General features: G+C 46.5%; 1 protein-coding gene across 1 annotated transcript; it reads left to right on the forward strand.

The window, feature by feature from the left end:
* Positions 1-6,152: 6,152 nt before the first annotated feature.
* On the forward strand, positions 6,153-34,133 carry LOC147092030 (putative G protein-coupled receptor 139). The gene is made up of 3 exons (XM_085976404.1): positions 6,153-6,215; positions 8,204-8,294; positions 33,232-34,133. Exons 1-3 carry the CDS (start codon positions 6,153-6,155, stop codon positions 34,131-34,133), a joined length of 1,056 nt encoding a protein of 351 aa, XP_085832530.1.
* The last annotated feature ends 37,956 nt before the right edge of the window (positions 34,134-72,089 follow it).

Below are 72,089 nucleotides of genomic sequence, written 5' to 3' on the forward strand. Positions count from 1 at the left end.
ACAGGCTGCTTAAGTGACAGGAACACTCCCAATGGCATTTCCAAGAAACATGACCAGAGATTCAGGCTTTTTAAAGAGACAGCACTAGTCACCCAGGCTTTTGAAAGTGACAGGACAAGCCACACAGGCATTTGAAAGAGACAGGACCAGTTACACGTGCGTTTTAAGCAGACAGAACCAGTCACACAGGCTTCTTAAGGAGACATGACCAATGTCACAGGCTTTTTAAATAGTTAGGATAAGTCATACAGGCTTTTTAAAGAGACAGGTCCAGTTAAACTGGCTTTTTCGAAAGTCAGGACCAGTCATGCAGGCTTTTTAAAGAGGCAGGACTCGTCACACAGCCTTTTTAAACAGACAGCCTTTTTAAAGAGCCAAGGGCAATTAGGGATGGGAAATGAATGATGGTTATGCCAGCAACGCACTAATCCCATGAAAACGAATGAAACAAAAGAAGAAATTCCTCCTCATCCCAGTTCGAAAATGGCGACCTTTTATTCTGAAAATATGCCCCCGAATTCTAGCTTCCCCCATGAGGGGAAACATCCTCTCTGCATTTATCTTGCCGAGCCCCCTCAGTATCTTATATGTTTCAGGACTATCACACCTCATTCTTCTAAATTCCAATGAGTATAGCCCCTACCTGCTCAACGGCCCTTGAGCTGCAGATGGACTCACTTTGGAGCATCCACGATTCTGAGAGGGGTGTGGATAGCACATTTAGTGAGTTGGTCACACCGCAGGTTAAGGCCAGCGTAGACAGTACATGGGTGACCAAAAGGCAGAGCAAGGGCAGGAAGGTAGTGCAGAAATCCCCTGGGGTTGTCTCCCTTAGCAATAGGTTCACCGTCTTAGGTACTGTTGTCGGGGGGGGTGACGCATCGGGGGAAGGCACCAGCAGCCAGGCTCATGGCACCATGACTGGCTCTGTTGCAAAGAAGGGAGGGAAAAAGAGTGGCAGGGCTATAGTAATAGGGGATTCGATTGTAAGGGGAATAGATAGGGGTTTCTGTGGTCGCGACCGAGACTCCAGGATGGTATGTTGCCTCCCTGGTGCAAGGGTCAAGGATGTCTCAGCGCGGGTGCAGAACATTCTGGAGGGGGAGGGGGAACAGCCAGTTGTCGTGATACATGTTGGTACCAACGACGTAGCTAAAAAAAGGGAAGAGGTCCTACAAGTAGAATTTAGGGAGTTAGGAGCCAAGCTAAAAAGTAGGACCTCGAAGGTAGTAATCTCTGGATTACTACCAGTGCCACGTGCTAGTAAGAGTACAGAGAACAGGATAGTTAGGCTAAATACGTGGCTTGAGCAGTGGTGTAAGAGGGAGGGTTTTAAATTTTTGAGGCATTGGAACCAGTTTTGTGGTAGGTGTGACCTATACAAAAGGGACGGTCTACACCTGTGCAGAGATGGAACTGATGTTCTCGGGGTAATTTTTGATAAAGCAGTTCGGGAGCATTTAAACTAGTATGGCAGGGGGCTAGAAACCTATGTAGTGAAATAGAGGAAAGTGAAAGGCAGACAGAAATAAATGGTAAAAGGGTGAGGAACAAAAAACAAAGGGCCAAACTAATTCATAAAAAATGTGAGCATAAAAAAAGCCTGAGGGTTTTATACCTTAATGCGAGAAGCATCAGGAACAAGGTAGATGAATTAGCTGTGGAAATAGAGGTTAATAATTATGATCTAATTGGGATTACGGAAACATGGTTGCAGGGTGAGCAGGGCTGGGAGCTTAACATACAGGGGTATTCAGTATTTAGGAAGGATCGACAAAAAAGAAAGGGAGGAGGGGTAGCATTGCTAGTAAAAGAGGGGATAAATGCAATTGAAAAGAAGGATATTAACTCAGTTAATACAGAATCTATATGGGTGGAGCTAAGAAATAGCGAGGGGCGAAAAACATTAATAGGAGTGGTATATAGGCCTCCAAATAGTAAAATAGAGGTTAGGGAGGGCATCACGAGGGAAATTAGAGAAGCGTGCAATAAGAGCACAGCTGTCATCATAGGTGACTTTAACTTACATATAGATTGGACTAGCCTAATCAGTAAAAATAATGAGGAGGAGGAATTCCTTGAGTGTTTAAGGGATGGTTATCTGGATCAATATGTCGAGGAACCAACTCGGGAACAGGCTATATTGGACTGGGTACTGTGCAATGAGAAGGGACTAATCAGTAATCTTGTTGTACGGGGACCCTTGGGTCAGAGCGATCATAACATGATCGATTTCTCACTCGAAATGGAGAGCGAAGAAATTGACTCAGAGACTAAGGTCCTGAATTTAAACAAGGGGAATTATGATGCCATGAGACGGGAACTGAGTAGGTCTGATTGGACAACGTTCCTGGGAGGACTGGAGGTAGATAAACAATGGCAAACATTTAAAGATAGAATGACAAAATTGCAAAAATTGTTTATACCAATCTGGCATAAAAGGAAATCTAAAAAGGTGACTCAACCGTGGATAACAGGGGAAATTAGAGACAGCATAAAATCCAAAGATAGGGCGTATAAAATAGCCAAAAAAAGCGCCAGAGCGGAAGATTGGGAACAGTTTAAGATAGAGCAAAGGAGGGCAAAGGGCATGATCAAGAGGGGCAAAATAGCTTACGAAAACAAGCTGGCGGAAAATATAAAAACTAACTCCAAAAGCTTTTATAAATATATCAAAAGGAAAAGACTGGTGAAAACCAAAGTTGGTCCATTGCAGTCAGATACGGGGGAATATATAATGGGAAATAAGGAAATGGCAGATCAACTAAATGCATACTTTGGGTCTGTCTTTACGAAGGAAGACACAAAAAACCTCCCTGGGATATCGGGAAAAATAGGGACATTGGCAAAGGAGGAACTGACGCAAATCAATATCTCTAAGGATATGGTGTTAAGGAAGCTAAAGGGATTGAAGGTGGACAAATCCCCAGGGCCTGATAACATGCATCCTAGGGTACTGAAGGAGGTGGCCCTAGAGATAGCGGATGCACTAAGGATGATTTTTCAGAATTCATTAGACTCGGGAACAGTGCCGATGGATTGGAGGGTAGCTAACGTTACCCCACTATTCAAAAAGGGGGGTAGGGAAAAAGCAGGTAATTACAGACCTGTAAGCCTTACATCAGTTGTGGGCAAAATGCTGGAGTCCATCATTAAGGATGAAATAGCAGAGCACTTAGCAAATGGGGACAGGATAGGACAGAGTCAACATGGATTTACAAAGGGTAAATCGTGCTTGACTAATCTATTGGAATTTTTTGAGGGAGTAACTGGTAGAATAGATGGGGGAGAGCCAGTAGATGTGGTGTACCTGGACTTCCAAAAGGCCTTCGATAAGGTCCCACATAAAAGATTAGCATGGAAAATTGAGGCTCATGGGATAAAGGGGAAAGTTTTGGCGTGGATAGGGAACTGGCTGTCAGATAGAAAACAGAGAGTTGGAATAAACGGCTCATTTTCTGAATGGCAGGCAGTAACAAGTGGGGTACCACAGGGATCTGTCCTGGGCCCCCAGCTGTTCACAATTTACATTAATGACCTGGATCAGGGAGTCGGATGCAGCATTTCCAAATTTGCAGACGACACTAAACTAGGATGGGGGGTGGGCTCAGAGGAAGAGACCAGGAAGCTCCAGAGCGATTTGGACAGACTGGGCGATTGGGCGGATAAATGGCAGATGCACTATAATGTGGACAAGTGCGAAGTTATCCACCTTGGGTGCAGGAACGGGAGGGCAAATTATTATTTAAATGGCAATAGATTGGGAGAGGGGGAAGTACAGAGAGACCTGGGTGTTCTTGTACACCAGTCACTGAAGGCGAGCATGCAGGTGCAACAGGCGGTCAAGAAGGCAAACGGTATGCTGGCCTTCATAGCAAAAGGGTTAGAATACAGGAACAGGGATACCTTGCTGCAGCTGTACAGGGCACTGGTGAGACCACACCTCGAGTACTGTGTACAGTTTTGGTCGCCTCATCTGAGGAAGGATGTTCTTGCCATGGAGGGGGTGCAGCGGCGATTCACCAGGCTGATACCAGGAATGGCGGGAATGACCTATGAGGAGAGACTATGTAGTTTAGGGATGTACACACTGGAGTTTAGAAGATTGAGAGGGGACCTCATAGAAGTGTATAAAATTCTGACAGGTCTAGACAGACTGGATGCAGAAGGAATGTTTCCCTTGGCGGGTGAGAACAGAACTAGAGGACATAATTTAAGGATAAGGGCTAAACCATTTAGGACAGAGATGAGGGGGAATTTCTTCACTCAGAGAGTGGTGAACCTGTGGAACTCATTGCCACAGAGGGCAGTGTACGCCAGCTCATTAAATATATTTAAGAGGGAATTAGATATATTTCTACGGGCAAAAGGGGTTAAGGGTTACGGAGAGAAGGCGGGGACGGGATACTGAATTAAAGGATCAGCCATGATCTCATCGAATGGCGGAGCAGGCACGAAGGGCCGAATGGCCTACTCCTGCTCCTATCTTCTATGTATCTATGTATCTATGTAACCTTTCTTCATAAGTCAACCCCCTCATCTTTGGAATTAACCTACTGAATCGTCTCTGAACTGCCTCCAATGCAAATATATCCTTCCTGAAATAATGAGACCAAAACTGTACGCAGTACTCAAGGTGTGGTCTCACCAATACCCTGTACAGTTGCAGCAGGACTTCTCTGTTTTTATACTCCAACCTCCTTGCAATAAAGGCCAACATTCCATTTGCCTTTTTGATTACTTGCTGACTCTGCATGCTAACTTTTTGTGTTCCATGCAAAAGGACCCGCAGGTCCTTCTGAACTGCAGTTTTTTGGAATCTCTCTCCATTTAAATAATATTTTTTTTATTTTTCCTGCCAATGTGGATAACCTCGCAATTTCCCCCATAATACACCTTCTGCCAAATATTTGCCCACTCACTTAGGCTGTCTATATCCCTTTGCAAATTCTTTGCTCCTCTGCACAGCTTGTTTCCTACCTACATTTGTATCATCCGCAAAATTAGGCTAAATTACACTCGGTATATACACTTTATACCTCTAATCATGAAACACATGATCCTGTAAGATTTTTTAACTGCTTTCTCAAACAGCCCTGCCACCTTCAAGGATGTTTGCACATATACCCCGTAGGTGTCTCTGTTCATACACCCACTTTTGGATTGTATCCTTGAGTTTATCTTTCCATTCTTCATTCTTTCTACCAAAATGTATCATTTCACATTTTTCTGCATTAAATTTCATCTGCCACGTGCCCGCCCATTCCACCAGCCTGTCGATTTCCTCTTGAAGACTATCACTATCCTGCTTAATGTTTACTACACTTTTACAGACACAGGACCAGTCACACAGGCTTTTTAAAGAGGAAAATGGTGAAAGCAAAAGAGCCTAGGAATTCCTCTCTGGCGACGTCACAAAGTAGATGATTTCAGAACGGACATTCTCAGCCCCCATATCTGTCCTTACATATTATTAGATCATTAAAGTTCGTTCACAAATTCTAATCTTGTCCTGAATATGACCCTTTAGAACATGAGTATTTTGCAGACTCTCAGTTTTAATAAGTTTACTTGATATATTTGGGCATCGCTGGCAAGTCTAGATACAGACAATCCCTAATTGCCCTTGAGAAGGTGGTGCTGATCCACTGCCTTGACCCGCTGCAGTCCTTGTGGTGAAGGTACTCCCCAGTGTCTGACTTTGGTACAACCGAGTGTCTTGCTCAGTCATTTCAGATCGCAATTAAGAGTCAACTACATATGGGCAACACAAGTAAGGATGGCAGGTTTCCATCATTTAAGGACATTATTGAAGCAGTTGATAATCTGGTAGTTTCATGATCTCCATTACTGATAATAGATTTTTAATTTCAATTATATGTAATTTCTCAGCCGTGGACGTGGGATTTTAACTCAAGACTTACAGTTTATTGGTCCCAGTCTCTGGATTAATAGTCAGGAAACATATCCACCATGCCAATGTATTCGGTGTCTACAGATAGTAATCCGTAACTCTCTTGACTTGTGCCTTCTAGGTGCTGGACATGCTTCGGGGCATCAGGAGGTGAGTTGCTCATGATAGCATATCTAGCTGCTGACCTGCTGTAGTACCCATGGCATTTATGTGGCTAGTCCCGTTGATTTTCTGATCAATGGCGATCATTCGGATTTTGATGGTAGAGGATTTGGTGATTGAAATGCCAATCACTGTCAAGGTTAGACTATGTATTGTTGGAGATCGTCATCGTCTGGCGCTTGTCAGAAGCGAATTTATCCTTAATGACACCAGGGATGAGGGATATCAGTTATGTGGAGAGACTGGAGAAGCTGGGAATGCTCTCCTTGGAGCATAGAAGTTTAGGGGGAGATTGAATAGAAGTGCTAAAAATGTTGAGGGTTTTGATACGGTAATTAAGGAGAAACGTTTACCACTGGCTGACTTGTCATTACTAAAAGAACGAACCTTGAACACGCTATATGGTAACGTGGAATTAACTCCCTGAAAGGCGGGTGGAAGCAGATTCAATAGGCTCAGTCGGTAGCAAACTCGCCTCTGACTCAGAAGGTTGTAGGTTCAAGGCCCTTTCCAGCAACGTGAGTACAAACATCTAGGCTGCCACTCCAGTGCAGTAGTTATGAAGCACTGCACTGCAAGAGGGGCCACACTGAGGGAGCTGTGAAATGTCGGAGGCTCAGTAGTGAGTGAGCGCTGTAGTGTCCGAGAGACAGTACTGAGGGACCACTGCACGGTCAGAGGGTCAGCACTGAGGGGGCGCTTCAGAGTCCATGGGGGAGTACTGAGGGAATTCTGCACTCTAGGAGTGTCATTACTGAGGCAGAGCTGAAATATCCGAGGGTCAGTACTGAGGGTGCGCTGAAATGTCGGAGAGTCAGTACTGGGGGAGCGCTGCACTGTCAGAGGGTCAGCACTGGGGGAGCGCTGCACTGTTGGAGGGTCAGTACTGAAGGAGCGCTGCATTGTTGGAGGGTCAGCACTGAGGGGGTGCTGCACTCTCAGAGTGGCAGTAGTGAGGGACCACTGAACTGTCGGAGGGCCAGTACTGAGGGAATGCTATACATTCGGTGCAGCTGTACTGAGCGATCGCTGCACTTTCGAAGGGGCAGTGCTGAAGGGGGACTGTATTGTTGAAGGGGTAATACTGAGCGAGCGCTGCACTTTCGGAGGGGCAGTGCTGAGGGAGCACTGTATTGTCGAATGAGTAAAATTGAGCGAGCGGTTCATTTTCGAAGGTGTAGTATTGAGGTAACGCTGCACTCTCCGTGGTACATTACTGTGGGAGTACTGTTTTGTCGAAGGGCTAAAACTGAGCGGTTGCTGCACTGTCGGAGGTGCAGTGTTGAGGGAATGCTGCACTGTCGGAGGGGCATTAATGAGGGAGCACTGTCTTGTCAGAGTGGCTGTCTTTCGGATGCGACGTCAATTTGAGGCCCTGTCTGCTCTCTCTCTCAGGTGGATGTAAATGATCCCAGGGCACCATTTGAAGAAGAGCAGCGGAATTATCCCCAGTGTTCTGGCCAATAATTATCTCAATCAACATCTCTAATGACCTGATCGTTATTGTAATGCTGTCTGTGGGAACTTGCTGTGCACAAAATGGCTGTCGTGTTTCCTACAGTACAACACTGACTTCAGTTCAAAAGTGCTTCTTTGGCTGTAAAGTGCTTTGGGTCATCATAAGGTCGATAAAGGCGCTCTATAAATGCAAGGCTTTATTTCTTAATAGTAACTTTCAAAAGGTAATTCGATATATGCTTGTAAAGAAAAAAAAATGAGGGCTATGGGGAAACGGTTACGTTTTTCATTTCCTTTCGCGAAAGGATATGACACCTTTCAAATAATCTGATCTGTTGGTTATGGGATCGTACCAATCTGTGTAATTTCAACCCACAGAGCACGATGGGAGTAACAAATGACACGATGCATGGTGGTATCGGTGTGAAAGCGAGACTTATTCTCCACAAATATTTTGCAGTGGTCAATCCTAACAATATCATCATAGACACATGCATATGCGATAGGTAGATTGGTGAGTACGAGGTAAAGCAGGCTATTGTCCCCTGTTGATTCTCCCACCACCTGCTGTATATTCAGTCTGGCAGCTTTGCTTCCGGGCTCGGATAAATATGGTGCTTCCGAGCCACTCTTTGTTATGGACATTTAAGTCTCCCCTTCCCCACCCAGAGACTATATTTTGTGTTCTTTCTCTTCTCGTTGCTCACATCAACTGGTGTTCAGCATGAAGATGTGCTGATTCACCAGCTGAATGAGGGCGGTAGGTGGTGACCAGCCGGAATTTACCTTGCCCATGTCTGATTGGAAGCAATGGGACTTTATTATGTCCTTAGGTAATGTTGAGGCGGCGCAAGATCTCTCCCAAACGATTGTATACCGCTGCGCCCCCACCACTGGTGAGTTTGTCCTGCCGGTGGAACAGGATATACACTGGGAGGGAGGAGTCTGGAATGTTGACTGATAGTTATGATTCTGTGACTATGATTGTGCGATAATTCACTGTTTGCAGAGCGTATCATGGAGTATTGAGACAGTTATAGGTTACTTATCTCATGGGTTTATCTTTTAAGCGTTTTCCTTTGATGCCTTGGTGTTAAACCTTTGCTCGTTTTATTATTTTCTCCTCCTCTGCAAAGCAGCATTTTAAGATTGGCTGGTTGAGGTCAATCATTAGAAACACCTTGTTGTTCTTGTTCTAGATTTACTGGACTGAGGCGGGGACATGTAAATTTGGCGGCCCTGGGAATGAAATTCCTGGTGTGAGGCGGGAGCAGTGTTATCTAGGCAGACCTGGGAATGAAATTCCTGGACTGTGGCAGCAGCAGTGTAATCTGGGTGGCGGTGGGACTTAAATTCCTGGATTGAGGCGGGAGCAGTGTAACCTAGGCGGCCCTCGGTATAAAATTCCTGGATTGAGGCAGGAACAGTTTAATCGAGGCGGTGCTGAGAATTAAATTCCTGAACTGAGGATCGGTGACATGTTATGCAGGCGCTCACATTTAATTTAAGTCTGTGTACAATAATGTGAGCTAGATTGTGATGAGGAGAATTGTTGTGGTGAGTATGGATCAATGAGTCTATTTGTTCAATGAATGTGATTAAAGCTAGTTACAGTGAGGCCTAATGATGTCAATTGCGGATTTCCCCCTGCTCTAAATAAGTAGCACCCTTCACTGTGTGACCTCACACAATCAGCGCGTTGCCTCCAAAAAAAAACCACCAGCCTCTCACAGAAGGGATGCCTTGAGTTCTAGGATCGTTAGGGAAAGTCATCTTGGACAGTGGCGCTTAGCAAGAATACTTTGGACTAACAACAGGAAATGTTGAAAACACTAAGCAGGTCAGGCAGCATCTGTGGAGAGGGAAAGAGTTAACGTTTCAGGTCTGTGACCCTTCGTCAGAACTGAAACATTTTAGAGCTGGAACAGATTCTAAGCAGGTTCCGGGGCAGGAAAATTCGGGAGGGGTGGAGAAAAGAACAAAAGTGTCTTTCTGTGATAGGGTGGAAGGCAGGAGTTGTTAAATGTTGCAAAAGGAGATGGGAGAAATATCAAAAGCAGCTGCCTGAAAAAAGTAGGGACCGAGGACATGGTTCTAAATTGCGGAACTCAATGTTGAGTCCAGAATGCTGTAAAGTGCCTAATAGGAATATAAAGTGCTGTTCCTCGAGCTTAAATTGAGTGCCGTTGGAACATTGTAAGAAGCCGAGTACAGAGAGGGCAGAGTGGGAGGTGAACAGAGAATTAAAGTGGAAGGAGACCAGAAGCTTGGGGTCAAGCTTACAGACTGAACGGAAGTGTTCGCATAGCCATCACCCAATCTGCATTCTGTTTCTGAACAGTGTATTAGATACCGTATTGTGAGCAGCGAATACAGTATAGTAAATTGCAAGAAGTACAAGTAAATCGCTATTTCAACTGGAAGGAGTGTTTGGGGCCCTGGACAGTGGGAAGGGAGAAGGGAAAAAGGCAGGTGTTGCATCTCCTGCACTTGCACGGGAAGGATGCGGGGATGGGAGGGGCTGTTGGGGGTGATTAAGAAGTGGACCAGGGTATTGTGGAGGGAGCGTTTCCTTCGGAATGCTGAAAGGGAAGGGGAGGATATACAAAAGTTTTACTATCCCCTTCTCGCTGCTCTTAATGTTCCTATTAAGTATCTATGTCCAGTTATTAATTCTATGAAACACAGTCTATAGAGCAGTAGTGATACCCGCCCTCCTGAATGCCTCAGGGACATGGACCATGTAAAGCAGGCACCTCAAACCAATGGAGAATTACAACCAATGCTGCATCAGCCAGATCCTGCAAATCCATTGGCAGGATCTGTGCGCCAATGTCAGGGTTCCAGCTCAGGCGAACATCTCCAGCATTGAATTATTGACCACAGCAATCAGCTCCGATGGATGGGCCATATTGTCCGCATGCCCGATACAAGACTCCCAAAACAAGAGCTCTACTCGGACCTCCGAAACAACAAGTGAGCCCCAGGTGGGCAGAGGAAACACTTCAAGGACACCCTCAAATCCTCCTTGAAAATGTGCAACATCCAGACCATCATTTGGAAATCCCTGGTCCAACACCGCACAAAGTGGAGTCAGAGTGTGAAAGGCTTAGAGGGTGCAGAATTCTTAAAGTGCATCCAGGAGAGCTTATTGAGCCAGCATGTAGAAAGTCCTACAAGAGAGGGGGCGGTACTGGACCTAATTCTAGGGAATGTGGCCGGGGAAGTGGTAGAAGTGTTAGTAGGTGAGCACTTTGTTGACAGTGACCATAATTCGGTGAGATTTAAGGTAGTCATGGAAAAGGAAAGTGACGGACCGGAAATAAAAGTTCTAAATTGGGGGAAGGCTGATTTTAATATGATAAGGCTGGATCTGGCCAAAGTGGACTGGGAACAGCTACTTGTAGGAAAATCCATATCGGAGCAATGGGAGTCTTTCAGAAAGGAAATTGAGAGAGTACAATGGCAACATGTTCCCGTATTGGTCAAGGGTGGGACCACCAAGCCCAGGGAACCTTGGATGTCAACGGATATGCGAGAATGGATTAGGAAAGAAGGGGGACTTTTGGCAGATACAAAGGACTAAAGACAGCGGAAGCCCTAGAGGAGTATAAAAAGTGCAGGGGGATATTTAAAAAAGAAATTAGAAGAGCGAGGAGGGGCCATGAATTAACACTGGTGAGCAAAATAAAGGAAAATTCTAAGATTTTTATAAGTATATTAAGGGCAAGAGGTTAACTAGGAAAAGAGTAGGGCTCATTAGGGACCAAAGTGGCAATCTGTGTGTGGAGCCAGAAGATGTAGGTGGGGTTTTAAATGATTTTTTAGCATCTTTGTTCACTGTGGAGAAGGACGATGTAGACATAGAGATCGGGCAGGGGGACTGTGATATACTTGAACGTATTAGCATCGAGAGGGAGGGGGTACTACCGGTTTTAGGAGGCTTAAAAGTGGATAAATCCCTGTGCCGGGACGAGATGTATCCCAGGCTGCTGTGTGAGGCAAAGGAGGAGATTGCATGGGCTCTGCCAAAAAATTTCAGAACCTCTCTGTCTACAGGGGATGTGCCAGAGGACTGGAGAACAGCTAACGCAGTACCATTATTCAAGAAGGGTAGTGGGGATAAACCAGGGAATTGCAGGCCAGTGAGACTTACATCAGTGGTAGGGATATTATTGGAAAAAATTCTGAGGGACAGAATTCGCCTCCACTTGGAGAGGCAAGGATTTATCAGGAATTGTCACCATGGCTTTGTCAAGGGAAGATCATGTCTGACTAATTTGATTGGAATTTTTCGAGGGGGTGACTGGGTGTGTGGATGAGAGTAGTGCAAGTGGATGTGGTAAGGCTTTCAATAAAGTCCCACATAGGAGACTGGTCAAGAAGATAGTATAAAAGGGGCGGGACTAGTGCTTGTGCACGGAGTGCTGTGCATTGAGTGCTGCTAGAGTTTGGTAAGAGGGAGAAAAGTCATTTAAGTGTATTTTGTGAATTTTTGTGTTAAAAAGTTAATTATTTGAAGTGTGTTTAATTTTTAAGTGTATATTAAACTGTTAGGGAGTTTAAACCGGAAGTAGAATCCGGGTATAAAAGGGGCAGGACTAGTGCTTGTGCACGAAGTGCTGTGCATTGAGTGCTCCTAGAGTTTGGTAAGAGGGAGAGTTCGGGCAAGTGGCAGGTGAGGGTGTGTTTTTTGTTCTGTTTTGTTCCCCACTCCCCAGGCTTAGACAGGACTGCGGAAGCAGAGCAGCGAGACGAGTCAACCAAACAGGCCCCACAGACAGTATTCAAGGAGGAGGTTGGTGATCAGCTGGTTGGTTGGTTTTCTTCCTGCTCTTTTATTCCTTTAAGTTGGTAAGTCCCATTGAATAGTGGTGTAAAATATCATCTGCATCGGGTCAGAGGGTCTTCATAATTAATAATAATAAATTTAATTAATTACATAGATATGGGTGAACAGGTGATGTGTCACTGTTGCGAAATCTGGGAGCTGGTGGACCCCATTGAGGCTCGCGGTGATTAATTTTGCTATAAGTGTTTGCTAATAGAGGAACTCAACCACCATGTTAAAGAGCTTGAGACCGAGCTTCAGACACTACGACACATCAGGGAGGGGGAGAAGTTCCTGGACTCTATGTTTCAGGAGGTGGTCACACCTATGAAATTAATTACTGCAGATGTAGTCCGTGGTCAGGGACAGGAAGGTGTGACTACAAGTGAGGAAGGTACAGGGATCCAGGATGTAGTGTTGAAGGAGACGCAGCCCTTGCTCTTGTCAAGCAGGATCGAGGTTTTTACTTCCTGTGAGGGCGGGAGAGGGGACTGCAGGGAGGATGAGCAACCAGGTCACAGCACCGTGATACAGGGGGCCATGCAAGTGGAGGGAGTAAACAGAAATGTTGTAGTGGTAGGGGATAGAATCATTAGGGGGATAGATAGGGTTCTCTGCAGTCAAGAGCGGGAGTCCCGAAGGTGCCAGGGTTAAGGACATCTCTTCTGGGCTGGAAAGAAACTTGGATTGGGAGGGGGAGGATCCAGTTGTCGTGGTCCATGTTGGTGCAAACGACGTAGATAGGACAAGCAAGACGGTTCTGTTAAAGGAGTATGAGCAGCTAGGGTTCAAATTAAAAAACAGAACCTCAAGGGGAATAATCTCTGGGTTATTACCTGAGCCACAAGCGAATTTGGCTAGGATAAATAAAATTAAATAGTTAAATGCGTGGCTTAAAGACTGGTGTGGGAGAAATGGGTTTTGCTTCTTGGGACACTGGCACCAGTACTGGGACAGGAGGGAGCTGTTCCGTTAGGAGCGACTCCACTTGGCCAGTGCTGGGACTAGAGTCCTGGCGAATCATATATCTAGGGCTGTAGAGAGGGCTTTAAACTAATTAGTGGGGGGGGGGGGAGGTTTCTAGAGATCAAAAAATAGAAATGACAACGGAGAAGGTCAGAGACTTAGGTAGCAGTGGGGGAATTAAAAAAACAGAACGTGTCAGGAAGGGACAGAAGGTATGGAGTAAAATGTAAAGTACTAAAAGGGGACAAAACACGAACTAAATGTTACAAAACATATTTGAATGTTCTTTATCTGAATGCACGTAGCATTCGTAACAAAATGAATGAGTTAACGGCACAAATAACGACATATGGGTATGATTTTGTGGCCATTACAGAAACATGGCTGCAGGGTGACCATGACTGGTAATTAAACATACCAGGTTATTTAACAATCAGGAAGGACAGGCAGGAAGGGAGGGGAGGTGGGTGGCTATGTTAATAAAGGAAGGAATCACTATAATACAGAGAAATGATATTGGGTCAAAGGAGCAGGATAGTGAAACAGTTTGGGTGGAGATAAGGAATAATAAGAGGAAAAAACACTTGTGTGTCTGGTCTATAGGCCTCCGAACAGTTGCAACTCTGTTGGACGGAGTATTAATCAGGAAATAGTTGAGGCTTGTGAGAAGGGAACAGCTATAATTATGGGGGATTTTAATTATCATATTAACTGGACAAATCAAATTGGGCAGGGCTGCCATGAGGATGAGTTCATTGAGTGTATTAGGGAAGGGTTTCTTGGGCAGTATGTAACTGAACCGACCAGGGGGCAAGCAACCTTAGATTTTGTCCTGTGTAATGAGACAGGATTAATTTAAAATGTCCGAGTAAAGGATCCCCTTGGAATGAGAGATCATAACATGGTTGAATTCCGTATTCAATTAGAGGGTGAGAAGGTTGGATCTCAAACAAGTGTGCTGAGCTTGAATAAAGGAGACTATGAAGGTATGAGAGCGGAATTGATAAGAGTGGACTGGGAAAATAGATTAAAGGGTAAGATGGTACATGATCAGTGGTGTACATTTAAGGACTTATTGTACAACTTCCAAAAAATATATATTTCACTGAGGAAAAAAGGGTGTAAAAGAAAAGAGAGCCATCCATGGCTAAGTGAAGTGATTAAGGATAGTATCAGACTAAAAACAAGGGCATATAAGGTAGCCAAATCTAGTGGGAGGATAGAAGATGGGGAAGTCTTTAAAAGACAGCAAAAAATAACGAAAAGATTAATTAAGAAAGGGAAGACAGATTATGAAAGTAAATTAGCAAAAAATATAAAAGCAGACAGCAAAAGTTTCTATAGTTAAAAAAAAATGAAAAAGGGTGACTAAAGTAAATGTTGGTCCCTTAGAGGATGAGACCGGGAAATTAATGGTGGGAAACATGGAGATGGCAAAAACGCTGAACAAGTATGTTGTATCTGCCTTTACGGTAGAGGACACTAAGAATATCCCAACACTGGACAAACAGGGGACTCGAGGGTGCAGGAGTTAAATACGATAAAATCACTAAGGAAGTCGTACTTGGTAAAATAATGGGACTCAAGGTGGATAATCCCCTGGACCTGATGGCTTGCATCCTAGGGTCTTGAGGGAAGTGGCGGTAGGGATTGTGGATGCATTGGTAATAATTTTCCAAAACTCCCTGGACTCAGCAAAGGTCCCGGCAGATTGGAAAACTGCTAATGTAACACCCTTATTTAAAAAGGGTAGTAGGCAGAAGGCTGGAAACTATCGACCTGTTAGCCTAACATCTGTGGTTGGTAAAATGTTAGAGTCCATTATTAAGGAGACAGTAACGGGACATTTGAACAAACATAATTTAATAGGACAAACTCAGCATGGTTTCATGAAGGGGAAGTCATGTTTGACAAATTTGCTTGAGTTTTTTGAGGAAGTAACATAAAGGGTGGATAAAGGGGAACCAGTGGATGTAGTGTATTTAGACTTCCAAAAGGCATTTGACAAGGTGCCACACAAAATATTATTGCTCAAGATAAAAAATCACGGGATTGGGGGTAATATTCTGGCGTGGGTGGAGGTTTGGGTCTCTAACAGAAAGCAGAGAGTTGGGATAAATGGTTCGTTCTCAGACTGGCAACCAGTAACTAGTGGTGTTCCGCAGGGGTCAGTGCTGGGTCCCCAACTCTTTACATCCAAGTGTAACATATCAAAATTTGCAGATGATACAAAGACGGGACATAAAGTAATGAGTGAGGAGGACATAAAAAACCTGCAAAGGGACATTGACAGGCTAAGTAAGTGGGCAGAGATTTGGCAGATGGAATACAATACTGGAAAGTGTGAGGCTTTGCACTTTGGCAGGAAAAATCATAGAGCAATTTATTATCTTAATGGCAAGAAACTGGAAAGTACTGTAGTACAAAGGGATCTGGGGGTCCTGGTGCACGAAACTCAAAAGGTTAGTATGCAGGTGCAGCAAGTGATCAAGAAGGCCAATGGAATGTTGGCTTTTATTGCTAGGGGGATAGAATATAAAAACAGGGATGTATTGCTGCAGTTGTACAAAGTATTGGTGAGACCGCACCTGGAATACTGCGTACAGTTTTGGTGTCCATACTTAAGAATAGATATAATTGCTCTCGAGTCAGCACAAAGAAGGTTCACTCGGTTAATCCCGGGGATGAGGTGGTTTTCATATGAGGAGAGGTTGAGTAGATTGGGACTCTACTCATTGGAGTTCAGAAGAATGAGAGGCGATCCTGTTGAAACATCTAAGATTGTGAAGGGGCTTGATCGGGTGGATGCGGTGAGGATGTTCCCAAAAGTGGGTGAAACTAGAAGTAGGGGGCATAATCTGAGAATAAGGGGCTGCTCTTTCAAAACTGAGATGAGGAGAAACTTCTTCACTGAGAGGGTGGTGGGTTTCTGGAATTTGCTGCCTCAGAAAGCGGTGGAAGCTATATCATTAAATAAATTCAAAACAGAAATAGATAGTATCCTAGAAGTAAAGGGAATTAAGGGTTACGGGGAGCGGGCAGGAAATTGGACATGAGTGTCGGTTCGGAATGGTCATGGCCTTGTGGGCAGTGGAGTGGGCCCATGGGCCATGTAGCCTGGTTCTGCTCCTACTGTGTTCTAATTCTGTGTTAGATATCAGGAGATGGTTTTATTCCTGTTCTTGGCTGGGGTGGAGATCGCCTTTACAGAAGGTAAGTACTGTAGAAAATAAAGGGACAGAGTGATCTCCTCGATGAGTTTCGATCGCCTAGATGGGTCGGATTGGAATTTCCCAGATTTTTTTCTCCCAAATTGCCATTGGGTGTTTTATCTGGTTTTTCGCCTCTCCCGGGAGATCACATGGGCTAGGGTGGATGGAGAGTGATAGAAGATTTGAGGTTAGGATCAGATCAGCCATAATCTTATTGAATGGTGGAGCAGGCTCGAGGGGCCGATTGACCTACTCCTGCTCCTATTTTTTATGTTCTAAGGTAAGAGTCCATGGGATCCAGGGTGCCTTGGCACATTGGATCCAAAACTGGCTTAGTGTCAGAAGGCAGAGGGTGATGGTGGAAGGTTGTTTTTGTGACTGGAAGCCTGTGTCCAGTGGGGTACCGCAGGGATCGGTGCTGGGTCCCTTGCTGTTTGTGGTCTAAATTAATGATTTGGATGTGAATGTAAAAGGTATGATCAGTAAGTTCGCAGATGACACGAACATTGTTGGGGTGGTAAATAGCGAGGAGGGTAGCCTCAGTCTGCAGGACGATATAGATGGGTTGGTTAGGAGGGGGGAACAGTGGCAAATGGAATTTAACCCTGAAAAGTGTGAGGTGATGCATTTTGTAGGGACTAACAAGGCAAGGGAATACACAATGGAAGGTAAGACCCTAGGAAAGACAGAGGATCAGAGGGACCTTGGAGTGCATGTACATAGATCCCTGAAGGCAGAAGAACAGGTGGATAAGGTGGTTACAAAGGCATGTGAGATACTTGCCTGCATTAGCCGAGGCTTCGAATATAAGAGCAGGGAGGTTGTGATGGAGCTTAACAAAACGCTGGTTAGGCCACAGCTGGAATACTGTGTGCAGTTCTGGTCGCCACACTGTAGGAAGGATGTGATTGATTTGGAGAGGGTGCAGAGGAAATTCACCAGGATGTTACCTGGGCTGGAGCGCTTCAGCTATGAAGAAAGACTTGACAGGCTGGGGTTGTTTTCCTTGGAGCAGAGAAGGCTGGGGGGGGGGGGACCTGATTGAGGTGTACAAAATTATGATGGGCATAGATACGGTAGATAGAAATGAACTTTATCCCTTCGTAGAGGGGTCAATAACAAAGCGGCATAGATTCAAGGTAAGGGGCAGGAGGTTTAGAGGGGATTTGGGGAAGAACTTTTACACCCAGTGGGTGGTTGGAATCTGGAACTTGCTGCCTGATGGGTGGTAGAGGCAGGAACCCTCACATCATTCAAGAAGCATTTCGATGAGCACTTGAAATACCATAGCATACAAGGCTACGGACCAAATGCTGGAAAATGGGATAAATTAGACAGAGCTTGATGGCCGGCGCGGACGCGATGGGCCGAAGGGCCTCTTTCTGTGGTGTATAACTCTACGACTCTATGACTCTATCTATGAGAAGCATCCAGGAAGGTGCTGAACACCATGAGTCTCTTCGCCGGGAGTAAGCAGAAGCCAAGCGCAGGCAGCGCAAGGAGCGCACATCAAGCCATGCACCCCGCCTACATGCCCCTTCAACCACCGTCTGCCCTACCTGTGACAGAGACTGTAGGTTGTAATTAGACTCATCAGTCACCTGTGAACTCATTTTTAGTGTGCGAGCAAGTCATTCTCGGTTCCGAAGGACTGCCTAAGAAGAGAAACCAGGTTACACTGCAATATGATTCTTGTTACTTCTGTTATTAATGGTATTCTGTGTTTCAAGATGTTGAATCTTTGTTAATGCAAGAGTTGTTGTTTAAAAAGCCCACCACATCCTCGCTGCTGTTGGTGTTCCTGGTAAGTCTCTGTATCAAGCTACGAATTCAATAAATCATGTTTAACTGTATTACTGTTCTTATAATTTCCTCTCCCCACACCCTGTCGCTACTTTTGGTGTCCCTGGTAAGTCTCTGTATCCAGCTATTCATTCTGTAAATCATGTTTATCTGTATTTCTCTCCAAGCCATTCCCCATCCCATCCGCACTGAATTCGGCTATTTATTCTGAAGGTGATGCAGTGTTAACAAGATTCAATTGTTCTATATTCAACTCAAGAAAATATATAGGACGAGACTATTTGCTTAACGAATTCCATTCTGCAATCTACACTGAACTATTGTAACAGATCAGAGGAACATTGTCTTTGTGAGGAGAATGTTCACCGAATGACAACAAATCATCGACCTGAAACTTGATCTCTCTCTCTCTCCAAAGCTGCTGCCTGACCTGCTGAATATTTAAAATATTTTCTGTTCTTATTTCAGATTTCCAGCATCCGCAGTAATTTGCTTTTGTTTTCACCTAATGCTCGTCCTGGTTACTGACACAGTCACAGGAACAAATCATGGCAGATCACACCCATATCTTGAAAATGTCTGAAATATCCGCGAATAACTCATTGCAGTCAATGTCTCCTTTCCCACCATCTCCAGTTCTGCATTAGTGGCACTGCTTCTGATGGCTAGAACAGGATTATAAGGATAAATTCTCAAAACACGTTCACTCAGCCATATTTCAATGCGTTTATTTCCAATCTTTGTTTTGAATTAACAATTGGATCCCATGTCCGCCTGTCACAGTTCAGTGGATCTCTCAGTGAGACCCAGAGTGATTCTCTGTTGCCTCCTGCTGCACTGCAGGATAAACAATCCCAGCTGATTGTAACTGAAGTACTGAGGATAAGAAACTCCTTTCATATTTCCTGGATTAAAATTACCTGCACAACTTGGTAACCAACAGGTGAAAAAGTACAAGGATAAATCTCTTCAAATTGAGTTCAAATACTTCACAAAGGTTTCGCCAGGTCGTTGCCTGTGTGATAAATCACGTGACTATGGTGCTAATAAATGCATTTAGTGGGCTATTACCTGGTCAATTATAACTATTTATTTTAATTCAGAATCCATTCCTTACAATGTTATATGGAAAATCTTCCTTTCAATGAGCTACAATTTGTGTCACAGTGTTATACAGCACAGAACGAGCCCCTCTGGCCCATTGTATCTGCACCGGCCATCAAGCGCTATCTATTCTAATCCCAATTCCCAGCACTTGGTCCGCAGCCTTGTATGCTATGGTGTTTCAAGTGCGCATCTAAATGCTTCATGAATGTTGTGAGGTTTCCTGCCTCTACCGCCCTTTCAGACACTGAGTTGCAGATTCCAACCACCCTCTGGGTGTAAAAGCGTTTCCACAATTCCCCTCCAAACCTCCTGCCTCTTACCTTGAAACTGTGCCCGCTGGTTTTTGACACCTCTACTATGGGGAAAAGTTCCTTTCTATCTAACCTATCTATGCCCCTCACAATTTTTGTACACCTCAATCAGGTCCCCCCGCAGCCTTCTCTGCTCTAAAGAAAAAAACCCAAGCCTGTCCAGTCTCTCTTCAGAGCTCAAACGTTCCAGCCCAGGTAACATCCTAGTGACTCTGCTCTGCAACCTCTCGAATGCAATCACATCCTTCCTATTTCAGCGAACCGAGGGCCGACCAGTGCGGACCTGTGAGGAAGCACCTGAGGACAATTCAAATACCGGCGGCAGTTGGGGAGAGGCAGCTGATTCAGTGAACCGAGGCCCGACCAGAGCGGACCTGCGAGGAAGCACCTGAGGATAATTCAAATACCGGCGGCATTTGGGGAGAGGCAGCTGATTCAGCGAACCGAGGCCCGACCAGAGCGGACCTGCAAGGAAGTACCTGAGGAGAATTCAAATACTGGCAGCAGTTGCGGAGAGGTGGCTGATTCAGCGAACCGAGGCCCGTCCAGAGCGGACCTGCGAGGAAGCACCTGAGGATAATTCAAATACCAGCGGCATTTGGGGAGAGGCAGCTGATTCAGCGAACCGAAGCCCGACCAGAGCGGACCTGCGAGGAAGCACCTGAGGAGAATTCAAATACTGGCAGCAGTTGCGGAGAGGCGGCTGATTCAGCGAACCGAGGCCCGACCAGAGCGGACTTGCGAGGAAGCACCTGAGGAGAATCAAATAGCGGCGGCAGTTGAGGAGAGGCGGCTGATTCAGCGAACCGAGGTCCGACCAGAGCGGACCTGCGAGGAAGCACCTGAGGATAATTCAAATACCGGCGGCATTTGGGGAGAGGCAGCTGATTCAGCGGACCGAGGTCCGACCAGAGCGGACCTGCGAGGAAGCACCTGAGGAGAATTCAAATACCGGCGGCATTTGGGGAGAGGCAGCTGATTCAGCGAACCGAGGCCCGACCAGAGCGGACCTGCGAGGAAGCACCTGAGGAGAATTCAAATACTGGCAGCAGTTGCGGAGAGGCGGCTGATTCAACGAACCGAGGCCCGTCCAGAGCGGACCTGCGAGGAAGCACCTGAGGATAATTCAAATACCGGCGGCATTTGGGGAGAGGCAGCTGATTCAGCGAACCGAGGCCCGACCAGAGCGGACCTGCGAGGAAGCACCTGAGGAGAATTCAAATACTGGCAGCAGTTGCGGAGAGGCGGCTGATTCAGCGAACCGAGGCCCGACCAGAGCGGACTTGCGAGGAAGCACCTGAGGAGAATCAAATAGCGGCGGCAGTTGAGGAGAGGCGGCTGATTCAGCGAACCGAGGTCCGACCAGAGCGGACCTGCGAGGAAGCACCTGAGGATAATTCAAATACCGGCGGCATTTGGGGAGAGGCAGCTGATTCAGCGGACCGAGGTCCGACCAGAACGGACCTGCGAGGAAGCACCTGAGGAGAATTCAAATACTGGCGGCAGTTGGGGAGAGGTGGCTGATTCAGCGAACCGAGTCCCAACAAGAGCGGACCTGCGAGGAAGCACCTGAGGAGAATTCAAATAGCGGTGGCTGTTGGGGAGAGGCAGCTGATTCAGCGAACCGAGGCCCGACCAGAGCGGACCTGCGAGGAAGCACCTGAGGAAAATCAAATAGCGGCGGCAGTTGGGGAGAGGCGGCTGATTCAGCGAGGTGAGGCGGACCAATTTAACAGCAGAGGAGAGATGTAAAAAGTAATCCAAGTGTGACGGCACCAGGAAGCAGGTAAGTGATTGGTTGGATTGGTTGGCGAGTATTTCTTTCTTTCTCCTTTTCATTACAAGCTTAAATTCTGCGGGGGGTTTTTCTGGGGTCTCTGTGGTGTAGTGGGGACAGTTGGAAAACCATTTAACTGGTGTAATTAGAGGGATTGATTTAATTTAAATCCAATTAATTAAAGGGGATAATAGCATCTATAATCGGGCAATAAATATTTTAAATGAATTGCACACAATGGAGCAGGTGATGTGTTACTGTTGCGAGATGTGGGAGCCTGTGGACCCCATTGAGGCTAACGGTGATTACTTCTGTGACAAGTGTCTGCTGCTGCAGGATCTCCAGCTCCGTGTTGATGAGCTGGAGTCTGAGCTTCAGACACTGCGACACATCAGGGAGGGGGAGAAGTACCTGGACTCTGTGTATCAGGAGGTTGTCACACCTGTGAAGTTAATTAATTCAGATGTAGCCCATGGTCAGGGACAGGACGGAGTGACATTAGTAGCGAGGCAGTTACGGGGAACCAGGAGGTGTTGTTGGAGGAGCGACAGCCCTTGCTCTTGTCCAACAGGTTCGAGGTTCTTACTCACTGTGGGGATGGGAGCAGGGAATGCAGGGAGGATGAGCAACCTGGCCACAGCACTGTCGAACAAGGGGCCATTCAAGAGGGGGGAGTAAATAGAAATGTTGTAGTGGTAGGGGATAGTATTATCAGCGGGATAGATAGAGTTCTCTGCAGCCAAGAGCGAGAGTCCCGTAGGCTGTGTTGCCTACCCTCTGCCAGGGTTAAGGACAACTCCTCTGGGCTGGAAAGAAACTTGCAGTGGGAGGGGGTGGATCCAGTCGTCGTGGTCCATGCTGGTTCAAACGATGTAAATAGGAATAGGAAGCCAGTTCTGTTAAAGGAGTATGAGCAGCTAGGGGTCAAACTAAAAAACACAACCTCAAGGTTAATAATCTCTGGATTATTACCTGAGCCACGAGCGAATTTGGCTAGGACAAATAAAATTAGAGAGTTAAATGCGTGGCTGAAAGACTGGTGTGTGAGAAATGGGTTTTGCTTCCAGGGACAATGGCGCCAGTACTGGGGCAGGAGGGAGCTGTTCCATTGGGACGGGCTTCACTTGGCCTGTGCTGGGACTAGAGTCCTGGCGCATCATATAACTAGGGCTGCAGAGAGGGCTTTAAACTAACTAGTGGGGAGGAGGTTCCTAGAGAGCAAATAATAAAAATGACAACAGAGAAGGTCATAGAATTAGGTAGCAGTGGGAAAATTAAAAACCAGAGCGTGTCAGGAAGGGATAGAAGGTATGGAGTAAAAGGTAAAGTAATAAAAAGGGCAAAAGCAGGAACTAAGTGTCACAAAACATATTTGAAAGTTCTCTATCTGAATGCCCGTAGCATTCGTAACAAAATAGATGAGTTAATGGCAGAAATAACTACATATGGGTATGATCTTGTGGCCATTACAGAAACATGTCTGCAGGGTGACCATGCCTGGGAATTAAACATACCAGGTTATTTAACGATCAGGAAGGACAGGCAGGAATGAAGGGGAGGTGGGGTGGCTATGTTAATAAAGGAAGGAATCACTGTAATACAGAGAAATGATATTGGGTCAAAAGATCAGGATAATGAGTTTGGGTGGAGATAAGGAATAATAAGGGGAAAAAAAAAATTGTGGGCATTGTCTATAGGCCTCCGAACAGTTGCAACTCGGTTGGACGGAGTATCAATCAGGAAATCGTTGAGGCTTGTAATAAGGGAACATCTATAATTATGGGGGATTTTAACTATCATATTAATTGGGCAAATCAAATTGGGCAGGGCTGCCTTGAGGATGAGTTCATTGAGTGTATTAGGGATGGGTTTCTTGAGCAGTATGTAACTGAACCGACCAGGGGGCAAGCAAGCTTAGATCTGGTCCTGTGTAACGAGACAGGATTAATTAAAAATGTCCTAGTAAAGGATCCCCTTGGAATGAGCGACCATAACATGGTTGAATTCCATATTCAATTAGAGGGTGAGAAGGTTGGATCTCAAACAAGCGTGCTAAGCTTGAATAAAGGAGACTATGAAGGTATGAGAGCGGAATTGAGTAGAGTGGATTGGGAAAATAGATTAAAGGGTAAGACGATATATGATCAGTGGTGTACATTTAAGGAGTTATTTTACAACTTCCAAAAAATATATATTCCACTGAGAAGAAAAGGGTGTAAAAGAAAAGACAGCCATCCGTGGCTATGTAAAGAAATTAAGGATAGTTTTCGACGAAAAACAAGGGCAAATAAGGTAGCCAAATCTAGTGGGAGGATAGAGGATTGGGAAAACTTTAAAAGACAGCAAAAAATAACAAATAGATTGATTAAGAAAGGGAAGATAGTTTATGAAATAAATTGGCAAAAAATATACAAACAGATAGTAAGAGTTTTTATAGTTATATAAAATGAAAAAGGGTGGCTAAAGTAAATGTTCGTCCCTTAGAGGATGAGACAGGGAAGTTAATGGTGGGAAATATGGAGATGGCAAAAACACTGAATGAATATTTTGTATCAGTCTTTACAGTAGAGGACACTAAGAATATCCCAACACTGGACAAACAGGGGGCTATAGGGGGGGAGGAGATAAACACGATCAAAATCACCATGGAAGTGGTGCTCGGTAAAATAATGGGACTCAAGGCGGATAAATCACCTGGACCTGAGGGCTTACATCCTAGGGTCTTGAGCGAAGTGGCGGTATGGATTGTGGATGCAAAGGTAATAATTTTCCAAAACTCCCTGGACTCAGCAAATGTCCCGGCAGACTGGAAAACTGCTAATGTAACACCCTTATTTAAAAAGGGCAGTAGACAGAAGGCTGGAAACTATAGACCGGTTAGCCTAATATCTGTGGTTGGTAAAATTTTGGAGTCCATTATTAAGGAGACAGTAACAGGACATTTGGATAATCATAATTTAATAGGACAAAGTCAGCATGGTTTTATGAAGGGGAAGTCATGTTTGACAAATTTGCTGGAGTTCTTTGAGGAAGTAACATATAGGGTGGATAAAGGGGAACCAGTGAACGTAGTGTATTTAGACTTCCAAAAGGCATTTGACAAGGTGCCACACAAAAGATTATTGCTTAAGATAAAAAAAAACCGGATTGGGGTAATATTCTGGCATGGATAGAGGATTGGCTATCTAACAGAAGGCAGAGAGTTGGGATAAATGGTTCATTCTCAGACTGGCAATCAGTAACTAGTGGTTTTCCGCAGGGATCAGTGCTGGGTCCCCAACTCTTTACAATCTATATTAACGATTTGGAGGAGGGGACCGAGTGTAACATATCAAGGTTTGTAGATGATACTAAGATGGGAGGGAAAGTAGTGAGTGAGGAGGACATAAAAAACCTGCAAGTGGACATAGACAGGCTAAGTAAGTGGGCAGAGATTTGGCAGATGGAATACAATATTGGAAAATGTGAGGTTATGCACTTTGGCAGGAAAAATCGTAGAGCAAGTTATTATTAATGGCAAGAAACTTTGAAGCACTGAAGTACAAAGGGATCTGGGGGTCCTGGTGCACGAAACTCAAAATGTTAGTATACAGGTGCAGCAAGTGATTAAGAAGGCCAATGGAATGTTGGCTTTCATTGCTAGGGGGATAGAATATAAAAATAGGGAGGTATTGCTTCAGTTGTACAAGGTATTGGTGAGACCGCACCTGGAATACTGCATACAGTTCTGGTGTCCATACTTAAGAAAAGACATACTTGCTCTCGAGTCAGTACAAAGAAGGTTCCCTCGGTTATTCCCAGGGATGAGGGGATGAACATATGAGGAGTGGTTGAGTAGATTGGGACTCTACTCATTGGAGTTCAGAAGCATGAGAGGCGATCTTATTGAAACATATAAGATTGTGAAGGGGTTGGATCGGGTGGATGCGGGGAGGATGTTCCCGATGATGGGTGAAACTAGAACTAGGGGGCATAGTCTTAGAATAAGGGGCTGCTCTTTCAAAACTGAGATGAGGAGGAATTACTTCACTCACAGGGTGGTAGGCCCATGGAATATGCTGCCCCAAAAAGCTGTAGAAGCTGCATCTTTACATAAATTTATTATAGAAATAGACAGTTTCCTAGAAGTAAAGGGAATTAAGGGTTACGGGGAGCGGGCAGGAATTTGGACATGAGTCTAGGTTCGGATCGGTCATGGCCCTGTGGTTAGCGGAGCGGGCCCAGGGGCCGTGTAGCCTGATCCCGCTCCTATTTCGTGTGTCTAATTCTGTTAGTTTCAGGAGATAGTTCTGTGATAGAGATTGGCTGTTAGGATCAGATCAGCCATGATCTTACTGAATGGCGGAGCAGGCTCGAGGGGCCGATTGGCCTACTCCTGCTCCTATTTCTTATGTTCTTATGTTTTTATGTATAGTTTGGCGACGAGAACTGCACACAGTATTCCAGCTGTGGCCTAACTAGCGTTTTATACAATTCCATCATAAACTCCCTGCTCTTATATTTTATGCTGCGGGTAATGAATGCAAGTATCCCATATGCCCTCTTAACCAACTTATCTACCTTTCCTGCTGCCTTCAGGGATCTATGTACATGCACGCCAAGGTCCCTCTGATCCTCTGTCCTTCCTAGGGTCCTACCATTCATTGTGTATTCCCTTGCCTTGTTAGTCCTCCCAAAATGAAACACCTCACAATTTTCAGGTTTAAAATCAATTTGCCAGTGTTCTGCCCGTCTGATCAACCCGTCTATGTCGTCCTCGAGACTAAGGCTTCCCTCCTCGCTAATTACCGCTCTACCAATTTTCCTGACTTCTGCGAACTTACTGGTAATACCTCCTACATTCATATCTAAAGCATTAATGTACACTACAAACAGCAAAGGACCCAGCACCGAATCCTGCAGTACACCACTGGACACAGGCTTCCAGCCACAAAAACAACAATCGGTGATCACCCTCTGCCTCCTGCCACAAAGCCAATTTCGGATCCATTGTGCTAAATTGACCTGGATCCCATGGGCTCTTACCTTCTTGACGAGTCTCCCATGCGGGACATTGTCAAAAGCCTTACTGAATTCCATGTAGATTTCATCAATAGCACAACCCTCATCCACACATCTAGTCACTCCCTCGAAAAATTCAATCAAATTGTTTAGACATGATCTCCCGCTGACAATGCAATGCTGGCAATCCTTGATTAATTATTGCCTCTCCAAGTGGAGACTAATTCTTTCCCTCAGAATATTATCCAATAAATTCCCAACCACTGACGTTAGCCTCATTGGCCTATAATTCTCTGGTTTAACCCTACTACCCTTCTTGAACAATGGTATTCCGTCATCTGTCCTCCATTTCATTGGCAGCTCCCCTGTGGCGAGAGAGGTTCTGAAAATTTGTATCAGAGCCCCTGCAATCTTCTCCCTTGCCTCACAAAGAAGGCTGGGATACATTGCATCTGGGACTTGTAGTGTCCGTGTGTTGATAAAGACACTGAAGACAGAAGTTGGTTCATAGGTATTTACTAAGCAAAGTCTGGGGGGGGGGTTTCTAAAGGATATACACAATACACAGGCTTATATAGCCCACGTGGCAATTACCAGCATTACGCACACCTGGGGCTCTTAAAGGCACATACACCACAATTCCTCCCCTTTTAGCTAACCAGTACATCATATTTTAAGTAATTATTAATTACATGTTATATGCAAAATAATATTCATTGATGTAATTAATTTATTATAAGTTAGTCTCTCAGGAGGCTTCCTGACTCGGTCCGGATAATGCCTCGGGGGTGTAGTAGTTTCTGGTCGTGTAGTAGGTTCTTCTGGCAAGGCTGATTCGGCTTGAATGCCAGTGTCGGGTTTTTCGGGTTCCAGTATCACCGGATCGGAGGTAGATATGGGTATCTCTACTTCATCGTTAGATGTATAGAGTGGTGGTGTAGGTTGTCCCTTTTCGGATGACTTTATGATTTGGTCATCATGGCGCCTTATTATGCTTTCTCCGATGTCCACGGTATACATTAGTGGTCGTAGTCGTGTGCAGATAGTTCCAGGCTGCCATTTCTCGGTACGGTAGTCCCGAGCCAAAACCTGTTGACCTATCTAGAAGGTTCTAGTTGGCCTTTCATTCATGCCTTGAAACTGCCGGTTCTCCACGTCACTTCTGATGTTGGGCTTGACCAAATCCAGCCGGCATCTTAGGTTTCTATGGAAGAACATAATGGCGGGAGTTTGGTTGGTAACTGTATGTGTTGCATTCCTGTATGCGAATAAGAAGTTATCCACCTTGTGCTGAAGTTTTATGTCTTCATTACCCATGGCCTTTATGGCCTTCTTGAAGGTCTGGACAAACCTTTCAGCCAATCCATTGGTGGCGGGATGGTATGGGGCGGACGTGTAGTGCTTAACCCCATTGATTTTTAAGAACTTTCTGAATTCTTCGGACACAAATTGCGGTCCATTATCAGAACAGATCTGTTCTGGTAGCCCATTCCTGGCAAATATGGTCCTTAATACTGTGATGGTTTTTTCCGTGGTGGTGGTGGACATCTTTATTACCTCCGGCCACTTGGAGTGTGCATCAACCGCGATTAAGAACATTGAGTCCATAAATGGACCGGCAAAGTCGATGTGTACCCTTTGCCAAGAAGATGAGGGCCACTCCCATGGATGTAGAGGGGCTTGTGGTGGATTGTTTTGGACCTTCTGGCATCCTAGGCAGCTCTTGGTCATTTCTTCGATGTCTCCATCGATACCTGGCCACCATACAAACGCCCTGGCTAGGTTCTTCATTTTCACTCCACCCAGATGCCCCTCGTGAAGCTCCTTTAGCACTTTATCCTGGAGTTTGGGTGGAATCACCACTCTGGTTCCACACATCAAGGTTCCTCGGCACACTGACAGCTGTTCTCTTCTTTGCGAGAATGCTGGCAACAGTGGTTCGCCATGTGCTGCCCATCCCTTCACTGTTAAATCGTAGACCCGTGAGAGCGTCAGGTCATTTCTTGTCTCCCTTTCAATTGCAGAATTTGTCACTGGTAGACATTCCACTATGGTAGAGTGGAATATCTCTACTGGGTCTACTGTAGGTGCCTCTTCTATCGTTGGAACAGTAGGTGCGATAAACCGTCAGCATTCCCATGCTGTTTTGACGCTTTGTATTCTATGTTGTATTGGTGTGCCCCTAGAAAAAGGGACCACCGCTGTAGCCTTTGTGCTGTCATAATGGGAACACCCTTTTTAGGGTTGAATATGGAGATGAGGGGTTGTTGGTCAGTCAACAAGGTAAATTTTTGTCCGTGTAGGTAATGGTTGAATTTCTTTACTCCCCATACCAGGCTGAGTGCTTGGCTGTCGATTTGGGCATAGTTACGCTCAGCTGAGTGCAATGAGCGTGACGCAAAAGCTATCGGCCGTTCCGAGCCATCAGGGAATTTATGCGATAATACTGCTCCTATGCCGTAAGGGGATGCATCGCACGCCAGTCTGATTGGCAGTAATGGATTGTAATGAGCCAAAATTCTTTGGATGTGATTAAGTCTTTGCATTTATGGAAGGCATTTTTGCAGTCTTCGTTCCATTTCCAAATTACTCCTGTTTGCAGCAGTTCATTAAGAGGGTGTAGAAGAGTTGATAGGTTCGGTAAAAATTTATGATAGTAATTTATTAATCCCAGGAACGACCTTAATTGTGAAACATTTTCAGGTGCTGGGGCTTTTATGACCGCCTCAATTTTTTCAGGTGACTTATGCAACCCTTCCTTATTTATTATGTGGCCACAATATGATATTTGATTTCGGAAAAATTCGCACTTGGTGCGATTTGCTCGTAGGCCCCGTTTTCTCAGCCTAGTGAACACCTGCTCTAAATTGGCAAGGTGCTCGTTGTCGTTTTCTCCTATTACAAGGATGTCGTCTAGGTAGCATTGAGTCCCCGGAATCCGTTGGAGGACTTGCTCCATAGCTCTTTGCCAGATAGCTGGAGCGGATGCTACTCCGTAAACCAGTCGATTGTACTGGTACAGACCTTTGTGTTTATTTATCGTGAGATATTTTTTAGAGGCCTCTTCAACCTCCATCTGTAGGTATGCCTGTGCCAAGTCAATTTTGGTGAAACGTTTCCCTCCGGATAGTGAGGCGAAAATATTTTCTATCCTCAGAAGAGCACACTGTACTGTGTGAAGGACCGGGTTTACAGTCACCTTGAAATCTCCACAGATGCGAATTTTTCTCTGTTCTTCAGATCCATCACCCTTCAATGCTTTCTTCATGACTGGGACGATGGGTGTTGCCCACTCGCTCCAATCTATTTTAGATAATACGCCTGCCTTTTCCAAATTCTCCAGCTCTGCTTCGACTGCTGGACGAATTGCGTATGGCACCGGTCTTGCCTTAAAGAACTTGGGAATTGCTGCATCTTCCACTTTTATTGAGGCGGTGATGCCTTTCAAGGTTCCTAGTTTCTCTTGAAACACTTCCTTGGCGTTGGCCAAGATGTCTTTTAATCGTTCAGGTATGACGTCATCGTCATTTTTTTCCTTACTGGTCACCGTCAGTGCCTGAATGGAGTGCCAGTCTAAACGTATTTTTCTGATGCATTCACGTCCCAACAGCGGTGGACCACCATCTTGTAGAACGTATAAATACAACTTCTGTATTTCCTTGCCGTTGTATACAACGGGCACCCTTATTTTTCCTTTGGGGTATACTTTCTGCCGCGTATATGTTTTCAAGATAATGGATGTGTCCTTTAAAGGTATATGCAGAAATAGCCGCTCGTAATCCCGTCGATTTATGACGGTCAGAGCTGATCCTGTATCTAGCTCCATTTTAACTGGGGACCCCGCTATTGTGAGGGTAACCCAAATGGTCTGGTAATCTTCTTTGGCAATGACATTATGTAATTTGAGAGAGCTTAGTCTCTTGTTCCCAGAGTCGCAATCGCTCTTCTGGTCCGCGGAGCCACTGTCCATCATCATTTGTAACTTTCTGTGCTTTTCCTTATTGATTCTTTCCCGTTAGTGGATTTTTTATTTACAGATCGGCACACACGTGGAATGTGTCCCATCTTTCCGCATCGCCTGCATGCTTTTTCCCTGAACCAGCAGTCCCTCTGGTCATGGGTGGATCTGCCGCAGCGATAACATCTCTCGAAACCCCGTTTCATTTCATGGGTGCCGAAGTCCTGTGGCCTTTGCGGTATCTTTGCAGCTCCTATTGCACTGAAAGCCTTGTCCAGTGTAAAATCTTTCTCAGAAGATACCTTTTTTTGTATTTCTACACTTAGGGGATCGCAGATGAATTTGTCTCGCAGAGAATCTGCCAGTCCTGCCTCGAATTGGCAGTGTAGGGTATCAACAATCTCCTCAAAATTCTTGTCCATCGGTTCGGCTGGAGTGATTAAGTTTCGCAACAGCTTGTATGTCTTTGCGGCCATTAGATCAAGAAGCAGTGAAGCTTTTTTTCATCTTCTATTCCATTTGCGGTGCAATATACCTCCACTCTTTCCACATATGTGGTCCAATCCTCTATCTCGTTATCAAAACATCAATATTGCCAAAATTAGGCTCTCTTTCGCTATCAAAAGCATCAATATTGCCAGACTTAGGCATTTCAGAAAAGATATGGTGCTTCCCGCGCTTTTTTTTTCTTTTCTGTAGCAAAGGTATGGCGCTTTCCGTGCTTTCCCGCCGCTGCTGCCGATAACAACGCTTTTTACTGCAGTTTGCGTTCTCTTTATTTTTAATTTACTGTTGGAGACTCGTTTCCGCCGGAGCTCTGAATGCTGACCTGCTTGCCGCGCCGGCCGTCTCCCGAGTGCTCCCTCCCAGTCCGTTATTGCTTGCCTCCGATTTCGCTGCCTGTCTCAGCTGTAGAGCCCGCCGCTGGAGCCCAAGCCTGACCCCCAGGAAGGATTAGCGCAGTACCTGCCACCAGCTTGGCCAGCTGGTGAAACCACAGCTTTTCTCACTTCCTTGAGTCTTCCGGAGGAATCGATGTCCTTGAGGTGCTGCCGAATTGCCGGTAAGTCCGTTTCCACTTCATCGCCACTGTAGTGTCCGTGTGTTGATAAAGACACTGAAGACAGGAATTGGTTCATAGGTATTTACGAAGCAAAGTCTGGGGGGGGTTTCTAAAGGATATACACAATACACAGGCTTATGTAGCCCAAGTGGCAATTACCGGCATTACGCACACCTGGGGCTCTTAAAGGCACATACACCACAGGCCTGGTGTTTTATCCAAATTTATGCCCGCTACAACTGCTGTTACCTACTCCCTCTCAATGCTAATTTGTTCAAGTTTATCACAATCCCCCTGCCTGATCTCTGTGCCTACATCCTCCTTCTCTATAGTGAACACAGATGCAAAATATTAATATAAAACCTCACCTGCACCTTCCGGCTCTGCACACAGGCTGCCACGTTGGTCCCTAATGGCACGTACTCTTTCCCTGGTTATCTCTGTTGCCCTTAATATACTTACAAAACACCTTGTGGTTATCCTTTATTTTGCCCGCTGTTTTTTCATGCCCCCACTTCGGTCTCCTAATTTCTTTCTTATATAATCCGCTGCACTTTCTATACTGCTCTAGGGCTTCCACATGTTTTTAGTAGTTTGTATCTGCCAAAAGCCTCCCTTTCTTTCCCTAATCCATTCTTGTATATCCCATGTCATCCAGGCTTCCCTGGACTTGTTGGTTCCAGCCTTGACCTTTATGGGAACATGTTGGCGCTGTATTCTCTCTATTTGCTTTCTGAATGACTCCCACTGCTCCGATGTGGATTTTCCTACAAGTCCACTTTATCCAGATGCTGCATTATCGTGTTAAAATCGGCCTTCCCCCAATTTAGAACTTTTATTTCCAGTCCATCTTTGTCCTTTTCCATGACTACCTTAAATCTCACCAAATTATTATCACTGTATTATGTGTATTTAAAGAAAACTGTAGAAAGCACAATCTTTAACACACTTCTTACAGCCAGTTATCTTTATAACTGCAGTGCACTTGTATTTATTTTCCTTGTCATTTCATATTACAGCCTTACATTTCAAATACAATTGGCTTTAATTAATGCACGCCAAGATTGCAGTTTCTGTATTTCACCGTTGCATTCATTTTCAGTCCCAAACATAATGGATGTTCTAACGAGGAGCAGGAATCCAAGCGGGATTTCCCCCTCCCTAACATAAAGGGCAATGAAGCGAATTGCACCGCTCCAAAAGCTGACTGATCCCGGGACACAAAGGCTTCCTGCGAGGTTTTGGTCCTTTGTGTCCCTGGTACCTCGGGCAGTACTTTTGTCTGCTGGGCTGAAGGTAGATCTAGCATTTAATCACACATTGATCTAACATCTGTTATTTTCCTGTTGTATTTGGCCCGATTTCATTGATTGATTCTTCAATGTATTCCCGATTATTTTTACAATTAACCCTGTATTCAGCTCTGCGGGTAATAGAAATAGATTATATCATTGAATGTCGCTAATGAGTTGCAGATTTCTCCTCGAATTCCTTCAAACTGCTGCTCTTGCTCCCAGCCTGATGTATAATTTCCCTGTTTATTTCCCCTCCCAGCCTGATGTATACGTTCCCTGTTTATTTCCCCTCCCAGCCTGATGTATAATTTCCCTGTTTATTTCCCCTCCCAGCCTGATGTATAATGTCTCTGGTTATTTCTCTTCCTCACAGTGAACTTAGTGACGATTATGATCCTGTCTCGGGGAAGGTGTGGTCTCTCCAAATGTGTCACTCGCTACCTGCTGGCAATGGCAGCGGCTGATCTACTGGTCGTTCTCCTCGACCTGATACTGAGGCACATTCCGATTGTTTATTTGGAACATTTTCGTTTCGTGCGGTCCATCCCCATGTGTAATATCCATGCCGTCCTGCTTTATGCAGCCACAGACTGTTCTGTCTGGTTCACTGTCACTTTCACCTTTGATCGATTTGTGGCCATTTGCCACCAGAAGCTGAAAACTAAATATTGCACCAAGAAAACGGCAGCTGTGATTCTGGGAACAGTGACTGTGCTGAGCGGTTCAAAGAACATTTTCTGGTATTTTATGTTCACAGGTTGGTATGGTCTTTGGAACATGCCTTGGTTTTGTGATGTAACAAAAGATGTTTTGAATTCACCGGTCTGGGGAGCAATCGAGCTCCTTCATTATATTCTCACACCGGGGGTCCCATTTGTTGTGATTCTGCTGCTCAATGCTCTCACCGTCAGACACATTTTAGTGTCCAGCAGAGCCCGCAGGAGACTCCGGGGTCCCAGCAGTGGGGAGAGTCCCAGAGACCCAGAGATGGAGAGCCGCAGGAAATCCATCATTTTACTGCTTGTTATCTCAGGCAATTTTATCCTGTTATGGGCAGTGTTTGTGGTGGTTTATATATGGAGCCGAATAGGGTCTATCAGGACTGTGTCTGTAAATGCACCTCTTTATTTACAGGAATTGGGATTGATGCTGCAGATGCTGAGTTGCTGCACAAACACTGGGATTTATGCCGTGACCCAAACTAAGTTCAGAGAGCAGTTGAAGAATGTGGGGAAATATCCCTTTACCGTGATTGTAAAATTCATTAAAGGATGATGTGAAGTGGAGACTTTGCAGCCTGACAGCTCCATGGGCCTGATATTGTAGCGAGCCGCTCTCTCCTTGGCCAGCGGGGAGATTCTAAAAACAAAGATGGCGGACCCAGCAATGCGCACAAATATGATGCACTCAGCGCCCGTCAAAAAGATAGCGGCGCCATTGCCCCAGGCAGAAATGGGGACTCCGATCCGCTGCACAAAAATGGTGGGTCCATTGCCGGCACCAAGTTGGCAGAATGCGTATCTCACAAAAAGATGGTGGTTCCGGCACCCTGCACAAAGATGGCACCATGCACAAAGGAGTCAGCTCTGGTGCTCCACACAAAGATGCCGGCTCTAGGGCCCCGCTCAATAAATGCGGCTCCGACGCACGTAACAAAGATGGCAGCTCTGGTTACAACATTATGAAGCTCTATAATTAGCATAATTAATAATTTTTTAATTAATTCTTGGACTATGGCCATCACTGTTAATGCCTGCATTCATTGGCCATCCCTAATTGCCTTGCTTAAGGTGGTGCTGAGCCGTCTAATACAATTGAGTGTCTTTCTCTGCCATTTCAGAGGGCCATTGAGAATCAAACACATTGCTGTGTGTCTGGACTCACATTGCGTCCAGAATTGGTAAAGAAGGCAGATTTCCTTCCCTGAAGGACATTCGTGAACCAGCTGTGTTTTTACGCCAATCCAGTAGATTCATGGTGACCATTACTGACAGTGTCCTTTCGTCCCAGATTTGTTTAAATATTCGAATCTAAATTCACCAGCTGTTGGGACTTGAACTCAGGATCATTCCTCCAGGCATCTTTTTAACTAGTCCAGCAGCATGCCCACTATCCTAAGGTACCCTTCAAATATATTGCCGTTCCTTCATCGTCACTGGTCAAAAGCCTGAAATTCCTTCCGTAAGAGTATTGTGTCAGAACCTTCACCACACTGACTGCAGCAGCACAACATGAAGACCCACCATTTAATCATGGGTAACTGGGGATGGGCAAGAAATACAGGCGTTGACAGCGCCTCCCATATGCTGAGAACAAATACATATAAATAATAAAATGGGAATAAAATCACTGAGTATGAAAATCACTGATTGAAACCAGGCGAGACCTGTGATTAGTGCGGGTCGTCCTGTTCCACCAAACAAATTGTCAACACAAATTGGCTTACCAATTCTATGGTTTTATGATTGATACTACGCACACATTGCCAATTTCCCTTTATTTTCAAAAGATCCTTGATAATGTACCACATATTACCAGAACTGACACCCACGGGAATAAAGTGGCAGTGGCACCAGTGAGTGTTGTGAGGTATATCAGTATTACAGTGACTGGTGTGGGGAATAACAGTCCAGAGTGGGCACGTATCAGAGTGTAGCAGTTAGGGTTGTGAATATAGCATAGTGTTACAGTGAGGGGTGTGGTGTATATCACAATTTTACAGTGACTGGTGTGGGGTATATCAGAGTGTTACAGTAAGGGGTGAGGGGTATATCAGAGTGTTACACTGAGTGGTGCAGTATATCAGAGTGTTACATTGAGGCGTGTAGGTTATATCAAAGCCTTACAGTGACGTGTTTTGGGGTATATCAGAGTGTTACAGCCAGGGGTGTGGGTACATCAGAGTGTCACAGTGAGTAGTTTAGTATGTCAGAGTGTTACAGTGAGGGGTGTGGGGTATATCAGAGTGTTACAGTAAGGGGTGTGGGGTACATCAGAGTGTTACAGTGAGTGGCATAGTATATCAGAGTGTTACAGTGAGCGGTGTAGTATATCAGAGTGTTACAGTGAGGGGTGTGGTGTATATCAGGTTGTTACAGTGAGGGTTGTGGGGTATATCAGATTGTTACCATGAGGGGTGTCTGGTATATCAGATTGTTACAGTGAGGGGTGTGTGGTATAAGAGACTTAGTGTGAAAGGTGTGGTGTATATCAGATGTTTAAAATGAGGGGTATGGGTAATATCAATGTTAGAGTAATGGGCGTGGCATTTATAAGAATGTTACAGGGAGGGCTGTGGGATAACGCATACTATTAAAGTGACTGATGTTGGCTATATCATAATGTTACATTGAGGATGTGGGTTGATGTAATTTACCTCACTATGCACTTGGTTTGCCTATAAAGCAAGGCTTTAATCAACTTGTTTCAGAACATGGAGGTCTAGTTGTACTTCACCAGTCCCTTGTCTTACAAAATGTCCCTGGGCAAGCATGGGGCCAACACCCGAGTATTTATACCCCTTGGAGGGGGCCACCAGCTGGCCGTCCAACATTATTTCATGAATAGTTTCTTGATGAATGAAGAGATTTATAACATTATTCCTGCCTAAATGATTTGGAAGTCCGACGACTTCCTCTTAGCATATCAGGTGAACCACAAGTAGCCACACTCTTTTAGATTTTTGTTAATGGCTGGAAGGCACGTCTCTCCGGACCGTGTCTTGGTCCCTGGGCTGCTTGATCCATACCGGTGGATCGACAGGGCCCGTGTTGCTCTGATCGACCCGAGGGAGGCTGGGGAGATCGTGACTCTGGGTGCGAGTCCCCACAGGTGCAGAACTGGCTTCACCTTGTTGGATAGCTGGGGATTGACCAGAGTCCTAGCCTCGGGTGGCCATCCCACGGGGAGCGCTCGGCTCCCCGAGTGGATCCGGTGGGGCAGCTGGAAGATCTCTCGATGCCCCAGGTAGGGCGTTATCTTCGGGGGAGTGTAGAGCTTCGGCATCATCCCCGTGGGTCCCTCTATCGGTTGGCTCCCTGGAACCGGCCAGAGAGGGAGCCAGGTCCCGAAGCGATACGGTGGACTCCCGGCCATCAGGGTACCGCACATGCACGTATGTTAAGTTGACGTCCGTGATTTCTACCTCGTTGATGAGAGGATCAGTTTTAGATGATCGTACAAATCTTCGGAACAGCACAGGGCCAGGAGCTGCCTACCATGACGGTAGAGATATCCCATGGGTGGAGCGATGCTGGAAGCTGAAGAATCGCTCGTGAGGTGTGACATTGGTAGATATAGAAAGGAGAGACCTGATGGAATGCTACACGTCAGTGAGCATCGTTTCCTACTGCTGATCTGGTAGGTTGCGTGACCTCAGTGCAAGATGAACAGCGGTCCAAATGATAGCATTGTATCTCTCAACCTGTCCCATACCGATGGGATGATATGGTGTCATTATTCTTGAGGCGATTCCCCATTGAGAGCGATAACTTTTGCGTTCGCTTGACATGAAGGAGGGACCCCGATCAGTGTGGATGAAATTGGCCGTACCGCAAAGGGAAAAGACCTGAGGAAGGCATTTGATCACTGTGGAATTAAGCATATTGGGACAGGGGAAAGCAAAGCGAAAGCATGAATATTTGTCCATCATAGTCAGTAAGTAGGTGTTCCGCATTGAGGAAGGCAATGGGCCTTTAAAATCATTGCTGAGTTGTATAGCGTGTATGAGCGAGCAATCCGATGGATGGAAGAATTGCGGTGTTAACTCTGCACAATTTTATAGTAAGAGCACGTTCTTTTCACATTTTCTGTAGAAAATGGGTAATTTTTAGATCGCACAAAGTGCAACATATGGGTAGCGCCAGGATGGCTTAAGTCAGTATGAAGATCCACCAAAGTCGACTTTGACATAGAAGAGCAGAATGCCCGCGTGAGAGTAACCGGGGCCACATTCTCTTCGATAAGCTGATAATGTATGGTGTATGGAAAGGTGGCCAATTCCATCCTCCACAGTTGTATTTTGTTATTTTTGATCTTAATGCATTACCGGTTATTCGGCATAAAGGCCAAGGCGCGCTGATCGGTTATAAGTGTGAAATGGCGACAGCGAGAAAATGACTCCATTTACATGCTGCTTCGATGATGGCCGTAGCCTCCTTCTCGATAGGAGGGTAATGGAGCTCGCTACCCTGCAAAGTTCTGGACAGAAATGCAACAGGTCGACCACCTTGATTCAAGTAACAGAGATCGCCACATCCGATGCATTGCACTCGACCATGAAAGGAAGATTTTCATCAATGGAATGAAGCATGGCTTTTTCTAGTTTTCACTTGAGGTGGTTGAAAGCTGGGTGAAGCAGGGGCTGGATCTTGTCGGAGAAGTGGGGTATCCATTTCGCATAATAGGTGAACATGCCGAATGCCCGACAAACAGAGCCGAGATTCATAGTGGGAGGGAGCTCCTGAAGTGGACGAAGTCGCTCCAGATCCGGTTTGATTTCACCATTGCCCACCCAGTAGCCAAGGATGTTGACGGATGGTACAGATTTCACAGATTTGAACTCATTTCAGATTAAGTCGCGATGATGGAGAACGTCAAAAAATTTCTGGAGTTTGGCATCATGCTCCTTCTGGTCATGCCCAGCAATGTTGATATTATCCAGATATGGAAAAGTGCCTGTTAAGTTCTCCTGTTTGACTAGGCTATCCATTGCCCGTTGAAAGACAGCCACCCCATTGGTGACCCCAAATGGAAGGTGCAAAAACTGATAAAGCTGGCCATTGATCTCAAAGGCCGTATGCTTCTTGTCAGAGTCCTTTAACAGCACTTGATGATATGTGCTCTTTAAATCAAAAGTTGAAAATACCTTGCAGTTGGCAAGGTTATTGACCATGTCATCAATGTGTAATAGTGGGTAGGCATCCAGGTCGGTATACTGGTTAATAGTTTGCGAGTAATCGATGCAAAGACAGCTCTTGTGTTGCTTCAGAGCATTTTGAAAAGCGACGACTTCAGCCCGCCAGGAAGATGAACATTGCTCAATGATACCGTCAGCTGAAGGCGAGAGACTTCTGTCTCAATAAAGGATCGAACATCTTGGCTGAAACGTCGTGACTTAGTGACTATGGGCTTACATCGGGGGGAATGATTGGCAAACAAGGAAGGCTCGTTCAGCGACTCCGCCGAAAGCGCACAAAACAGTAATTTGGAAATAGTAAGCTCCGGTTTGACCATCCAACCTCGAACGTGAGTCTTTTGTGTTGTTTCTGGAAATCCTGTCCCAGGAGCACATCACTGCATAGGTTCTTGAGCACCCCGAGACGGGTGGAGAAATAAGTGCGGCCAATGAGAATAAGGTCGACAAGAAAAAAAGCTGGAAGAATTGGTGGTCAGTGTCATCAGAGCCATTGCAATTTCCCTGTCCGAGGGGTAAATACGCTGTTTTAACTTATTACAGCCCGCTCATTAATGAAGCTGTCAGAGCTGCATGAGCCAATTAGTGCACTGAAAATGTGTCCATTTATCAAAACCTTCGTGGCTGCATGGGACAGACTTTGGGGAAAAACAGCTGTGATGTGAAGAGGGGCAGTTTTCCCCTAGACAGCTGTAACCTTAGTAGTGGTTCTTGGGGTGGAGCAGTTTCATAGATAGCAGCTGTAATCTTAGTAGTGGCTCTTGGGGGAGGAGCAGTTTTATAGATAGTAGCTGCAAAACTAACAGGAGCTCTTGAACGGTATACCTTTGAAAAGTGGCCTTTCTTACTAACAGCGGCTCTTGACTGGCATACATTAAAAAGTGACCTTTCTTACTGCAATGATTGCAGATCGCGTTACGAGCAGGACAAAATTTCCGATAATGGAACGCACCTCCACAGAAGAACACTTCTTTCCAGATTGCCAAGCTGCTGCTAGGGCGGGGTCGTCATCAGTGCAGGTTTCTAGGGTAGGGTTGTTATCAGACGGGTTGGAGTCATCGTCCGTGAGGGCTTCCGCCCGAGGCCTATCGAAATAGTCATTAAAGTGATAGCAGCAGCCCGTGCACGTGGTGAAAGATAGGTGTCTGCATTCCTCTTTGCTAAGTCCAGCGAACATGCCTGGTCAGAGGCAGGCTGTAACTTGAGGGTTTTTTTCTCCAACAGTCGCTGACATATGAAGGGAGATGCAATCCCATTAATAAAGGAATCATAAATTTACTCCTCCTGGTACTGCCCAGCTGTAATAGCTTTAAGATTACAATCCTTGCTGAGCCTGCAAAGTTTCTGAAGGAATTGGTCAAGTGATTCCCCGGGTTATTGTCGAGTTGTGGCCAGTAGATTCCGATCAAATATTTCATTTGGGGACATGAATTATAGCTGCTGTAGTGTTTGGATAGCGCCGTCATAGTCTACACAGTCTTCGATATAATCAAACACATGAGGGGATACATAATTAGCAAGCATTCACAACTTGTTAGGAACATTCTCACGACACTCCTCAAGGAAGTTGCTAAAGGTATGATACCAGTGTTTCCATACATTAGCGGCTGTAAGTGAATTCGGGTCCTGGTCGTTTCTCCATGATGGATCGATTACTTTTCTGAGTTCCCTTCTACGTTTCGAGTTGTAGCTGGCTCTTCCAGAATCACCCAAAGCGTGGAGTCGATATCAAGTTGATTAAATTGACGGAATAAAATTCATACGCACTTGGTTTGAGCATAAAGCAAGGCTTTTATCAACTTGTTTCAGAACATGGAGGGCTAGTTGTACTTCACTAGTTCCTTGTCTTACAAAATGTCCCTGAATGGATGGGGCCAACGCCCGAGTATTTATATTCCTTGGACGTCGCCACCAGCTAGCCGTCCAGCGTTATTTCACGGGTAGTTTCTTGATGAATGATGAGATTTATAACAGTACTGAGTCGCACACAGAGCTGGATGGGCTCAGGATGATTCCTGGCCGCTTGTATGTCAGTCGTTCACAGTCGATGAGGTACTGAGCCCCACACAGAGCAGGAAGGACCCAGGCTCCATTTCCGGTTTGTGCTATGTAATTTATTCTCATTCGGTGAGTTACTGAGCCGTACACACAAATCAGGAATGGCCTAGACTCTATTCCCACCCTGTGGTATGTCAGCTACTCTCATTCGATGAGGTACTGAGCCCAACAAAGAGTAGGAATGGCACAGGCTCAATTTCCAGTTTGTGATATGCCATTTATTCTCATTCTGCGAGGTACTGATCAGGAAGGTGCTAGGCTCCATTCCTTGTCCTGTGGTGTTTTCCCTGATCTCACCCGATGTGATACTGAGCACAACACCCACAGCAGGAAGGGCACAGGCTTCTTTGCTGGCCTGATGTATGTCTGTTATTCTCACTTTGTGAGGTTCTGAGCAACACACACAGAGCAGGATGGGCCTATGCTCTACTCCCGGCTTGTGGTATGTCAACTGTTTTCAGTCGGTGATGTACTGATACCCACATACAGAGTAGGATTGGCCCAGGCCCTGTTAATAGAACTGAACTGCTGAAGTGCTCAGCCCCACAGAGCAGGAAAGAAGCAGGATCCATTCATGCCTTTCCTGTGTTAGCTGATCTGTACTTGTGGGGTACTGAGTCCCACACAGAACTGGATGGACCTAGGATCAATCCCAGGCCTGTACTGCGTTAGCAGATGTCACTCAGTCTGGTAATGAACCCCACACAGAGCTGGATGGGCCCAGTAACAATCCACAGCCTGTGGTGTCTTAGCTGATCTCATCAATATGGTGCTGAGTCACACACACAGCTGGATGAGCTCAGGATCATTTTATGGCCTATTGTATGTCAGTTGTTCACAGTCGTAAAGGAACTGAGCCCCACACAGTGCAGGAAGGGGCCAGGCTCCATCCCCAGCATGTGATATCTCTGTTATGCTCATTCGGTGAGGTACTGAGCCCTGCACACAGAGCAGGAAGGGCCCAGGCTCCATCCCCAGCATGTGATATCTCTGTTATGATCATTCGGTGAGGTACTGAGCCCTGCACACAGTGCAGGAAGGGCCCAGGCTCGATCCCCAGCATTTGATATCTCTGCTATGCTCATTCGGTGAAGTACTGAGCCCTGCACACAGTGCAGGAAGGGCCCAGGCTCGATCCCCAGCATGTGATATCTCTGTTATGCTCATTCGGTGAGGTACTGAGCCCAGCACACAGTGCAGGAAGGGCCCAGGCTCGATCCCCAGCATGTGATATCTCTGTTATGCTCATTCAGTGAGGTACTGAGCCCTGCACACAGAGCAGGAAGGGCCCAGGCTCGATCCCCAGCATGTGATATCTCTGTTATGCTCATTCGGTGAGGTACTGAGCCCTGCACACAGAGCAGGAAGGGCCAAGGCTCCATTCCCCGCCTGTGGCATGTCTATTATGCTCATTTGGTGAGTTACTGAGCTCCACAAAGTGCAGAAAGGGCCCAGGATCATTCCCTGTCCTGTGGTCTGTTCCCTGATCTCACCTGGCGTGACACTGAGCACCACACAACGTATGTCCAGGCTCCATTCTCGGCCTGTGGTGAGTCAGTTATTCTCATTGATAAGGAACAGACCCTCACCCACAGAGCAGGAAAGGCCAAGTCTCTATTCCCTGCCTGTGGTATGTCAGATGTTCTCATCCGGAGAGGTACTGAGCCCCACCCAGTGAGAAGAAAGCGAACAGGCTCCATTCCCGGCCTGTGGTGTGTCAGTTATTCTCATTGATAGAGGGACTGATCCCCACACACAGATTAGCAAGGGCCCAGGCTCCATTCCTGAACTGTGGTATGTCTGTTTTTCTCATTCGGTGAGGTACTGAGCTGCACCAATTGCAGCAAGGGCCCATGATCATTCCCTATCCTGTGGTGTTTTCCTTGATCTCACCCAGTGTGACACAGAGCAGAATGGGCCCAGGCTCCATTCCTGGCCTGTTGTTTATCGGTTGTTCTCATTTGGAGAGGTACTGAGCCCCACACACTGAGCAGGAAGGACCCAGGATCATACCCTTTCCTGTTGGTGTTTTCCCTGATCTCACCCCATATGTTACTGACCACCACACACAGAGTCGGAATGGGCATGGCTCCATTCCCGGCATGTGCTATATCACTTGTTCTCATTCGGTGAGATACTGGTCCCCACAAACAGACAAGAAATGGTCCAGGCTCTTTTAACAGATCAGCCCCACAGAACAGGAAAGAGGCAGGATCAATCCCGTCCTGAGCTGATCTCACACAATGATCCCCACACACAGTGCAGGATAGGCCCCGGATCAATCCACCGAATTGTTGTGTAAGCAGATTTCACCCAGTGTGGTACTGAGACCCACTCAGAGCAGGATGGGCCAAGAAATATTCCCCGACCTGTGGTGTTTTAGCTCTTCAAACCCAGTGTGGAACTGAGCCCCACATAGAACAGGATGGGCTCAGAATCAATCCACCGAATTGGTTTGTAAACAGATTTCACCCAGCGTGCTACTGAGCCCCACTCAGAGCAGGGCATTCTGAAGAGGGAGGGTGAACAGTCAGAAGTCGTGGTTCACACTGGGACCAACGACATGGGTAGGAAGAGGGATGAGGTCCGGCAGCAAGAAGTTAGCGAGCTAGGTAGCAGATTAAAGAGCAGGACCTCAAAGGTAGTAATCTCTGGATTACTCCCGGTGCCACGTGCTAGTGAGTATAGGAATAGGAGGATAGAGCAGATGAATGCATGGCTGAAGAGTTGGTGCAGGAGGGAAGGCTTTAGTTTCCTGGATCACTGGGTCTGCTTCTGGGGAATGTGGGATTTGTACAAGTCGGACGGTTTGCACCTGAACCAGAACGTGACAAATATCCTTGCGGGGACATATGCTAGCACAGTTGGGGGGTTTAAACTAACTTGGCAGGGGGATGGGATAAACAGTGGAGCTATAATAGGGGGTGATGTACAGCCAAATATAGAGGAAAAAACAAGTCAGATTCGAAGGCAGAGCAAATATGTAACGGCACAAGGGAGTAGGGCAAGGCTGGATGGCATTTATTTTAATGCAAGGAGTCTTGCGAATAATGTGGATGAACTGAAGGTATTGATGAACACATGGGAGTATGATATTGTTGCTCTCACGGAGACATGGTTGAGGGAGGAGCAAGACTGGCAGCTCAATATTCCGGGGTATAGAATCTTCAGGCGAGACAGGGGGGGTGGGTAAAAGAGCAGGGGGTGTCGCAATATTAATTTAGGAGTCAATTACTGCTGTAAGGAGGGATGATATATTAACAGGTTCCTCTAATGAGGCCATATGGGTAGAACTTAAAAACAAAAGGGGGCAAGCAATTTGCTGGGAGTCTACTATAGTCCCCCTAACAGTCAGGGGGAGAGAGAGGAACAGATATGTAGGCAAATCTCAGAGAACTGTGCAAATTATAGGATAATAATAGTGGGGGATTTCTACGTCCCCAATATTAACTGGGATAGTCAGAGTGTGAAAGGCTTGGAGGGTGCAGAATTCTTAAAATGCATCCAGGAGAGCTTTTTGAGCCAGCATGTAGAAAGTCCTACAAGAGATGGGGCGGTACTGGACCTAATTCTAGGGAATGTGGCCGGGCAAGTAGTAGAAGTGTTCGTCGGTGAGCACTTTGGTGACAGTGACCATAATTCGGTGAGATTTAAGGTAGTCATGAAAAAAAGGACAGGGATGGACTGGAAACAAAGGTTCTAAATTGGGGGAAGGCCGATTTTTATATGATAAGGCAGGATCTGGCCAAAGTGAACTGGGATCAGTTACTTATAGGAAAATCCACATTGGAGCAATGGGAGTCTTTCAGAATGGAAATTGAAAGAGTACAATGGCAACATGTTCCCGTAAAGGCGAAGGGTGGGACCAACAAGCCCAGGAAACCTTGGATGTCAAGGGATATACGAGAATGGATTAGGAAAAAAAGGAGGGCTTTTGGCAGATACAAAGGACTACAGACAGAGGAAGCCATAGAGGAGTATAAAAAGTGCAGGGGATAATTAAGAAAGAAATTAGGAGAGCGGGGAGGGGCCATGAAATAACACTGGCGAGCAAAGTAAAAGAAAATCCTAAGGTCTTTTGCAAGTATATTAAGTGCAAGAGGATAACTAGGGAAAGAGTAGGGCCCATTAGGGTGCAAAGTGGCAATCTGTGTGTGGAGCCAGAAGATGTAGGTGGGGTTTTAAATTAATTTTTTGCAGCTGTGTTCACTGTGGAGAAGGACGATGTAGACATAGAAATCGGGCAGGGCGAGTGTGATATACTTCAAAATATTAGCATCGAGAGGGAGGAGGTACGACCAGTTTTAGCAGGCTTAAAAGTGGATAAATCCCCAGGCCCGAACGAGGTGTATCCCAGGCTGCTGTGTGAGGCAAAGGAGCAGATTGCAGGGGAGCTGACACAAATTTTCAGAAACTCTCTGGCCACAGGGGATGTGCCAGAGGAGTGGAGGACAGCTAATGTAGTACCATTATTCAAGAAGGTTAGTAGGGATAAACCAGGGAATTACAGGCCAGTGAGCCTAACATCAGTGGTAGGGAAATTATTGGAAAAAATTCTGAGGGACAGAATTCGTCTCCACTTGCAGAGGCACGGATTAATCAGGAATAGTCAGCATAGCTTTGTCAAGGGAAGATCATGCCTGACTAATTTGATTGAATTTTTCGAGGGGGTGACTAGGTGTGTGGATGAGGGTAGTGCAGTGCATGTGGTATACATGGATTTCAGTAAGGCTTTTGATAATGTCCCGCATATGAGACTGGTCAAGAAGGTAAGAGCCCATGGGATCCAGGGTGCCTTGGCACATTGGATCCAAAACTGGCTTAGTAGCAGAAGGCAGAGGGTGATGGTCGAAGGTTGTGTTTGTGAATGGAAGCCTGTGTCCAGTGGGGTACCGCAGGGATCGGTGCTGGGTCCTTTGCTGTTTGTGGTCTATATTAATGATTTGGATGTGAATGTAAAAGGTTTGATCAGTAAGTTCGCAGATGAATTGAAAATTGGTGGGGTGGTATATAGCGAGGAGGGTAGCCTCAGTCTGCAGGACGATATAGATGGGTTGTTCAGATGGGCGGAACAGTGGCAAATGGAATTTAACCCTGAAAATGTGAGATGATGCATTTTGGAGGGACTAACAAGGCAAGGGAATACACAATGAATGGTAAGACCCTTGGAAAGACAGAGGATCAGAGGGACCTTGGTGTGCATGTACATAGATCCCTGAAGGCAGCAGAACAGGTGGATAAGGTGGTTAAAATGCATATGGGATACTTGCCTTCATTAGACGAGGCATAGAATATAAGAGCAGGGAGGTTATGATGGAGCTGTACAAAACGCTGGTTAGGCCACAGCTGGAATACTGTGTGCAGTTCTGGTCACCACACTATAGGAGGGATGTTATTGCTTTGGAGAGGGTGCAGAGGAGATTCATCAAGATGTTACCTGGGCTGGAGCGCTTCAGCTATGAAGAAAGACTGGACAGGCTGGAGTTGTTTTCCTTGGAGCAGAGAAGGCTGAGGGGGGTCCTGATTGGGGTGTACAAAATTATGAGGGGCATAGATATGGTAGATAGAAAGGTACTTTTTCCCTTAGTAGAGGGGTCAATAACAAAGGGGCATATATTCAAGGTAAGGGGCATGAGGTTTAGAGGTTATTTGAGGAAGAACTTTTTCACCCAGAGGGTGGTTGGAATCTGGAACCCTCAGAACATTCAAGAAGCATTTGGATGAGCACCTGAAATTCCATGGCATACAAGGCTACGGAGCAAATGCTGGAAAATGGGATTAGATTAGACAGGGCCTGATAGCCGGCGCGGCCTCTTTCTGTGCTGTATAACTCTATGACTCTATGACTCTATGAGAGCAGCAAGGGCCCAGGTTCATTCCCAGGCCTTTGGTGTGTTAGCAGATATCCGGAACGGTGGTATAGTGATAATGTGGCTGGACTAGTAATTCCGAGGCCTAGACTAATGATCCAGAAAAGTGAGTTCAAATTCCACCAACGCAGCTGTGGAATTTAAATTCAGTTGATTAAGTATATCTGGAAAAAAAAGTTTACATCAATAACGGTGACCACAAAAGTACCAGATTTTCATAAAAACCCTTCTGGTTCACTAATATCGTTTAGCGAAGGAAATCTGCCATTCTTACCTGGTCTTGCGTATAAGCGACTCCAGACCCACAGCAATGTGGTTGACTCTTAACTGCCCTCTGAAATGGCAATTAGGAATGGCCAATAAATTCTGGCCTTGCCAACGACGACAACAACCCGTGAACGAATATAAAAGAAACTCTGAAGCACTGTGAATGAGGCCCACAAGAAGCAATATGGGCCCAGTGTCATTCCCCGGCCTATGGTGTGTCAGCTGATCTCACCCGATGTGCTGCTGAGCCCCACAGAGAGCAGGATGGGCCCAGGATCATCCCATGGCCTGGTGAGTTACTGAGCCACAAGGCACAGGACAGTTCCCGGCATCCTCTCTGGTCTATGCTGAACTATCGCATCTCACCTGCTCTCTGGATCGAACACAACACATGCTAGCCGACCCACCACCCAAAAACTGCTCCAGTCTCAAATAACTGAACCAGAAACCTTAAAGTTAGCCATTACCCGAAAGTGATGCCAGTGCTCGGCCTGATTCAGGGATCATTAATTGTTGGAAAACATTAACCCGATTACATTACTGATGCCAGAGTTTCAAAGAATGTTCTAGGCTGAATAAAGCAATCACATGGAATAAACGGTGAAAGTTAATAGCTCGGCATCCTGGGCACCGACATCACTAAACAGCCACCTGTGTAAGTAATATTTCAGAAAAATGGGGCTGAATCCTCCAACAGATGGGAGAAATGCAGTCATACCGTGGAATACATATTTACACAGTTACGGATAGTCCAGAAACACTCACTGACCACACAGTTTGACGGCATAAGGTAGAAATCAGCTTCTGTCCTAATAACAATTAAATATGCCCGCATTTCTGTGAGAAGTGGTGTTTTCTGTTCGTGGAGTAGTGGCTGTTCGCTTGACTGGGTGCCTCATTTGCAAACGAAGGAAACGTGCACTGAGACACTCAAATTACATGATTCTATTAGTGCCAGTCAGGTGGGCACAGCTGCACGAGACACTATTCCATCTCATGGTTCATATATTTAAATAGAGATATTGAGAATGAACACTCAAAGCAATCCAACATTCAATCAATGTCACTTTAATCATCAAACCCCTTGACTGGACAACCCTAAGAAATGCAGATCAGGCTATGACGGTAAACTGACCTGTTTAATTGCGGGAGGCAGACTAAGCAATGAAGGTCCGATTCCCTGCCGTAGTGGCTCCATTCCCGGCCTTTGGAATTTCAGTTGTTCTCATTCGGTGAGGTACTGAGCGCTATTCAGTGACAAGGAAGGGCCCAGGGTCCATTCCCGGCCTGTGGTATGTCTATTGTTCTCATTTGGAGATGGACTGTGCCCCGCATGCAGAGCAGCAAGTACCCAGGTTCATTCCCTCTCCTGTGGGATGTTAGCTGATCTCATCAGGGGTGATACTGAGCACCACACACAGAGCAGGATGGGTCAAGGTTCCATTCCAGGCCTCTGCTATTTCAGCTGTTCTCATTCAGTGTGTTACTGAGCCCCACACAAAGAGCAGGATGGGCCCAGGATCATTCTACGTACTGTGTTGTGTTAGCTGATCACACAGTGTGGTAACGAGTCCCACAAAAAGCAGGATTGGCTCAGGATTGTTTATCTGCCTGTGGTGTGTTAGCGGCTCTCACCCAGTGTGGGACTGAGCACCACACAGAGCAGAATTGGACTGGGATCATTCCAGTCCTGGTGGGGTGTTAGATGATATCACCCAGTGTGGTACTGAGCCCCACACTTAGAAGGATGTGCCCAGAATCATTTCCAGGCCTGCGTTGCGTTAGCTGATCTCACCCAGTGTGGTACTGAGCACCACACTGAGCTGGATGGGCCCAGGACCGTTCCATAGCCTGTAGCGCATCAGCTGATTCCCCCACTGTGTTACTGAGTCCCACACTCAGCAGATTGTACCCAGGATCATTTCCAGGCCTGTGGTGTATTAGCTGATCTCACCCAGTTTGGTACTTAGCACCACATAGTGGAGGATAGGCCCAGGCTCCATTCCAGGCCTGTGCTGTGTCAGTTCTTCTCATTCGGTGAGGTACTGAACCCCACCCAGAGAGATGGGGGCCCAGGCTCCATTCCCGGCCTGTGGTATGTCTATTGTTCTCATTTGGAGATGGACTGTGCCCCGCATACAGAGCAGCAAGTGCCCAGGTTCATTCCCTCTCCTGTGGGATGTTAGCTGATCTCATCAGCGGTGATACTGAACACCACACACAGAGCAGGATGGGTCAAGGTTCCATTCCAGGCCTGTGCTATTTCAGCTGTTCTCAGTGTGTTACTGAACCCCACACAAAGAGCAGGATGGGCCCAGGATCATTCCACGACCTGTGTTGTGTTAGCTGATCACACATAGTGTGGTACTGAGTCCCACAAAAAGCAGGATTGGCCCAGGATTGTTTTTCTGCCTGTGGTGTGTTAGCGGCTCTCACCCAGTGTGGGACTGAGCACCACACAGAGCAGAATGGGACTGGGATCATTCCAGTGCTGATGTGGTGTTAGATGATATCACCCAGTGTGGTACTGAGCCCCACACTTAGAAGGATGTGCCCAGGATCATTTCCAGGCCTGCGTTGCGTTAGCTGATCTCACCCAGTGTGGTACTGAGCACCACACTGAGCTGGATGGGCCCAGGACCGTTCCGTAGCCTGTAGCGCGTCAGCTGATTCCCCCACTGTGTTACTGAGTCCCACACTCAGCAGATTGTACCCAGGATCATTTCCAGGCCTGTGGTGTATTAGCTGATCTCACCCGGTGTGGTACTTAGCACCACATAGTGGAGGATAGGCCCAGGCTCCATTCCAGGCCTGTGCTGTGTCAGTTCTTCTCATTCGGTGAGGTACTGAACCCCACCCAGAGAGATGGGGCGCCCCGGCTCCATTCCCGGCCTGTGGTATGACTGTTATTCTCATTGGGTGAGTTAATGAGCTCCACACAGTGCCGGAAGGGTGCAGGATCTTTGCCTGTCCTCTGGTTTGTTAGCTGATCGGACCCGGTGTGATACTGAGCACCACACACAGAGCAAGATGGGTGCATGTTATATTCCCGGCTTATGCTGTGCCAGTTATTCTCATTTGTTGAGCAACTGAGGCCCACACGCAGAGGACGAAGGGCCCAGATTCCATTCCTGGCCTGTGGTATTCTGTTGTTCTCATTTGGTGAGGTACTGAGCACCACACAAATAGCAGGAACGGGCCTGGAGCCATCCAGGGCTATGGTATGTTAGTTGTTCTCATTTAGTGAGCAACTGACACCCACACAGAGCAGGAAATGCTCGGAATCTGTTAACAGATCTGAACCGGTCTAGTGCTCAACCCCACTTTACAGGAAAGGCGCAGGATCTATCCCGGCCTGTCCTGTGTTAACTGATTTCCCCCGTGTGGTACGCAGTCATACATGAGAGCAGGATGGGCCCAGGTGCAATTTCCAACCTGTGGTATTTCAGTTGTTCTCATTCATTAAGTTACTGAGCCCCACACACGGGGCTTGAAGGGTCAAGGCATCATTACCGTCCTGTGCTATATCTGTTATTCTCATCCGCTGAGGTACTGAGCCACAAACACTGGGCCTGAAGTGTCAAGGCATCATTCCCTGCCTGTGGTATGTCTGTTATTCTCATTCGGTGAGGTAATGAGCACCACACACAGAGTAGGAAGGGTCCAGGATCATTCCCTGTGCTATGGTATATCAGCTGTTCTCATTTGATGGGAAACTGTGCCCCGCAGACAGTGAAGGAAGTGCCCTTGATCATTCCCTGTTCTGTGGTGTTTTCCCTGATCTAACCCGGTGTGATGCTGTGTACCACACACAGAGGCAAATGGTATGTTGGCCTTCGTAGCAAGAGGGTTCGAGTACAGGAACAAGGATGTCTTGCTACAGTTGTACAGGGCCTTGGTGAGACCGCACCTTGAGTACTGTGTGCAGTTTTGGTCGCCTTACCTGAGGAAGGAAGTTCTTGCCATGGATGGAGTGCAGCGAAGATTCACCAGGCTGATACCTGGGATGGCAGGAATGATGTATGAGGAGAGATTGTGTCGATTGGGCTTATACTCACTGGAGTTTAGAAGATTGAGAGGGGATCTCATCGAAACTTATAAAATTCTGTCAGGCCTGGACAGACTAGATGCAGGAAGGATGTTTATGATGGCCGGGGATTCCAGAACCAGGGGTCATAGTCTAAGGATAAGAGGTAAGCAATTTAGGACTGAAATGAGGAGGAATTTCTTCACCCAGAGAGTGGCGAACCTGTGGAATTCTCTGCCACAGAGGGCGGTGGAGGCCAGTACATTAAATATATTCAAAAAAGAGTTGGATATATTTCTTAATGCTAAAGGGATCAAGGGATATGGGAAGAAGGCAGGGACAGGCTACTGAATTTGGATGATCAGCCATGTTCTCATTGAATGGCAGAGCAGGCTCGAAGGGCCGAATGGCCTACTCCTGCTCCTATCTTCTATGTTTCTAGAGCAGGAAGGGGCTTGGCTCCATTCCCGGCCTCTGGTATATCAGTCGTTCTCATTCGGTGAGGTACTGATCCCCACACACAGAGCAAGAATGACCCAGATTCTGTTAACAGTTCCGACTCAGTGCAGTGCTCAGCCCCAAAGAACAGGGGAATGATGCAGGATCCATCACGGCCTGTCCTGCGTGTGGTACCGAGTCACACACCGAGCATGAAGAACCCAGGTTCCATCCCCGGCCTGTTTTGAGTGAGCTGCTCTCACCCAGTGCAGTATTGAGACAAAACTAGACCAGGATAGGTCCAGGAGAATTGCCCGGCAAGTGGTGTTTTATCTGATCACACCCGGTGTGGTACTGAGGCTCGCACGGAACAGAGTGGGCTCAGGATCATTCCAGCGAATTGGTGATTTAGCAGATTTCACACGGTGCGGTACTGAGCCCCACACAGAGCAGGTTGGACCCAGGATCATTTCATTGGCTGTGGTGTGTTAGCTGATCTCACCCAGTGTGATACTGAGCACGACACTGAGCAGTGTAGGCCCAGGATCATTCCACGGCCTGTGGTGTGTTAGCTGATCTCACCCAGTGTGATGCTGAGCCCGATCCTGAGCAGGATGGGTCCAGTATCATTCCCCCTCCAGTGGTATGTTAGCTGATCTCACCCGGTGTGGTACTAAGTACCACAAAAAGCAGGACGGGCCCAGTATTATTCCGCAGCCTATAGTGTGTCAGATGATACTTCCAGTGTGTTACTGAGCCCCATAATGAGCATGATGTGCCGAGGATAATTTCCAGCCCTGCTGTGTGTTTCCTGAACTCACCCTGTCTGCTAATGAGCCCCACACAGAGCAAGATGGGCCCAGGGTCATTCTGCAGCCTGTAGCGTGTCTGCTGATAGCTACAGTGTTCTACTGACTCCCAGACTGAGCAGGATCTGCTCAGGATCATTCTCCGGCCTGTGCCGGGCTAGCTGACACCTCCCAGTGTACTACTGAGCACCACACTACGCAGGACAGGCCCAGGACTCTTCCTAGGCATGTGGTGTGGTTCCTGAACTCACACCGTGTGGTACTGAGCCCCATACAGAGCAAGATAGGCCCAGGATGTTTCCCTGGCCTTTGGTGTGTTGCCGATCGCATCCGGTATGGCACTGGCCCGACAGAGTGCAGGATAGGCCCAGCCTCCATTACCAGCCTGTGCTGTGTCAGTTATTCTCATTTGGTGAGGTACTGAACCCCACCCAGAGGGAAGGGAGGGCCCAGGCTCCATTCCCGGCCTGTTGTATGTCTGTTATTCTCATTCGGTGAGATACTCAGCTTCACACAGTGCAGGATGGACGCACGATCATTCCCTTTCATGTGCTATGTCAGTTCTTCGCATTTGGAGTTGAACTGTGCACTTCACACAGAGCAGCAAGTGCCACGACCGTCCCCTCTCCTGTGGTATGTTAGCTGTTCTCACCGGGTGTGATACGGAACACCACATGCAGAGCAGGAAGGGCCCACGCTCCATTCCCAGCCTGTGTTATGTCTGTTAATCTCAATAGATGTACTGAACTCTACACAGTGCAGGGAGGGCCGGGTCATTCCCTGTCCGGTGGTGCTCTTCGTGATCTCACCCGGTGTGATCCTGAGCACCAGACACAGAGCAGGAAGGGCCCAGGCTCCTTTCCCGGCATGTTGTGTGCCGTTATTCTAATTTGGTGAGGAACTGAACCCCAAACACAGAGCAGGAAGTTCCCAGGATCTATCCCTGTCCTGTGGTGCTTTCCTCAAACTGACGCTTTGTGATACTGTGCATCTCACAGAGAGCAGGAATGGGCCTGGCTGCATTCTCGGCCTGTGGTATAACAGGTGCTCTCCAATCGGTGAGGTACTGATCCCCAAACACAGAGCAGGAAAGGCCCAGGCTCTGTTAACAGATCTGAACTGGTGTAGTGCTCAGCCCCACACAGCAGGAAAGAGGCAGGATCCATCCCGGCCTGTGCTGAGTGAGCTGCTCTCACCCAATGATCCCCACACACAGTGTAGGATAGGCCCAAGAGCATTCCCCGGCCTCTGTTTTTTAGCTGATCTCACCCAGTGTGCTGTTTAGCCCCACACAGAGCAGGATGCGCCCAGGATCATTCCCTGGCCTGGTGAGTTACCGAGTTGCAAAAAACAGGACAGTTCCAGGCATCCTCTCTGGTCTGTGCTGAACTATTGCATCTCACCTGCTGTCTAGACCTAACACAGCATATGTAAACTGACCCACCACCCAGAATCTGCTGCAGTATCAATTAACTGAACCAGAATCCTTAAAGGTAGCAATTGCCCGAAAGTGATGCCAGTGCTCGGTCTGATTCAGGGATCATTAATTGTTGGGTGAAAACATTAACCCGATTACATTACTGATTCCAGATATTCAAAGTGTAAGATTCGCAATTTTCAGCAAAAATCACGCAAGAAAACTGGATAAAATAAGACTGTTTATTGACCAAAGTAAGCTTGCACAGAAAAACCTTTGATAAAAGGGCATACAAAATGGCTGCCAGGCCCCGTGATCAGTTTCTGAACCATTTTATTTCTGTTACTGCAAGCCAGACAGGCTTGTGGATTGAAGACAGTGAGCCCGCGAAAGCCAGTATCTGGGAACCGAAACTCAGAGGAACAGCATACATATTCAATGGATTACAAGTACAGGATGGGCCCATCAAGGTATGGGCGGACAATGCAAAATCACTCATACCCATTTATTGTACAAAGGAAAAACCGTTTAGCAGCCATCAAGGAAAATCTCGGGACCGATCAATATGCGAACCGAGCCGCGGTGACAATGCAAAAGACATTATCGGCCAGGAAGGCCAGTTTAAGTTATCACCGGCTCCGTTACAAGACAAAGCGCCCCTGCAGAGATTTCTGCCCGCCAAAATTAATACAAAGACAGGACTATGATTTGGCGGGAGATAAGACTGTCCCAAAAGAGTATAACTATGGATTGAAAGTCCATCTAAGTTACTTCAGACTTCGGGTAACTTGAACAACTTCACTTGACTGGACGGCGGCTGCTTCTTCTTCTTGGACGACTTCAACTTCTTCGGACGGGGCCAGGATCGGCGCCTCTTCCACTTCGGCAGATGCAGAGTCGATGAAAACTTTTTCATTTTTTTTAAAGACGGACGGTTTCGGTAAAAGGACAACGTGGTCGGTGTTCAGCCAAACAAGGCTCGGCCACGACGAGAAGACGACGAGGGTGGCCCGGGTACAGGGGTCGGGAGATCATCGACGACCCAGGCCGACGGAGAAGAAACCCTCTGGAGGACTGGCGATCTAGGCCACAAAATTCTCCCATGTGCATAGCCTGCATCTGGGTCTGCTCCATGAACCCAAATCGACTTAGTGGATCTCAACCTTAACGAGCGCTCATCGAGGCTGCGTCTACCCCACCGCTTCGAGAGAGAGAGAATATCGACTGCGCCAGAAGTTTCCAAATCCACGTGACGACGGAAAGCGGTGCCAAAAAGGCTGCGAACCCCCCTTTCTCACGATTTCGAGAGTGGTGAGCATGATCCCAGGTTCCCCAGGTCGAAACTTAGTTTAGGTATAGGGGAGGGAGTTAAGGGAAATCGTAATGTGTTTCCCCTTTTACGACGTGCCGTGTGTTCCCCATTTCCATAGAGTCAAGTTCATAAATTTGTGCATGATTGTAGTTACTTTAATCTGTGCCGATGACATGTATTTTGTAATGCTTCAAACTGTTTAAAAATAAAAGCATCCATTTCGTGCTATTCAGCCTGGTCTATTGAGTTCTTTTCTCTGCACTACTGTTCTCTGCATCTAAGTCCAAGGTCTAGAACCGTAGGGGGAGTGGGTCGAACCACTCAAGGGTAATTCTTGCACGAAGCCTGGCAGGAGGCCGGAACGGGCAATAGAGCAGGAAAAAAAACCCCTACAAAAGAATAGTCCAGTCTGAATAAAGCAATCACAAGGAATAAATATTAAAAGGCAAAAGCAGAGCATTATCGGCACTGACATCACTAAACAGCCACCTGTGGAAGAAACAGCTTTAACAATGGGGCTGTATCATCAGACAGACGGCTGAAAAGCAGACATACCGTGGAAGACCAATTTACACAGTTAGGGACTGTCCAGAAACATTCACTGAAAACACAGGTTGAAGGCGTAATGTAGAAATCATCTTCTAAATATGACAAAACATGCACAACTTTTCTGTGAGAAGTGATGATTTATGTTCTTCTGGGAGTGGCTGCTCTTCGCTTGACTAGATGCCTGATTTGCACACAAAGGCAACCTGCACTGAGACGCTTAAATTACCTGATTCTAAGAGTGCCAGTCAGGTGACACTATTCCCACTCATGGTTAATATATTTTAATAGTGATATTGAGAATGAACACGCAAAGCAATCCAACAATTCAATCAATGTCACTTCAATCAAAAAACTCCCTGACTGGACAACCCTAAGAAATGTAGATCAGACTATGACAGGTAAACTGCCCTGTTTAACTGCGGGAGGCAGGCTCAGTAATGAAGATTCGATTCCCTGCAGTACTGACTCCATTCCCGGCCTGTTGTATTTCAGTTTTTCTCATTCGTTGAGGTACTGAGCCCCACTCACAGAGAAGAAAGGTACAAGGTACCATTCCTGGCCTGTGCTATGTCACTTGTTCTAATTAGGTGAGGTACTGAGCCCCTCTTATTGAGAAGGAAGGGACCAGGATGCATACCCGGCCTGTGGTATGTCTTTTATTCTCATTCAGTGAGGTACTCAGATTGTCACAGTGCAGGAAGGGCCCACGATGATTCCCTGTCCTGTGGTATATCAGTTCTTCCCATTTGGAGATGAACTGTGCACCGCACACAGAACAGAATGTGCCCAGGATCATTCACTCTCCTGTTGTATGTTAGTTCCTCTCACCCGGCGTGACACTGAGCACCACACACAGAGCAGGATGGGTCAAGGCTCCATTCCAGGCCTGTGGTATGTTAGTTGTTCTCATTTGGTGAATAACTGAGCCCCACACAGAGAGCAGGAAGCACCCAGTCTCTAGTCAGGGCCTTTCGTTTTTCTGTTGTTCTCATTCACTGTGGTACTGAGTCCCGCACACTGCAGGACAGGCCCAGGATTATTCCACGGCCTGTGGCCTGTTAACTGATCTGAACCGGCTTGGTACTGAGCCCCACACAGAGCATGATGGGCACAGGATCATTCCAATGCCTGTGGTGTGTTATCTGATCTCGGCCAGTGTGGGAGAGCAGGATGCGTCTATGATCATCCTAAGCTTGTGGTGTGTTAGCTGATCTCACCCGGTGTGGTACTGTGCAGCACAGAGAGGAGGATGGGCCCAGGATCATTCTAGTGCTGGTGGCGTGTTAGCTGATATCAGTCAGTGTGCTATTGACACCCACGCAGAGCAGAATGGGACCAGGCTCCTATCCGGCCTGTGGTATGTTAGTTGTTCACATTCGGTGAGGTACTGAGTTCCACATACAGAGCAAGAAGTGCCCAGGCTCCATTCCCGGCCTGTGTTATGTCTATTTATCTCAATAAGTGTGGTACTGAGATCTACAAAGTGCAGGAATGGCCCAGGGTCATTCCTTGTCCTGTGGTGCTTTTCTTGATCCCACCCGGTGTGATACTTAGCGCCACACACACAGCAGGAATTGTCCCAGACTCCATTCCCGGCCTGAAGATTCGATTCCCTGCAGTAGTGTCTCCTTTCCCGGCTTGTGGTATTGCAGTTGTTCTCATTCGGTGAGGTACTGAATCCCACTCACAGAGAAGAAAGCCCCAAGGCATTATTTCCGACCTGTGGCATGTCAGTTGTTCTCATTAGGTGATGTACTGAGCCCCATTCAGTGAGAAGGAAGGAGCCAGTTCCCATTCCCGGCATGTGGTATCTCTGTTAATATCATTCCATGATGTACTCAGCTCCACACAGTGATGGAAGGGCCCACGATCATTCCCTGTCCAGTGGTATGTCAGTTCTTCTCTTTTGGAGATGGAATGTGCCCCACACACAGAGCAGTGTGTACCCAGGATCATTCCCTCTCCTGCGGTATTTAAGCTGATCTCACCCGGTGTGATAGTGAGCACCTCAACCAGAGCAGGATGGTTCAAGTCTCCCATTCCAAGCCTGTGTTATGGAAGTTGTTCTCATTTGGTGAGGAACTAAGTCCCACATGCAGCGCAGGAAGGACCCAGTCTCCATTCCTGGCCTGTGGACTTTTTGTTGTTCTCATTTTGTTTGGTACTGAGCACCACACGCTTTACAGGATAGTCACGGGATCATTCCACGGCCTGTGGTACCTAAGAACATAAAAACATAAGAAATAGGAGCAGGATTGGCCATTCAGCCGCTTTAGTCTGCTGCGCCATTCAATGAGTTCATGGCTGATCTTCTGCCTCAACTCCATTCACAGGCCATATCGCCATATCCCTTGATGCCCTTACTAGTCAGAAACCTATCGACTTTTGATTGATTATACCCAATGACTGAGGCTCCACAGCCCTCTGGGTTAGAGAATTCCAAAGATTCACCACCCTCTGTGAAGAAATGTCTTCTCATCTCATTCCTGAATGGCCTTACCTTTATCCTGAGGACGTGGCCCATGGTTCTAGACTGCCCTGCCAAGGGAAATAATTTCCAAGCATCCACCCTAACAAGCCCTGTAATAATTTTGTATGCTTCAATGAGATCCCCCCTCATTCTTCTGACTTCAAGAGAATACAGGCCTAGTTTACTCAATCTCTCATCATACGAAAGTCCCGCCATCACAGGAATCAATCTCCTGAACATTCGTTGCACTCCCTCCATGACAAGCATATGCTTCTTTAGGTAAGGAAACCAAAATTGTGCACAGTATTCCACGTGTGGTCTCACCACGGCCCTATATAAATGGAGTAAGACTTCTTCACTTCTGTACTCAAATCCTCTTGTATGTTGTCCTTCATTACAATTGGCCTTCCTATTGGCTTGCTGCAACTGCACATTCACTTTCAGTGAGTCATGTAAATGGACACCCAGTTCCCTTTGAGCATCTGCATTCCCCAATCTTTCAACATTTAGGAAATACTATGCATTTCTATTTTTTCAACCAAAGTGGATAACTTCACATTTATCCACCTAATATTACATCTGCCATGTTCTGTCACTCTCACTGAGCCTGTTGAGATCCGTTTGAAGCCTCTACACATCATCTTTGCAACAAACACTGCCACCTAGCTTTGTGATTTCGACAAATTTGGAAATATTACATTTAGTCCCCTCATCCAAATCATTGATATAGATTGTGAATAGCTGGGTTCCAAGCACCGATTCTTGCAGTACGCCACTAGTCACAGCCTGCCATCATGAAAAATACCATTTTATCCCTACTCTTTGTTTTCTGTCTGTTAACCAATTCTCAATCCATGCTAGTATAATACCCCAATTCCATGTGCCCTAACTTTGTTCACAAACCTCTTGTGTGGGACCTTATCGAAGGCTTGCTGGAAATCCAAATGCACCACTCTACCGTTTCCCCTTTGTCTACTCCACTAGTTACATCATCAAATAACTCCAATAGGTTTATCAAACAGGACTTCCCTTTCATAAATCCATGTTGACACTGCCCAATCTTACTATTAGTCTCTAAGTGCCCAGTTATTGCATCATTTATAATAAATTCCAGCATTTTCCCAAATACTGATGTGAGGCTAACAGGTCTATTATTCCTCGTTTTCTCCCTCCCTCCTTTATTAAATAGTGGGTTTACATTTGCTTTCCCCCAATCTGCAGGAACCGTTCGAGAATTAATAGAATTTTGGAAGATGACAAATAATACATCCAGTATCCCAATGGCCACCTCTTTCAAAAACCTAGGATGTAGGTCATCCGGACCTTGAGATTTCTGTTGTGTTAGCTCATCTCTCCCAGCGTGGCATTGAACCACACACAGAGCAGGATGGGTCCAGAATAATTCCAGAGCCTGTGGTGTGTTAGCTGATCTCGACCAGTGCGGTCGATGAGGTGCTGAGGCCTACACAGAAGGAAGGGCCCAAGCACCATTTCCACGGTGTGGGAAGTAAGTAGTTCTCATTTAGTGAGGTACTTGTAACATTAGCATGTTGAATTATCTTTGGCCCGCAGGCATCTGTGAGGAATACCTAATGGCCCAGAAATTCGGGTCGGGGGCTTCCCGCGGGTGCAAGCCCCGACCTGCACTTACCTTGCGTGCCTGCAGTTGAGCTGCAGGGCCCCGTGGAATTCCGCTCGGGGGCCTGGCCCAGCTGCTGTCGCACTGTGCTTGCGTGTCCCAGGGGTGTAGTTCGTGCGATGCATCCCCTGGGAGCAGGTGAGCCATGCTAAGCCAATCGGAGGAGGGAAAAGCCCATTCATAAAATTGAAAGGAATACCTGTGTAAACTTATGAAAACTACGGGCCTCAAATTACCATTAAACCTTCAAATCACACTTTAGCTACAAATTACATTAAATAACTATTTTAAAATATTATTTAAATTTAAAAAAAAATAATTTTACAAAAAAACGGGGCTCAATATAAACTTACCTTGCTTTAAAATATTTAAAAATAATAAACCTGTGGAAAAAATGTTTTCATTTTAATTAATTGACCACTTACCTAGTAAAAAGAAGGCCTTACGCCTGCTTTTTAAATGTGTAAATCCTACAGGCTTAACCTCGCGTGAAAACCTGCAAAAAAAAACAACGTTCAAACCGCACGCACAGCCTCCCCTGCACACGCGTTTGAACTCTGAACCCCTTCGTTCAGAGGATCGGATGTGCCGGTTTCCCACGCATACGCATTGCATGCAGGAAACCCACACTTCCATTCGGCCTACGGGTGAGTACACCGTGCGACCTCACCCGTGGAGAGCCGAATTTCTGGGCCATTATATTCACATGTGATCACATGCTGAGTTGTCATTGGCCTGCAGGCATCTGTAAGGACTACTATTATTTGGAAGACCCAGCCTAGGGCTCCTAATGCCATGCTTTTCCCCTGGTGCTGCTATGAGTAAGATCACGGACCTAATGCTTAATAAAAGAGTTAAACTGTAATACTGCGTTGTCCTGCAATTTATTATTTCTATACAAAGTGTGTAAAACAAGAAATGGTATCAGAAGTGATGGGATTTCAAATGGACATCGTTGGAGCTCCCTTGCCTCGAATGAATTGGGAATCTTTGAAGTTACCTGGAGAACGGCGCACGTTCAAGCAACACATGGAGTTGATGTTCACGGGTCCGCTGAAAAGCAAACGGGAGGAAAGAAATGCAGCTACCTACTCCTGTGGATCGGAGAAAAAGGGAAAGACGTTTTTAACACATGTTCTCTTATGGCGGATGAAGCAAAGGTACTGAAAAGTTATTTTGACCGTTTTGAATCATATGTGATGCCCAAGACAAATACGATATTCGCTAGGTACAAGTTTCAGGAGAAAGAAAAAAGAGCTAGTGAGTCGTTTGAACAGATTGTGACTGGGTTAAAACTGCTAATAAAAGACTGTGAATATGCAGATAAAGATGAGATGGTCAGAGACCGCATCGTGTTTGGAATACATTCAGCTTAAGTGAGAGAGAAACCTTTGAATGTTGGGTCCAGGCTAACGCTGGTCAAAGGTATGGAATTAGCTAGATCACATGAAAGAGCCCAAGCACAGTTGAAAACCATAACTGGCGCCAGAGCAGTTTGCGTGAACAGGCAGTGCACACAGTTAATAGACACACCAAAGAACACCGCCCAGAGATTGTGCTCCAGAACAGAAAGAACAAAGAGTTCTAAAAATGAGCGACACAGATATAAAAACGCTTCAAAAACTGTGGAAATTGTGGAAACAAGGTGCATGGGGAAAAGGAGCATTGTCCTGCCAAAGGAAGGCAATGTGCTAAATGTGGTAAACGGAACCACTTTGTTAAAGATTGCAGGACTCTTTTTGGAAAGCAGTACACACAGTGAGTGACAGCCAAATGCCAGATAGAGAGCCAAATGCAGAGGAACTGTTTATTGATTCTGTGTCACAGAAAAAACAGATTCCAGAGACTGAGCAAGCCATTGCAGATTTTGAGATAGGAAAACAGGGCAAAGAGCTTAAGTATAAACTATACACTGGAGCTCAGGTTAATGTAATTCCTCTGAGTGAGTATCACAGCTTGAAGGATGAGTGTGAGCTACAGCCCACCTCACACAGACTGACCAGTTAAGGGGGTGAGCAGCTCATTGTAAAAGACACATGCATGATGAAATGCAAGTACAAAGAAAGTGACATGATGTTGGACATTTACATTGTTGACACTCGAGCACCTCTAGTGCTAGGTATAAAGTTATGTTTAGACATGGACCTCATCAAGCTAGTGCTATCATTGACAGCACCAGTTGAGAAGCAGACAGTCATGGAGGAGTTTGCTGACGTTTTCAAAGAAATCGGACTATTCCCAGGTGAATGCACTATTCACCTTGAACCAGCAGCAACCCCTGTGGTATGCCGACCGAGAAGGATACCCCTTGCTCTACGTAGTCGCCTGAAGGTGGAGCTGCAGAGCATGGAGAATACAGTAATCATCGTCCAGGAAACAAAACCGACAGAGTGTGTCAACGTGTTAGTAGTGTTTGAGAAACCACTTGCAGGCAAGCTCGGAGTCTGTCTCGACCCCAGAAATTTGAACAAGGCTGGCAAACGCCCTCACTACCCTCTACCAAAGCTAGATGACATCACACCCAAGCTAGTGGGAGCACGTTACTTCAGTGTAACGGAAGCACGATCAGGATACTGGACTACTAAGCTCACGGAAGGGTCATCTGAGCTAACAACATTCAACAAACCTTTTGGACGCTACCGATTTCTGCGTTTACCATTTGGTCTTATCTCAGCTCAGGATGAATTCCAGTGGAAGATCGATGAAACCTATGAAGGCCTCGATGGAGAAGTCGCAATTGTAGATGACATTCTGATATATGGCAGGAGTAGAGAGGAACATGACAGGAACCTCCGTGCGATGCGACAAAGATCACGGGAGAAAGGTATCCGGCACAACCACGAGAAAAGCATAATCGGATCCACCGGTATCACTTATTTTGGGCATCTCCTCTTAACTAATGGCATTAAGCCGGATCCAGAGAAAATCTCCGCCATCAAGAAGATGGAGCCGCCGAAGAACCGCGCAGAGCTAGAGACAGTGTTAGGCATGGTTAACTATTTAGCCAAGTTTGTCCCGAGCCTCTCCGAAATCAATGCACCCATGCGTCAGTTGCTCAAACAATCCAATGAGTTCCTGTGGGACAAACAACATGGCACAGCACTTCAGAAAATGAAAGACCTAATCATCAGAGTACCAGCACCAGTTCTTGCCTACTTTGATCGCAAAAAAGAGCTCAGACTACAAGTGGATGCGTGAAAGTATGGACTAGGTGCAGTATTACTGCAAGAAGGAAAGCCCATCGGCTATGCTTCCATGTATCACACAGACAGTGAAATCAAATTTGCTCAAATCGAGAAAGAGGTATAAGCAATTCTGTTTGGATGTAAGCATTTCCACCAGTAGGTCTATGGCCGACAAGTCATTGTAGGATCCGAACACAAGCCCCTCGAGTCAATCATGAGGAACCATTAGCCACAGCCCCACCAAGGCTAAAGAGAATGATCCTTCAGCAACAGAAGTACGAATTCACAATCATTCACCGTCCAGGCAAAGACATTCCTATCGCAGACAAGCTCTACAGAAAGTCTCTTAGCTACCAGGACAGCAGCCTCAGTGAAGGCTTCGATGTGCAGGAGCACATGGTGTACAACAGCTTACCTGTGAGTGACACAAAACTGAAGGAGATCATAGCAGGAACAGAGAAAGATACACAACTCACAGCAAAGTCGCACATGAAGGATGGCCTGAGCAAAGGAGGAAATGGCCTCAGAGCGTATTTGAATTCTGGAACCACAGAGCCAAACTGTCACAAATCAACAGAATCGTATTCAAAGGGGAGAAAATCATCATTTCTTCCAGTCTCAGAGAAGAGATGTTGACAAAAATTCATGCTGGACATATGGGCATGGAAAAATGCAAACAAATAGCATGTGACAATGGGGCAGAAATTCCTCCCAAAACGCGTGAGTACGGAAGGGGTACTCACGCTTCTGGCCGGAGGAAATGCCGGTTTTCAGCATGCACAGCGCATGTGCCGAAAACCGGCATTTCCTCTCCTCTCACCCGAGAGTTGAAGAGGCTTGCACATGCGCTGCAGGGGGCAGCACGTGCGTCTTGGATTTCCTGTGTTTTGGGGGATTTGCGCATGTCTAAAGGCCTCCGGTCTTTACTCTTGTAAAAAGCACACTTAAGTATTTATTTTTACAGGTAAGTAGTGTTTCAGTGTAATTTAGAAAAAAAATTTCCACAGGTTTATTATTTTAAACAAAATACAATAAAGGTAAGTTTAGTTTTAGGCCCTTTTTATTAAAAAATTACTTTTATCAAAAAAAAAATTATTGTTTAAATTATTTTCTTTTAACTTATTTGTACTTAATTTAATGATTGGGATGTTTTTTTAAATTGTATTTAAAGTTTTAAGTAGTGTTTTGGGGTGCAGTACTTCTCATGAGTTTGACAGTTCTTACTCTCAAACTTATGAATGAAGTTTCCCCTCCCCTGATTGGCTGAACAGTGCTCACCTGATCCCAGCCGGCACATCGCACTAACTACGCCGCTGGGTCAGGTTAGCACAGCGCGCCGACATCAGAACCTGGCCACTGACAGGAAATCCACTGCGGGCCTGGTTTCAGATGTCAGCGCGCAGGGTGAGCACCCATCGGGGGCTTCCACGCGCGGCAAGCCCCCAACACCAAGTTCTGGGCCTTTATGTTTTGGCCCGGAATGTGCAAACACATTAAAGACATTGTCGGAAAATGTTCCATTCATCTAGAACGCCGCCCATCAAATGTCAAAGAGCCCATGATAACTCACCGTATCACACAGGCCCTGGCAGGTCGCTGAACGGAGCTGTTCATATGGAACAACGAGGACCACATAGTGACTGTTGATTACTACAGCAGATTTTTTGAACTGGACAAGCTTCACAGCACCACATCTGCAGCTGTGATTCACATGCTAAAGGCAGCGTTTGCCAGTCATGGCATGGTAGAGACTTTAGTCTCAGACAATGGCCCCCAATACGAAGCAAAAGAGTTCGAGTCGTTTGCCAAGGCATGGGATTTCACACATGTCACATCAAACTCACATTACCCTTAAAGTAATGGCCTTGCTGCAAAAACTGTAAAGATTGCAAAAACACTCATGGACAAAGCCAAAGTGGATAAAAGAGACCCCTGCATCAGTCTCCTTGAGTAACACAACAATCCGGTTGAAAACTTCAAATCACACACACAGCTGTTGATGAACCGCAGACTTTGCTCAATCCTTCCAAACACCAACCAGTAGCTGCAGCCAAAGGTCATCAACTGCAAGCAAGTGCATGCAAACCGTGTACAGAGACAGCAACGCAAAAAGAGATACTATGACAGGTCAGCTAGACTACTGCCGCTGCTGCACAATGGAGATTCTGTCAGAATCCAGGAGCATGATTACTGGAAGCCAGCAGTCGTCATCCAGCCCGCTGACACTGAACGATCGTATCACGTCCGCTCCCCAGAAGGACAGGTGTACTGCCACAATCGCAGGCACCTCCTGAACACCAAGGAACAACACCGTCATTCTGACAAGAGGTTCAGTTCAACAGAGCGTGATGAACAGAGCAATACACAAAACACATCATACTTACCTGAACCTAAACCTGAGCCTGAATTGTTGACCGGTTCAGGAGCATGCTCAGTTTCATACCACACAAGGTCGGGATGAGAGGTCAAGCCTAGAGTGAACTGTCAAAGGGTGTAGGCGGATGGCTGCCCTAAAAAATCTGTACATTGCTATTGAAAAGTTGAGATGTTTTCAGTGCTAGTTAAATGCTGAGCTAACTTATATATTTGTGCTACCGAGAACATTACGTAGAAGAAATGTTTAAAAGTAATGCATAACATTTTTCTTTTCAAAGAATGGGAATGTAACATTTGCATATTGAATTATCACTGGCCCGCAGGCATCTGTAAGGAATACCTTTTATATTCACATGTGACCACATGCTGAGCTGTCATTGGCCTGCAGGCATCTGTAAGAACTACTATTGTTTTGAAGACCCAGGCTAGGGTCCTAACACCATCCTTTTCCCCTGGTGCTGCTATGAGTAAGACCACAGACCTAATGCTTAATAAAAGAGTTAAACTGTAATACTCCGTTGTCCTGCAATTTATTATTTTTATTCAAAGTGTTTAAAACAAGACAGTACTGAGCCATACAAAAAGAAGGAAGGGCCCAAGCACCATTCCCAGCCTGTGTTATGTCAGTTGTTCTCATTCAGTGAGGTACTGAGCCCCACAGAGAGCATGACGAGCCCAAGCACCATTGCTAGCCTATGCTTTGTCAGTTGTTCTCATTCAGTGAGGTACTGAGCCCCAGCACAGAGCAGGTTAAGCGCAGGGTCCATTACCAGCCTGTGTTGTGCCGAATATTCTCATTAGTAGAGAAACTGAGCCCCACACAAAGAGCAGGAGAGACTCAGGCACTGCTAACTGATCTGAATCAATGTTGTGGTCAACCCCAAAGAACATGATTGAGGCTGGATACATCCTGGCCCATCCTGTGTTAAAGCAGGATGATCCCAGGCTCCATCTGCGACCTGTGCTGAGTGAGCTGCTCCCACTCGGTGCGGTACTGAGACCCACGCACAGTGCAGGATAGGCCCAGGATCATTCCCCGGTCTGTGGTGTGTTTTCTCATCACACCCGGTGTGGTACAGAGCATCACACACAGTGCAGGATAGGCCCAGGATCATTCCCCGGTCTGTGGTGTGTTTACTCATCACAACCGGTGTGGTACTGAGTCCCAGACAGAGCAGGTTTGACCCTGGATCATTCCCGGCTGTGTTGTGCTTGCAGATACCACCCGGCGTGGCACTGAGACCCACACAAAGCAGGATGGGCCTAGGATCATTACCCGGCCTCTGGTGTATTTGCTGACCTCACCCGGTATGGTAATGTGACCCACATAGAGCAGGATGGGCCCAGGATCAATCCCGGCCTGTGGTGTGTTTGCTGAACTCACCGGGTGTGGTACTGAGACCCACACAGAGCAGGAAGAGCCCAGGATCATATCCAGCCTGTGGTGTGTTAGCAGATCTCACCCAGTGTTGTACTGAGACCCACACAGAGCAGGATGGGCCCAGGATCATTCACGGCCTGTGGTGTGTTTGCTGACTTCACTCGGTGTGCTACTGAGACCCACCTAGAGAAGGATGGGCCCAGGATCATTGAAGTGCTGGTGGTGGGTTAACTGATAACACTCAGTCTGGTACTAAACCCCACACTGAGCACGTTGGGCACAGGATCATTCCACGGAAAGTGGTTTGTTAGCTGATAACACCCAAAGTGGCACAGAGCCCCACACAGAGCAGGATGGGCCCAGGCCCCATTCCCGGCCTGTGGTATGGCAGCTGTTCACATTCGTGGAGGTACTGAGCGCCAAACACAGCGAAGGAATTTCCCAGGCACCATTCCCGACCTGTGTTATGGTAGTTGGTCTCATTCAGTGAGGGATGAGCCCCACACAGACCAGGAAGGGCAAAGTCTCCATTCCCAACCTGTGGTATGTTGATTGTTCTCATTCGGTAAAGTATTGAACCCCACACACAGAGAAGAAAGGAACCAGTCTCCATACCCGGCCTGTGGTAATACAGTGCTTCGCAGTCGGTGAGGTACTCTGCTCCACACAGAGTAGGAAGAGCCCAGGATCCATTTCCAACAAGTGTTATTGCAGTTGTTCACAGTTGGTGAGGTAGTGAGCTCCACACAGAAAGTAGGAAGGAGCCAGGCTTCATTTGCGGCCTCTGTTATGCTGTTATTCTCATTCAGTGAGGTACTGAGCTCCATACTGTAGGAATGGCCCAGGATCATTCCCTGTCCTGCGGGGTGTTTCCTGACCTCACACAACGAGCCAGAAGGGCCCAGTTTCCATTCCCGACCTGTGGTATGTCTGCTAATCTCATTCGGTGTGGTACTGAGCCCCACACACAGATTAGGAAGGGCCCAGGCAGCATTCCCGTCCTGTGGTATGTCTGTTATTCTTATTCGGGAGTTACTCAACTCCACACAGTGTAGGAAGGGTCCAGGAGCATTCCCTCTCCTGTGGTATGTCAGTTGTTCGCATTTGGAGCTGGACTGTGCCCTGAACACGGATCAGAAGAGCACAGGATCATTCACTGACCTGCAATGTTTTCCACGATCTCACCCGTTGTGATACTGAGCAGCAAACTCATTTGCAGGACGGGCCCAGGCTCCATTCCCGGTATGCGGTGTGTCGGTTGTTCTAATTCGGAGAGGTACTGAGCCCAACATACCGAGTAGGAAGTGCCCAGGATCATTCCCTGTCCTGTGGTGTTTTCCCTGATCTCACCCCGTGTGATACTGAGCACCTGACACAAAGCAGAAATGAGCCTGGCTACATTCCCGGACAGTGATATATCGGTTGTTTTAATTTGGTGAGGTACTGATCCCGACTCAACGAGTAGGATGGAATCAGGATCAGCCCACCGAATTGGTGTGTTAGCAGATTTAACACAGTGTCGCACTGAGACCCAGCAGAGCAGGATGGGCCCAGAAACATTCCCCGGACTGTGTTGTGTTAGCTGATCCCACCCAGTATAGTACTGAGCCCCACGCAGAACAGGACGGGCCCAGGATTTTTCCCATGCCTGTGGTTTGTTAGCAGATATCAACCAGTGCGATACTGAGTCCCACACAGAGCATGGATGGGCCCAGGATCATTCCATGGCCTGGTGAGTTACTGAGCCACAAGGAACAGGACAGTTCCAGGCATCCTCTCTGGTCTATGCTGAACTATTGAATCTCACCTGCTGTGTGGACCTAACACAGCACACCCTAGCCGACCCAACACCCAGAAACTGCTGCAGTATCAATTAACTGAACCAGAAACCTTAAAGGTAGCAATTGCCCGAAAGTGATGTCAGTGCTCGGCCTGATTCAGGGATCATTAATTGTTGGATGAAAACATTAACCCGATTACATTACTGATTCCAGAGATCCAAAGAATATTCCAGTCTGAATAAAGCAATCACATGGAATAAATAGTTAAAGGTAAAAGCACGGCATTCTCGGCACTGACATCATTAACCAGCCACCTGTGTAAGAAACAGCTCAGATCAATGGGGCTGAATCCTCAAAAAGACAGGAGAAAAGCAGTCATACCGTGGAATACATATTTACATATTCAGGGACTGTCCAGAATCACTCACTGACCACACAGGTTGACGGAGTAAGGTAGAAATCATGTTTGGTCCTAATAACGATTACATATGCCCGCACTTTCTGTGAGTAGTATTAATTTCTGCTCTTCTTGGAGCAGCTGCTGTTCGCTTGACTGGATGCTTGATTTGCACACAAAGGAAACCTGCACTGAGACGCTCAATTTACTTGAACCTATTAGTGCCAGTCAGGTGGGCACAGCAGCGTGAGACACTATTCCCACTCATGGTTAATATATTTAAATAGAAATATTGAAGATGAACAAGCAAAGCAAGCCAACAATTCAATCAATGTCAATTCAATCATCAAACTCCCTGACTGGACAACCCTAAGAAATGTAGACCAGACAATGACAGTAAACTGATCTGTTTAACTGCGGGAGGCAGGCTCAGTATTGAAGATTCGATTCCTTGCAGTAGTGGAAAATTTCTCAAAAACTGCTTTTTAAAAGTAATGTTTGGACTCTAGGTGATTCAAGGGATATGGCAATCGGGTGGGAAAGTGGAGTTGAGGTCAAAGATCAGTCATGATCTTATTGAATGGCGGAGCAGGCTGGAGGGACCGTGTGGCCTAATCCTGATCCTAATTGACATGTTCGTATGTTCTTAATGTCTCAGGGAAAGAGAACTTAACACAGCCTCAGTGTTTTTTGAGATCAAAAATGGACAAAAATTTAAACCCACGATTAATAGCTGAAGAGAGGCCCCGCTCTGCTGGAACATTGCCAGTGCAGTGTCAGGTACAGAGAGAATGCTGAAATAGTTTCTCATCTGTGTACCTGCGGATTAAAGAGGTACCACAAATGGCAGTAATGGAAATCACATCGCAACAAATATGAATAAAATGCCACGTGGGATTGCAGTTGTTCTCAACATGCTGTATAGCCTTTAAATATCGGAGGGATTAGATTATTTTAACGATCGCTGCGGGTCTCTTCCATTTGCTGAATTTGCAGCAATTTAAAAATCACGAAAGCAGCACAATGTTGCAGAGCTTTAACACACAGAGCAGGGTCGGCGATTTGGGGATTTAAACTGTTGAGCTCGAACCCACGAGCTTGAGATTAAACAATTCAATCTCTAGTGACTGAGCTAGCCGGGCCTCTCTGCATTAAGGGGAAGGACCCCAGTTTCTCCAGTCTTTCCAAATAACTGAAGTCCCTCATCCCTGGTACCAATCTGGTAAATCTCTTCCGTTCATTTCTACCGTCTCGTAAGTAATTAATCAGACAGAGAGGATCGATTGAGATAGGCCCGGCTAACTCAACCACTAGAGAATGAATCTCTAAATTTAAGCGTCCTGGATTCGAGCCCGATGTTGGGCGGTTTGTACTTTGAATGTTTAGGCTGATTTCACAAGCAAACCCAACTCTGAAACCCATAAAGAGCAAGAACTACCCATGCTCGAACCCCGGCCTGTGGTTTGTCAGTTGTTCGCAGTCATTGTGGTACTGAGCCCTTCACAAAGAGAATGAAGAGCCTATGCTCCATTGAGTTATTCACAGTCGTCGAGGTATTGAGCCTCCCACAAAGACTAGCAAGGCTCCAGGCTCTATCACCGGCCTGTGGTCTGTTAGTTGTTCTCATTTGGTGTGGCACTGAATCCCACGCTGAGGAAGATGGGCCCAGGCTCCATTTGTGGCCTGTGGTGTTAGTTGTTCTCAATCAATCAGTGAGGTACTGAGCCCTAAAAAAAAGTGAAGGAAGGGCCGAGGATCTATTCCCGGCCTGTGGTCAATTAGCTGCTACAATTTTCTTTGGCGCTGAGCCTCACACTGAGAAGGAAGGGCCCACGCTGCATTCCAGTCCTGTGGTGTGTCAGTTGTTCTCAATCAGTCTAGTACTGAGACCTCACACTGAAAATGAAGGGCCCAGGCACCATTACAGTCCTGTGATGTTTTAGGTGTTCTCAATCAGTCTGGTACTGAGCCCCCGACATGGAGAAGGAAGGGCCCAGGGTCCATTCCAGTTCTGTGGTGTGTTAGTTGTTCTCAGTCATTGATGTCGTTGAGAGACTGAGCCCCCCACACACAGAAGGAAGGGCCGAGGCTCTATTCCCAGCCTGTGGTCTGTTAGCTGCTCCCATTTGGTGTGGTACTGAGCACCACACTGAGAATGAAGAGCCCAGGCTCCATTTACGGCCTGTGGTGTTAGTTGTTCTCATGGTGTGAGGTACTGAGCCCTATACATTGAAGGAAGGACCGAGGCTCCATTCTCTGCCTGTGGTCTATTACTTGCGCTCATTCGGGGTGACACTGAGCCCTACACATGGAGAATGAAGAGCCCAGGCTCCATTCCCAGTCTGTGACATATCAGCTGTACATATTCGGTTTTGTACGGAAACCAACACAAGAAGGAAGGGCCCAGGCTCCATTCCAGGCCTGTGCTGTGTTAGTTGTTCTCAAACGGTGTAGTACTGAGCACCCCGCACAGAGAAGGAAGCCTCCAGGCTCCATTGCCGGCCTCTGGTATGTCATTTCTTTACCGTCGGTATGTATGGCTGGAGGTGGTTACAGAGATACGGAGGGTTGTAGTGCTGGAGGAAGTTACAGAATCAGGGAGGGTTGTAGGGCTGGAGGAGGTTACAGAGATAGAGAGTTTTGTAGGAGTTGGTGGAGGTTACAGAGATAGGGAGGGTTGTAGGGCTGGTAGAGGTTACAGAGATAGGGAGGGTTTTAGGGCTGGGGGATGTTACAGAGATAGAGAGTTTTGTAAGGCTGGAGGAGGTTACAGAGACAGAGAGTGGTTTAGTGGCTGGAGGATGTTACAGATATAGCGAAGGTTGTAGGGGTTGGAGGGGGTTACAGAGATAGGGATGTTTGTAGGGACTGGAGGAGGTTACAGAGATAGGGAGTGTTGTAGGGCTGGAGGAGGTTACAGAGATAGGGAGGGGTGTAGGGGCTGGAGGAGTTCACAGATATAGAGAAGGTTGTAGGGGCTGAAGGAGTTTACAGAGATTGCGAGAGTGGTAGGTCTGAAGGATGTTACAGAGATTGGAAGGTTTCTAGGGCTGGGGCAAGTTACAGAGATAGGGATGGTTGTAGGTATGGTAGAGGGTACTGTGATAGGGAGGGTTTTAGGGCTGTGGGATATTACAGAGATAGGGAGTTTTGTAAGGCTGGAGGAGGTTACAGAGAGAAAGAGGGGTTTAGGGGCTGGAGAATGTTACAGATATAGCGAAGGTTGTAGGGGTTGGAGGGGTTTATAGAGATAGGGAGGATTGTTGGAGTTGGTGGAGGTTACAGAGATACGGAGGGCTGTAGGGCTGGAGGAGGTTACTGCGATAGGGGTGGTTGTAGGG

Source organism: Somniosus microcephalus, unplaced genomic scaffold (assembly GCF_052327205.1).
Source record: "Somniosus microcephalus isolate GS21.2 unplaced genomic scaffold, FLI_Smic_1.0 unresolved_chr2, whole genome shotgun sequence".
Taxonomy (NCBI): domain Eukaryota; kingdom Metazoa; phylum Chordata; class Chondrichthyes; order Squaliformes; family Somniosidae; genus Somniosus; species Somniosus microcephalus.

Excerpts from the sequence above, each read along its gene's own strand:
- LOC147092030 (XM_085976404.1), top strand. The coding sequence starts at position 6,153 with ATGGCGATCATTCGGATTTTGATGGTAGAGGATTTGGTGATTGAAATG. Across the intron at positions 6,216-8,203 it reads AAATGCCAATCACTGTCAAG|AGACTATATTTTGTGTTCTT; the intron begins GTTAGACTATGT and ends TTCCCCACCCAG. Across the intron at positions 8,295-33,231 it reads TCACCAGCTGAATGAGGGCG|TGAACTTAGTGACGATTATG; the intron begins GTAGGTGGTGAC and ends TCTTCCTCACAG.